Below are 71,691 nucleotides of genomic sequence, written 5' to 3'. Positions count from 1 at the left end.
GAGGAGCGGTGAGAGGAGTGGCGAGAGGAGCGGCGAGAGGAGCGGCGAGAGGAGCGATGAGAGGAGCGGTGAGAGGAGCGGTGAGAGGAGCGGTGAGAGCAGCGGTGAGAGGAGCGGTGAGAGCAGCGGTGAGAGGAGTGGTGAGAGCAGCGGTGAGAGGAGCGGTGAGAGGAGCGGTGAGAGGTGCGGTGAGAGGAGCGGTGGGAGCAGCGGTGAGAGGAGCGGTGAGAGGAGCGGAGAGAGGAGCGGTGAGAGCAGCGGTGAGAGGAGCGGTGAGAGGAGCGGAGAGAGGAGCGGAGAGAGGAGCGGTGAGAGCAGCGGTGAGAGGAGCGGTGAGAGGAGCGGTGAGAGGAGCGGTGAGAGGAGCGGTGAGAGCAGCGGTGAGAGGAGCGGTGAGAGGAGCGGTGAGAGGTGCGGTGAGAGGAGCGGAGAGAGGAGCGGTGAGAGGAGCGGTGAGAGGAGCGGTGAGGGGAGCGGTGAGGGGAGCGGCGAGAGGAGCGGTGAGAGGAGCGGCGAGAGGAGCGGAGAGAGGAGCGGCGAGGGGAGCGGCGAGAGGAGCGGCGAGAGGAGCGGAGAGAGGAGCGGTGAGAGGAGCGGTGAGAGGAGTGGTGAGAGGAGCGGTGAGAGGAGCGGTGAGGGGAGCGGTGAGGGGAGCGGTGAGAGGAGAGGAGAGGGGAGCGGTGAGAGGAGCGGTGAGGGGAGCGGTGAGAGGAGAGGAGAGGGGAGCGGTGAGAGGAGCGGTGAGAGGAGCGGCGAGGGGAGCGGTGAGAGGAGCGGTGAGAGGAGCGGTGAGAGCAGCGGTGAGAGCAGCGGTGAGAGGAGCGGCGAGATGAGCGGTGAGAGGAGCGGTGAGAGGAGCGGCGAGAGGAGCGGCGAGGGGAGCGGTGAGAGGAGCGGTGAGAGGAGCGGCGAGAGGAGCGGCGAGAGGAGCGGTGAGAGGAGCGGTGAGAGCAGCGGTAAGGGGAGCGGTGAGAGGAGCGGTGAGAGCAGCGGTGAGAGCAGCGGTGAGAGGAGCGGTGAGAGGAGCGTTGAGAGGAGCGGTGAGAGGAGCGGTGAGAGCAGCGGTGAGAGCAGCGGTGAGAGGAGCGGCGAGATGAGCGGTGAGAGGAGCGGTGAGAGGAGCGGCGAGAGGAGCGGCGAGAGGAGCGGCGAGGGGAGCGGTGAGAGGAGCGGTGAGAGGAGCGGTGAGAGGAGCGGCGAGAGGAGCGGTGAGGGGAGCGGTGAGAGCAGCGGTGAGAGCAGCGGTGAGAAGAGCGGTGAGAGGAGCGGTGAGGGGAGCGGTAGCAGCGGTGAGAGGAGCGGTGAGAGGAGCGGCGAGAGGAGCGGCGAGAGGAGCGGCGAGAGGAGCGGTGAGAGGAGCGGTGAGAGGAGCGGTGAGAGCAGCGGTGAGAGGAGCGGTGAGAGGAGCGGTGAGAGGAGCGGTGAGAGGAGCAGCGAGAGGAGCGGTGAGAGGAGCGGCGAGAGGAGCGGTGAGAGCAGCGGTGAGAGGAGCGGTGAGAGGAGCGGTGAGAGCAGCAGTGAGAGGAGCGGTGAGAGGAGCGGTGAGAGGAGCGGTGAGAGCAGCGGTGAGAGGAGCGGTGAGAGCAGCGGTGAGAGGAGCGGCGAGAGCAGCGGTGAGAGGAGCGGCGAGAGGAGCGGTGAGAGTAGCGGTGAGAGGAGCGGTGAGAGCAGCGGTGAGAGGAGCGGTGAGAGGAGCGGTGAGGGGAGCGGTGAGGGGAGCGGTGAGAGGTGCGGTGAGAGGAGCGGGAGCTGCGGTGAGAGCAGCGGTGAGAGGAGCGGGAGCAGCGGTGAGAGCAGTGGTGAGAGGACGGGAGCTGCGGTGAGAGCAGCGGTGAGAGGAGCGGGAGCAGCGTTGAGAGCAGCGGTGAGAGCAGCGGGAGCAGCGGTGAGAGGAGCGGTGAGAGGAGCGGCGAGAGGAGCGGCGAGAGGAGCGGTGAGAGGAGCGGTGAGAGGAGCGGTGAGAGGGGCGGTGAGAGGAGCGGGAGCAGCGGTGAGAGGAGCGGTGAGAGGAGCGGTGAGAGGAGCGGCGAGAGGAGCGGCGAGAGGAGCTGCGAGAGGAGCGGTGAGAGTAGCGGTGAGAGGAGCGGCGAGAGGAGCGGCGAGAGGAGCGGTGAGAGGAGCGGCGAGAGGAGCGGCGAGAGTAGCGGAGAGAGGAGCGGTGAGAGGAGCGGTGAGTGGAGCGGGAGCAGTGGTGAGAGGAGCGGTGAGTTGACCGGGAGCAGCGGTGAGAGGAGCGGGAGCAGCGGTGAGAGGAGCGGTGAGAGGAGCGGGAGCAGCGGCGCTATAAAGAGTGCGAGAGGAAGAGGAGTCAGCGGACCTGGGTGAGACCGCAGCGGGAGCAGAGCGAGAGAGGCAGCAACTGAATGGAGACAGAATCCGAAAGACATGTCAGAGTAGAAAAAGTGACATCGGCACAAGGGAAGGATCTGATTGGTTAGTAGCTGATGATTGTTTTTCTTTCAGTTTTAAGTTTATTTCTGCTAAGTTAGTTCTTAGTCTATTAAATAGAGGCATGGCAGGGCAGCTCAGTCTGGTGGAGTGCACATCCTGTGTCATGTGGGAAGTCCTGGACGCCTCGCGTAGCCTGGACGACCACATGTGCGGGAAGTGTCACCAGCTACAGCAACTCGAGCTCCGGGTTTCAGAGCTTGAGCGGCAGCTGGAGTCACTGCGGTGCATCCGTGAGGCTGAGAGTTACGTGGACAGCACGTTTCTGGAGGTGGTCACTGTAATGCCCGTGTGTAATTGAGAAACGGACTGCAGAAGTTTGTTATAACAGGTGTTTACTGCAGTATTCAGGGGCTGCAGAATATAATTCCTTCTTCAAGGTACATACACTACAATTCCTCCCCTTTTAGCTAAACAGTACATAACATTTGATTAATAATTAAATAACATATTTACAGTTACAGTTGCTATATACATTAGCTGAAGTTAATCAATTATAAATTCAGTCTTTGAGGAGGCTTCCTGATTCTGTCCGGATAACGCCTCTTTGGGGTATCTGGCAAAGTTGATTCGGGATCAACGTCGTTGTTTGGTTCGTCTGCTTCCAATATCACCGATTCTGAGGTAGATGCAATTGGTACTTCGGTTTCATCACCAGGTATATAGGATCGTGGTGTAGATTTGACGTTTTCCAGTGACTCTAGAATCTGGTCAGCATGGCGTCTTACAATGCTCTCTCCAACGTCCACAGTGTACATTAGAGGTCCTTGCCATGTGCAGATCGTTCCTGGCTGCCATTTCTCTGTGCGGTAGTCCCGGGCCAAAACTGGTTGACCTATCTTAAAACTCCTGGTCGGCCTTTCATTCATATTCTGAAACTGCCTGTTCTCCACATCTCTTCTGATGTTTGGCTTAACCAAATCCAAGCGGCATCGTAGTCTTCGATTGAAGAACATCATGGCTGGAGTTTGGTTGGTAACCACATGTGTCACATTCCGGGAGGCAAACTAGAAGTTATCCACCTTGTGTTGTAGGGGTATGTCTTCATTACACATTGCCTTGATAGCCTTATTCAATGTTTGAACGAACCTCTCAGCCAATCCATTGGTGGCTGGATGATATGGGGCAGATGTGTAATGCTTAACACCATTGTTCTTTAAGAACCTCTGGAACTCTTCAGACACAAACTGTGGTCCATTGTCGGAGCAAATCTGTTCAGGCAGCCCATTTCTGGCGAATATGGTTCGTAAGACTGTGTTAGATTTTTCTGTGGTGGTTGAGGACATTTTTATTACCTCTGGCCACTTTGAATGTGCATCCACCGCAATTAAAAACATTGAGTCCATAAATGGACCAGCAAAATCAATGTGTACCCTTTGCCATGGAGATGAGGGCCACTCCCATGGATGTAGAGGGGCTTGTGGTAGGGCGTTTTGGACCTTCTGGTATCCTATACAGCTCTTGGTCATCTCTTCGATTTCTCTATCGATTCCCGGCCACCACACAAACGCTCTGGCTAAGTTCTTCATTTTTACCCCTCCCAGATGACCCTCATGAAGCTCATTGAGCACTCTATCCTTCAATTTGGGTGGAATTACTACTCTGGATCCACACATCAAGGTTCCTCTGCACACTGACAGCTGTTCTCTTCTCGGCGAGAATGCTGGCAACAGTGGTTCGCCATGTGCTGGCCATCCCTTCACCGTTAAATCATAGACCCTGGAGAGTGTCAGGTCATTTCGTGTTTCCTTTTCTATGTTTGCATTCGTCACAGGTAGACATTCGACTATGGTCGAGTGGAATATCTCCACAGGATCCACTGCAGGTGCTTCTTCCACCGTCGGCAACGGTAGGCGCGACAATCCATCAGCATTCCCATGCGTTTAGTTCCTTTGTACTCGATGTCACATTGGTGTGCCCCTAGGAAAAGGGACCACCTCTGTAGCCGTTGTCATTATCGGGACGCCCTTCTGAGGGTTGAAAATGGAGACAAGAGCTTGATGATCAGTTAGTAGAGTAAATTTCTGACCGTGCAGGTAGTGATTGAACTTCTTCACCCCCCACACCAGGCTGAGGGCCTCTCTGTCAATCTGGGCGTAGTTACGCTCGGCTGAAGTTAACGAGCGTGATGCAAAAACTATCGGCCTCTCTGAACCATCAAGGAATTTATGTGACAGTACCGCTCCAATGCCGTAGGGAGACGCATCACACGCCAGTCTTATCGGTAGTGATGGGTTGTAGTGAGCCAATACTTCTCTTGAAGTGATTAGGTCTTTACTCTTCTGAAAGGCCCGCTTACATTCATCGCTCCATTTCCATGCTACTCCAATTTGTAGTAGGGCGTTCAGTGGGTGCAGAATTGTGGACAAATTCGGCAAAAACTTATGGTAGTAATTCACCAATCCGAGGAATGACCTCAGTTGCGACACATTTTCAGGCGCTGGAGCCTTAACTACCACTTCAATTTTGTCAGTGGACTTATGTAACCCCTCTTCATCAATCACGTGGCCACAATACGATATCTGTTTCTTAAAAAACTCGCACTTGGGGCGATTGGCTCGTAGCCCATGTTCTCTTAGTCTAGTGAGCACCTGCTCTAGGTTGGCAAGGTGTTCACTGTCATTTTCACCTGTTACTAGGATGTCGTCCGAGTAACACTGAGTCCCTGAAATCCCTTGCAGGACTTGTTACATCGCTCTTTGCCATATCGCCGGAGCTGATGCTACTCCGAATACCAGTCGATTATACTGGTAAAGACCTTTGTGAGTGTTTATCGTGAGATACTTCCTAGAGGATTCTTCAACCTCCATCTGCAAATATGCATGTGCTAGGTCAATTTTTGTAAAACGCTTCCCTCCAGTTAATGAGGTGAAAATATCTTCTATCCTCGGGAGGGGATATTGTACTGTGTGAAGGACTGGGTTCACCGTCACCTTGAAGTCCCCACAGATGCAAACCTTCCTTGGCTCCTCAGACTTATTGTTTAACATTTTTTTCATGACAGGAACGATGGGTGTCGCCCACTCGCTCCAGTCTACCTTAGATAACACGCCTGCATTCTCCAGATTCTCCAGCTCTGCCTCGACGGCTGGGCGAATTGCATACGGTACCGGTCTTGCTTTGAAAAACTTGGGAATTGCATTCTCTTCTATTTTTATCGAGGCGGTTACGCCTTTAAGAGTTCCCAGTTCTTGTTGAAATACCTCTTTAGCATTAGCTAAGATTTTTGACAATCGTCCGGGTGTGATGTCGTCATCCTTTTTACCAGCCACAGTCAGTGCCTGAATGGAGTGCCAGTATAAACTTATCTTTCTGATCCATTCATGTCCCAATAACGGTGGTCCACCATCTTGCAGTATGTACAGATTCAATTTCTGTATTTCCTTGCCGTTGTATTCGACAGGCACCCTTATTTTCCCTCGGGGTATACTTTCTGCCCCGTATACGTCTTCAAGACAATGGATGTCTCTTTCAAGAGTATGTGTGAGAATAGCCGCTCGTAGTCTCATCGATTCATGATGGCCAGGGCTGATCCTGTATCCAATTCCATTTTGACTTGGGACCCTGCTATCGTGAGGGTGACCCAAATGGTTCGGTGATCCTCTTTTGCGATTACTTTGTGAAGTTTGAGACAGCTTAGTCTCTTGTTCCCGGATTCACTGTCACTCTTCTGGTCTTCGGAACTACTGTCCGTCATCTTTTGTACTTTCCTGTACTGTTCCTTAGTAGCCTTTTTGTTGTCGTTAGTCTTCTTCCCAGACCTGCAAACTCATGCAATGTGTCCCACCTTTCCGCATTGCCTGCATATTTTGTCCTTGGACCAGCAGTCCTTCTGGTCATGGGTTGTTCTGCCACAGCGATAACATTTTTCAAATCCCCGTGTCATTTCATGGGTGCCATATTCCTGTGGCTTTTGCTGTATTTCCGCAGCTCCCCTTGCTGCTGCTTCGTACGATACTGCCACGCTGCAAGCCTTATCTAGCGTCAGCTCTTTCTCTGAGAGTAACCTCTTCTGGGTTCCTTCACTCAGGAGTCCACAGACAAATTTGTCCCGTAGGGTATCTGCCAGTCCTGCTCCGAACTGGCAGTGCTTTGATAGCTTGCGTAGTTCCGTAAGGTAATCAGCATTGCTCTCATCTTTATGCTGATTTCTCTTGTGGAATTTAAATCTTTCTGCTATCAGCAGCGGTGTAGGATTTAGGTGTTCCTGTAGGATATCAACAATTTAGTTAAAACTCTTCGCCATCGGTTTGGCTGGAGTGATCAGGTTCCGCAATAGGCCGTACGTTCTTGCGCCCATTAAGTTTAGTAGTACCGATGCCTTTTTCTCATCGGCTACTTCGTTTGCCTTGCAATATACTTCGACTCTTTCCACATACGTGGTCCAGTCTTCTATTGCATTATCGAAGGCAGTGATATTGCCAGTCTTCGGCATCTTGGAAATCTAAGATGGCGCTTCCCGCGCTTTGCCTTCTTCCCCGATTGAACAAAATGGCGCCTCCCGCGCTTTGCCTTCTTCCCCGCTGGATTAAGATGGCGCCTCCTGCGCTTTCTGTCTTCTCTGCTGCTGCTAGTGCTGTTGCTGGCGTTTTTATGCCTTGATGGCGACGCCCTATGGTCTTCGCGCACTTCCCCCCCGCGCTGCTGCTAACGCCGCTCTCCGCAGTCCCCGTGGCAAACTGCAGCTCCTCGCGGCTTCCTGCGCTTCTACTTTCTTTTATTTTCCCGTCGTCAGAGCAACCCTACGGGACACTTTCCTCCCTCTTCTCGGGTCTGTACGCTGCCCGGCTTCGTAGCACCGGCTGCGCCCTGTGTGCTCCACCCTCTCTCTCTCTCTCCTCTTCCCGACAACGTTGCTCGGCCCCGTTGAAAAGCCACTCGATCGAGCTCTAGCCCGCCGCAGCCCAGGAAGGATCAGTGTACTACCTGCCACCAGCCCGATTAGCTGGAACACCATAGACAGGATAACCAAGCCTCGCTCTCGACAGCCTCTCCTGCAAATCTTCAACTCCGATGAATCAGAGGGCGGTTGCCCACGGTCGACGCCCGTTTCTTCTGTTTGTTTTTTTTTTCTTTCTTCCTTCTGGCCTCGACCTCTAACAACTTCGCTTCAGGGATGGATCCCCATGAGGTGGTGCAGAACTGTAGGGAAGTTCGGATCTGCTTGTCGCCAGTATTATGTCCGTGTGTAATTGAGACACGGACTGCAGGAGTTGGTTACAACAGGTGTTTACTGAGTGGAGACAAAACTGGAACTACTATGCAAAGTTACTATACAGGCTTATATACAGGGGTGGTCACTACTGGTACTGCAGTATACAGGGGCTGCAGAATATAGTTCCTTCTGCAAAGTACATACACTACAGATGCGCACTCGAAATGGCCTGAGGTGATCAAAATGTTCTCCACCACCACGGAGAAAACTATTGCAGTCCTACAGACCATTTTTGCCAGGAACGGCTTGCCAGAGCAGATTTGCTCTGATAACGGACCACAGTTTGTGTCCGAAGAGTTTCGAAGATTTATGAAAAGGAAGGGGGTAAGGCATTACACATCCGCCCCGTATCATCCAGCCACAAATGGATTGGCTGAGAGGTTCGTACAAACCTTTAAAAAAGCAGTAAAGGCCATGTGCGATGACGACATTCCACTGCAGCATAAGGTGGACAATTTCCTGTTAGCCTACAGAAATGCGACACATGCAGTCACCAACCAGGCCCCGGCCATGATGTTCTTTAACCGAAGGTTGAGATCTCGTCTGGATTTGCTCAGACCAAATGTACGAAGAGATGTTGAGAGTAAGCAATTCCAGCACATCAATGAGAAGCCAACAAGGAGCTTCAATGTAGGGCAACCAGTCTTGGCCCGCGACTACCGAATGGCAACCAGGAACGATATGCGCACGGCAGGGGCCACTAATGTACACAGTGGATGTTGGGGAGAACATTGTGAGACGCCATGCTGACCAGATCCTAGAGTCACAGGAACGAGTCAACCCCATGTCTCGGCCATACGTACCTGGTGAGGAACCCGACGTACAGGTCGCATCTACCTCAGAAACAATAGCATTGGAAGCTGATGAATCAACTGACGACAGGGTGCTAGAATCGCCTCCGCACCAAGAGAGACACTCAGGAAAGGCGTTATCCAGAAAGAATCAGGAAGCCTCCCCGGAGACTGAATATATGAATGGACTATTTTCATATAACATTGTATATTAAAAATGTTAATTGTTAAATGAGTATTATGGTACTGTTAATCTAAAAGGGGAGGAATTGTAATGTAATTGGAATCCTTAAGGGAGAGAACTACTTTTTACAGCTCCTGTATACTGTAGTACCGGCAGTGACCACACCTATATATAAACCCTGAGTAGTGATCTGTAAAGTTAGTTCCAGAGTAAACCTCATTCAGTAAACACCTGTTGATCGTTCCCTGCAGTCTGTTGTCTGATTATTGAAGGACACAACATTAAGAGACACGGATATAACAGAGATCATCATATAAGTGCAAAAGACAAGGCCAAATCATTTGTAACTTTCTTCAGTCAGAAGTGTCGAGTGGATGATCCTTCTCGACCTGCTCCTGAGTCAACAACAACCACTTGCATTTATATAGCACCTTTACTGCAGTAAAATGTTCCCAGGCTCTTCACAAGAATGTTATCAGACAAAATATGGCACCAAACCACGTAAGGAGATATTAGGACAGACAAAAATCTTGGTCAAAGAGATAGATTTTAAGGATCATCATCTTAAAGGAGAGAGGCAGGTAGGCTTTCTGAATCCCAGACCTGCGGCCTCGGCAGCTGAAGGCACGGCCGCCAATAGTGGAACAATAAAAATCGGGGATGCACAAGAGGCCAGAATTAGAGGAGCACAGATATTTTGGAGGGTTGTAGGGCTGGAGGAGGTTTCAGAGATGGGGAGGAGCAAGGCCATGGAGGGAATTGAAAACAAGGATGAATGTTTTAAATTTGAGGTGTTGCCGGATAGGGAGCCAGTGTAGGTCGGTGAGCACAGGGGTGATGGGTGAACGAGACTTGGTGTGAGTCAGGAGATGGGCAGCAGAGTTCTGGAGGAGCTGAAGCTTACGGAGGGTGAAAGATGGGAGGTTGACTTGGAGAGCATTGGTATAGTCAAGTCTGGAGGCAACAAAGGCAGGGATGAGGGTTTTAGCAGCAGATGGGCGGAGACAGAGGCAGAGTTAGGTAATGTTACAGAGGTGGAAGGAGGAGGCGTTGGTAACAGAGAGAATATGTGGTCGGAAGCTCAGCTCAGGGTCAAATGGGATGTCGAGGTTGTGAACAGTCTGGTTCAGCCTCAGACAGTCGGCAGGAAAGGGATGGAGGTGGTCGCTCGGGAATGAGAGAGTGGCGGGGGCCTCGTAGGCCCGAGCATTAATCTACCCCCCAGGGAAAGGGTTCCCTCGGCCTGAGCATTAATCCACTTCCTGGGTAAGGGTTCCCTAGGCCCGAGCATTAATCCACTTCCTGGGTAAGGGTTCCCTAGGCCCGAGCATTAACCCACCCCTGGATAAGTGTCTCGGAGGCTCGAGCATTAATCCACCCACTGGGTAAAGGCTCCCTAGGCCCGAGCATCAACCCACCCCTGGATAAGTGTCTCGGAGGCCAGAGCATTAATCCACCCCCTGGGTAAAGGCTCCCTAGGCCAGAACATTAACCCACTTCCTGGGTAATGATCCTGTAGCCCCGAGCATTAACCCACTTCCTGGGTAAGGATCCTGTAGCCCCGAGCATTAATCCACTTCCTGGGTAAGGATCATGTAGTCCTGAGCATTAATCCACCCCTGGATAAGTGTCTTGGAGGCCCGAGCATTAATCCACCGCCCCCGGGGAAGAGCTCCCTAGGGCCTGAGCATTAATCCACCTCCTGGGTAAGGATCCTGTCGTCCCGAACATTAATCCATCCCTGGGGGAAGGCCCCGTAGGCCCGAGCATTAATCCACACCCTTAAATCCTACCCTCTGAATTCTGTTTTGTAGCTGTCTTTCCATCCATTCTGTTACCTGACCGTTGACCCCACACAGCCTGACCTTGGTCATCTTGTAGACCGTATATACTGCAGACACAGTGCACCAGTGGTGGAGGGGATAGATATTGTGGCAGATGCGCTGATGAAGTGGATTTCTCTGTCCCGTGTGTTTTGGTGGATCGCTGGTGGAGTTTTTCACCTCTTTCCACCTTGAAAAAAATTGCTGCCAGCTTATTAATTTTTTAAAAATTCATTGATGGGATGTGGGCGTCTCTGGCTAGGCCTGCATTTACTGCCCACCCCTAATTGCCCTTGAGAAGATGGTGGTGAGCTGCCTTCTTGAACCGCTGCAGTCCATATGGTGTAGGTACACCCACAATGCTGTTAGGAAGGGAGTTCCAGGATTTTGGCCCAGCGACAGTGAAGGAACGGCGATACAGGTCCAAGTCAGGATGGTGTGTGGCTTGGAGGGGAACTTGTAGGTGGTGATGTTCCCATGCGTCTGCTGCCCTTGTCCTTCTAAGTGGTAGAGGTCGCAGGTTTGGAAGGTGCTGTTGAAGGAGCCCTGGCGAGTTGCTGCAGTGCATCTTGTAGATGGTACACACTGCAGCCACAGTACGCCGGTGGTGGAGGGAGTGAATTTTGAAGGTGGTGGATGGAGTGCCAATCAAGCGGGCTGCTTTATCCTGAATGGTGTCGAGCTTCTTGAGTGTTGTTGGAGCTGCACTCATCCAGGCAAGTGGAGAGTATTCCATCACACTCCTGACTTGTGCCTTGTAGATGGGGGAGAGGCTTTAGGGAGTCAGGAAGTGAGACACTCGCCGCAGAATTCCCAGCCTCTGGCCTGCTCTTGTAGCCACAGTATTTATATGGCTGGTCCAGTTCAGTTTCTGATCAATGGAAACCCCCAGGATGTTGATAGTGGGGGATTCAGCGATGGTACTGCCATTGAATGTCAAGGGGAGATGGTTAGAGTCTCGCTTGTTGGAGATGGTCATTGCCTGGCACTTGTGTGGTGCGAATGTTACTTGCCACTTTTCAGCCCAAGTCTGAATGTTGTCCAGGTCTTGCTGCATATGGACACGGACTGCGTCAGTATCTGACGAGTCTCGAATGGTGCTGAACAGTGTGCAATCATCAGCGAACATCCCCACTTCTGACCTTATGATGGAGGGAAGGTCATTGATGAAACAGCTGAAGATGGTTGGGCCTAGGACACTGCCCTGAGGAACTCCTGCAGTGATGTCATGTGATTGAGATGAATGACCTCCAACAACCACAGCCAACTTCCTTTGTGCTAGGTATGATTCCAACCAATGGAGAGTTTTCCCCTTGATTCCCATTGACTTCAGTTTTGCTAGGGCTCCTTGATGCCACACTCGATCAAATGCTGCCTTGATGTCAAGGGCAGTCACAATGGCTTATTAAAGCCATTAACAGCTTCTTATGTAGGGCACAAAAAATGGTGCCTCGAAAGTTTCCCTCTAAATAACAGGTCTGTACTGAAGTTAGAAAACACATTTAGTAAATAGTTAGCAATTAAACCAGACTGGGCGGGGCCTGAGGTAGGAGTTGGTAACTGAAAAGTGGCGGCCAGCGTACTTCGCATGATGGTGGAGGGCCCGGGCATGTGGGTTTCTGTATAATTTATTAATTGATTTTGTTTATTGCCTCTCCGGCCCCAATCCCGATGGAATGATTTAAAAAAGGTTCGCTCACTAATTGGGGCTTTCATTGGCAGGATGGTTCCCCAGAATCCCCCACGCGGCAGAAAATGCCCTGTCAATGACAACAGGAGCCCGGTGCGCAGGCGCAGGACCCGGCTGTGCTCTGAGCATGCGCAGTGCCAGTGATGGCGCAGTTCTGAAACAGAAGATATGGCAGCGGGCGGCGGTAGGAGATTGTGGGCTCGGGGAGGAATTGGACCCGCGGGTGGGCTGGGAAGCTTCATAAACACTTGGTGTAGGCCTCAGGCCCCGAATAAGAGCCCACAGGCCCCGTGTTTGCCCCGCGGTGACAGGCCCGGCCGCCCGGGTCAGTGGGGTCACTGGCCGCCATCTTGGACAGGGCCGGGTCACGGCGCATGCGCGGTTAATTTGGGTGGGAACAGAGAGTGGGCGGGGCTTCAGGGTCCCAGTGACCAGGAGAGACAATCATTGACTCATTGATTTTATTCTCACTCTCCACACAGCGGGTGTAGAACTGAACCCAACCAGAGTAGAGGGAGGGGGAAAGCTGGGAGTGGAGGAAAGAAATGTTGGAGATGGTGCGATGGGTTTGGATTTCAGCACAGGGAGGAGGGAGAGTGTGTGGGACGGGGATTTACAGCTTTGGGGGAAAAAGAGAGACAAGAATGTTCCATAGAAACTAGAATTGTCTGTTCTGAATTTCTATCCTGCACTTACAGTGATGACTTTTGTAAACTCCTTTTACAGGGTATTAGATGGGCAGAAATTGCAGTCAGGAAACTCAAACCAAACATCACAACAAGATCTGACAGAGTCACTCCATTCATCAAGACCTGAATATCATCAGCCTTTGAATGTGGAAGGAGAAACGTTTGTCTGTTCTGTCTGTGGGAAAAGATTTCAAACATCAATGTGACTGGAAAAGCACCGAGACACACACACACACCCGAGTGAGAGTGTTCCAGTGCACTGACTGTGGAAAGAGCTTTAACCAGTTACACAGCCTGAAAAAACATCACACCATTCACAGCGGGGAGAAACCGTACACGTGTTTTGTGTGTGGAAGAGGCTTTAACCATCGTCCAACCTGGAGAGATACAAGGACACCCACACCATGGAGAAACAGTAGAAATGTGGGGACTGTGGGAAGGGATTCAGTTCCCCGTCCCAGCTGAAAACTCATCAATGCAGTCACACTGGGGAGAGGCCGTTCACCTGTTCCATGTGTGGGAAGGAATTCACTTGGCCATGTCACCTGATAAGACACCAGAGAGTTCACAATGATGAGAAACCTTTTAAATGCTCTGTCTGTGAGAACAACTTTAAAAGCTCTGAGGGACTGATTAGACACCAGCGAGTTCACACTGAAGTGAAACTATTCAGTTGCTCTCACTGCGAAAAGAGATTCAAGCACTCATCGAATCTCACTGAATACCAGCGTGTTCACACTGGGAAGTGGCCTTTTCAATGCTCTGTCTGTGGGAACAGCTTTAAAAGTGCTGGTGAGCTGAGTAAACACCAGCGAGTTCACACCGACGAGAGACCTTTTAGTTGCTCTCACTGCGGGAAGAGGTTCAGGCGCTCATCCAACCTTATGGCACACCAGTGTGTTCACACGAGGGGGGTGCCATTCATCTGCTCCGTGTGTGCGAAGGAATTCACTCAGTCATCCAACCTGCTGGAACACCAGCGAGTTCATGTGTGACAGCAAGGGTTAGATTCTGCTGTTTTTGCTGCTGTTACTCACATCCAGGACTGAACCGTGTTCACGCTGCTGGTGTTAATAACCCTTCTAACTGGGGTGGAATTTAATATTAAAAGAAAGACTTACATTTATATAGCGCCTTTCATGACCACCGGACGTCCCAAAGTGCTTTACAGCCAGTGAAATACTTTTTTTTTTGAACTGTAATCACTGTTGTAACCAGGGGTCAGTCTAAGGATAAGGGGTAAGCTATTTAGGACAGAGATGAGGAATTTCTTCACCCAGAGAGTGGTGAACCTGTGGAATTCTCTACCACAGAAGGCAGTTGAGGCCAATACATTAAATATATTCAAGAAGGAGTTAGATATATTTCTTAAGGCTAAAGGGATCAAGGGATATGGGGAGATGGCAGGGACAGGGTACTGAATTTGGATGATCAGCCATGATCTCATTGAATGGCGGAGCAGGCTCGAGGGGCCGAATGGCCTACTCCTGCTCCTATCTTCTGTGTTTCTATGTAATGCAGGAAATGCAACAGCCAATTTGGGCACAGCAAGCTCCCACAAACAGCAATGTGATAATGACCAGATAATCTGTTTCAGTGATGCTGATTCTGGATATATGCCAAATAAATCAACTTTGTTTTAAACAGTGTGTCAATTCCTTGGTTTTTCCATGATAAGAGGAGACTAATGGAATTCCTGCTACCGATTGTTCCATTTTTGGGCCATTTCTCCTGTCTTACTCTAGAATTTTTAAGTTCTCATCAATTTGGTTACCCTCATGGACAAGTCCCAGCTCCCCATATCTTCCTCTCCTAGCCTTGGTAGCCTAAGTGTAAGATCCTAACCCGAATCACGAATGTAATCCCTAACCCCAACCTCTGACTGTATCACCCTGACCACGGTCCTCACGTCTATCACTGATCCCTAAGGTGCCCAGTCTCAATAGTGATTGTGATGTCAATGGGAGTGCAGAGGTCAACGACCAGGTTATTTTTTAATATATAACTCGCCAAGACTTCTTCAGCAGCACCTCCCAAACCCGCGACCTCTTCCACCTAGAAGGATAAGGGCAACAGGAGCATGGGAATACCATCCCCTCCAAGTCACACACTATCCTGACTTGGAAGTATATCGCTGTTCCTTCATCGTCGCTGGGTTGAAATCTGGGAACTCCCTCCCGAACAGCACTGTGTGAGTACCTTCACCACACAGACTGCAGTGGTTCAAGAAGACAGCTCACCACCTCCTTCTCAAGGGCAACTAGGGATGGGCAATAAATGCTGGTCTTGCCAGTGACGCCCACATCCCATGAAATAATTTTTTTAATGCTTTCCTTGCCTCACTTCCTGGTCCAAATGCACCTCTTCTGTTCCTCAACCATTCCATTCACCAAAGACCCGTCATATTATTTAGAGGATAGGCCGCTGATGCGTAAAAAGGAATCAATTATCAGGAATTGCTTCACATCCTCGATGGCGGCTGTGGGTACCCAGAATGCCGCGCGGTTGGGAATACGCCCTATCTGAGTGACAGGGGCTCAGTGCGCAGGCGCAGTATAGCCAGGTTCCGGGTCCGCCTGGAGGAAGATGGCGGTCGGGACAGAGCAGACGCGGTAGGAGAGGGCGGGCGCGGTAGGAGAATAAACCACAAGGCCGGCTTTATAATAAAGGGGCTGTGGCCTTAGGCCCGAACAACAGCCCCCGGGGCCGGGGTTCATCCAGCTGTGGGGCGGCGGCTGTGAGGCTTTCTCCCGGGGACAGAAGGAGGAATTGGAGCTGCGGGTGGGCTGGGAAGCTTCACAAACACCTGGTGTAGGCCTCAGGCCCCGAATAAGAGCCCACAGGCCCTGGGTTTACCCGTGGGGACAGGCCCGGCCGCCCGGGTCAGCGGGGTCACTGGCCGCCATCTTGGGCAGGGCGGGGTCACTGGTCACCATCTTGGGCAGGGCGGGGTCACTGGCCGCCATCTTGGGCAGGGTGGGGTCACTGGCCGCCATCTTGGGCAGGGAGGGATTTTTAAAATTTGTTTCTGGGATGTGGCGTCGCTGGCAAGGCCGGCATTTATTGCCCATCACTAGTTGCCATGGAGAAGGTGGTGGTGAGCTGCCACCTTAAGCCGCAGCAGTCCGTGTGGTGAAGGTCGTCGCGGTTTGTTACAACTGAGTGACTCGCTGGGCCATTTCAGAGGGCGGTTAAGAGTCAACCACATTGCTGTGGGTCTGGAGTCACCAGTAGGCCAGACCGGGTAAGGACGGCAGATTTCCTTCCCGAAAGGACATTAGTGAACCAGGTGGGTTTTTACGACAATCCGATAGTTTCATGGTCACCATTACTGATATTAGCTTTTTGTTCCAGATTTATTGAATTAACTGAATTTAAATTCCCCAGCTGCTGTGGTGGGATTTCAACTCACGTCTCCGGATCATTAGTCCAGGCCTCTGGATTACTAGTCCAGTGACATTACCACTAGGCTACCGTCTCCATACGCGCATGTGCTGCCATATTGGTACAGGAACAGAGAGTGGGCGGGGCTTCAGGGTCCCAGTGACCAGGAGAGACAATCATTGACTCATTGATTTTATTCTCACTCTGCACACAGCGGGTGTAGAACTGAACCCAACCAGAGTAGAGGGAGGGGGAAAACTGGGAGTGGAGGAAAGAAATATTGGAGATGGTGCGATGGGTTTGGATTTCAGCACAGGGAGGAGGGAGAGTGTGTGGGACGGGGATTTACAGCTTTGGGGTTAAAATGTGTTATTTTGGTCATATTTCTAGATTTGCCATTTTCTGCCCACTGGGCAATCACAGTGCACTGACCAACACCTCAGCTTGTCAGAATAGGGCAGGTGGAATCGAGCCAGAGGCAGCTCTGGGACTTCATCTTCTGAGCATTGGGTTGGGAAACAAGAATTCCATTGTTTATTGGGCCCTGGCGAGCACTGCCCTCCCTCCCACAATTTTAATATTTTGACGTATCTATCTATTTATATATAGGAATCTTTTAATTACTTTCACAGCAAAATGCATTTATTATTAAACCTTCACAGAAGGCAACTGTGGCAACAATTGAATAAAACTCGGAGAGTTGTCGGGATCTGGAACGCTCTTCCTGAAAAGGTCATGAGCTGATTCCATCAATGATTTTAAAAGGGAGTTGGGCGGGTACTTGAGGATGAGGATCTTACAGGGTTACGGACAACAAGCAGGGATGTGGGACTAAGCACGAGTGCTCATTCTAAGAGCCAGCACGGGCCCGATGGGCCGAATGGCCTCCTTGGTGATGTACGTTTCCATGATTCTCTGAAAACTAACAGAACCAAACAAAAAAATGATCTTCCTTGGTTATTGATCATTTCACTAAATTTCAACAGAGTACTCTGTACACCAACAACAATTTACATTTATAAAGAGCTTTTAAAACATTTACAGTAGTGTAATAAGACAATAATCGACACACATACTTTGTGGGCCAGTGCACTGACACAAAGTTCCTTCACAACTGTAACAATTTTATTGCGGTTGCTGTGAAGGCTGCGCTCACTCTGCTCGTACACCTGGTCTCCAAAGGAGGCAAAACAGGACTAATGCTGCCGAGCTCAGCTCTTTTTGATCAGAAAATATCAACTGTTTCGCCTCGCCAGGAAATGCACAAAAGAGGCAGCAGTGCTGATTGGCTGCCCAGGAAAGTCCTATTTAGATTAAACTCCTTCACCCAGAGAGTGCTGAGAATGTGGAACTTGCTGCCACAGGGAGTAGTTGAGGCGAAGAGCAGGGATGTATTTAAGAGGAAGCTGGAATAACACATGGGAGAAAGGGATAGAAGGAGATGCTGATACGGTGAGATGGAGAGAGATGGGAGGAGGCTCGTGTGGAGCATAAACACCACATGGACCAGTTGGGCCGAATGGCCTGTTTCTGTGCTGTACAATCTATGTAATTCTATGTAATGTAGGGGGTTTCTCTTGCTCTTTCTGGTCTCCTGCCAGGCTTCGTGCAATAATTACCCTTGAGTGGTTCGACCCACTCCCCCTACGGTTCTAGACCTTGGACTTAGGTGCAGAGAACAGTAGTGCAGAGAAAGAACTCAATAGACCAGGTTGAATAGCACGAAATGGATGCTTTTATTTTTAAACAGTTTGAAGCATTACAAAATACATGTCATAGGCACAGATTAAAGTTACTACAATCATGCACAAATTTATGAACTTGACTCTATGGAAATGGGGAACACACGGCACATCGTAAAAGGGGAAACACATTACGATTTCCCTTAACTCCCTCCCCTATACCTAAACTAAGTTTCGACCTGGGGAACTTGGGATCATGCTCACCACTCTCGAAATCGCGAGAAAGGGGGTTCGCAACCCTTTTGGCACCGCTTTCCGTCGTCACGTGGATTTGGAAACTTCTGGCGCAGTCGATATTCTCTCCTCCCTCGAGGCGGTGGGGTAGACCCAGCCTCGATGAGCGCTCGTTAAGGTTGAGATCTACTAAGTCGATTTGGGTTCATGGAGCAGACCCAGATGCAGGCTATGCACATGGGAGAATCTTGTGGCCTAGATCGCCAGTCCTCCAGAGGGTTTCTTCTCCGTCGGCCTGGGTCGTCGATGATCTCCCGACCCCAGTACCCGGGCCACCCTCGTCGTCTTCTCGTCGTGGCCGAGCCTTGTTTGGCTGAACACCGACCACGTTGTCCTTTTACCGAAACCGTCCGTCTTTAAAAAGACGAAAACGTTTTCATCGATCTGCCGAAGTGGAAGAGGCGCCGATTCGGGCACCGTCCGCCCTTCGTTCGTTCCTCGTAGAAGAAAGTTCTTGAAGAAATGGAAGCCTGAAGTCGCCCAACAAGAAGCCGTGGCAGTGAAGAAGAAGTTGTTCAAGTAACCCGAAGTCCGAAGTAACTTAGATGGACTTTCAATCCATAGTTATACTCTTTTGGGACAGTCTTATCTCCCGCCAAATCATAGTCCTGTCTTTGTATTAATTTTGGCGGGCAGAAATCTCTGCAGGGGCGCTTTGTCTTGTAACGGAGCCGGTGATAACTTAAACTGGCCTTCCTGGCCGATAATGTCTTTCAATGTCTTTTGCATTGTCACCGTGGCTCGGTTCGCATATTGATCGGTCCGGACATTTTCCTTGATGGCTGCTAAACGGTTTTTCCTTTGTACGATAAATGGGTATAAGTGTTTTTACATTGTCCGCCCATATCTTGATGGGCCCCATCCTGTACTTATAATCCATTGAATATGTATGCTGTTGCTCTGAGTTTCGGTTCCCAGAGACTGGCTTTCGTGGGCTCACTGTCTTCAATCCACAAGCCTGTCTGGCTTGCAGTAACAGAAATAAAATGGTTCATAAACTGATCACGGGGCCTGGCGGCCATTTTGTATGCCCTTTTATCAAAGGTTTTTCTGTGCAAGCTTACTTTGGTCAACAAACAGTCTTATTTTATCCAGTTTTCTTGCGTGATTTTTGCTGAAAATTGCGAATCTTACAGGCCCCCCTGTGATACTGATAGCTTGCTTAAAGTATCAATAATCCTTGATGAGCAAATTTTCCCTGATTCCCCACATCCAAACATTCCTGGCACTTAACTATCTATGCCCCTCACGACACATGCAGTTCCCATTTCCGGAGAAAATGAAAATTACCTCATGCACATTTGGAATCATAGACAGCAAATCTTAAACTATAACACCTTCACCTGTCAGATGGGCAGGGGTTGATACCCTTTTGCGCCATCTGCATGCATCTTTTATTAATCCAAAAAAACTTAAGAACAACTAATAACATAACAATACTTATTTCCTTATAACCCAAAACAATCAACAAAAAAAAAAATTTTAAATGGAGGGACGCTTAATCTTATACTAGCAGCTTAGAGTGGGGTATCTGCTTCCCCCATTCGCACATAGCGTTCTCTCCATTCTCCTGTGTTCTCGTGCCTCTGGAGGCGTTTGCCTCTTTTGCAATGCACGAAGAGCAAAAATATCACAATCAAAACCTGACATACTACTAGGATATGGGATGCTATTCTAATCCAGGCGGGGACCTCTATGTTGGTGAACAAGTCCCACCATGGTGGGATGGTTATGTCCAATATGTCTTTTCCTATCTCTAAAGTCTTCTGCTCCAGTGTGTAGAAATGTTTCTGCGAAATTATAACGGCTTTTAAAATCTTGGTGAGGTGTTCGGGAAGAGGGGGAATGACATAACCAAAATGCGCGACAAATCGTTGTAAGTCTGTGAAATTCTCTTTGATAGTGATGTGTACGGTGGAGGGCGCAGGAATGGGAACAATTCGTTGTTGTGCCACTTGAACCTCGGCCCTGGGTTTGAAACAGAAACTGCTATCACCGACCGAACACCACTCGTGTTGTCCATATCGGTACTGAGGCGCTGCAGTGGTGACGCAGTATGTCCCACCCCCGATATATGCTACCTGTGGGGGCACATGGTCCTCTGCCATTGCCTCCATGGTGCAATTCACCGGCTTCGCGCTAGCGGTTCTGAACCCGCACTGTGGTTTCAAAAAGGCATTCAAGTGCTGGGGACACAGGATGATGTGTGCTCCCCGGCTCCGACATCCCGAGAGGTCGGTGCCTGTCATCGTACGCTCCCATCTGATGACGTAAGGCGGGACCACTGCGTAACGAATGTGTGCGCCCCCCTGAATGACTCCAATGTTCTCTACTCTGTATACCGGGGCGGGCTTTGCTGCGGGACCCAACACCGGCATTCTTACTACTATTCCCATAATAGTGTGATTCGAATGTCCGCAGTCCACTGGAACTGGGTATGCTTCTGCGGCTAGTCTGAGCTGGCACGGGCTTAATGCATTCTCAAAAGGGTGGAGCGCTTGCAAGTGCTTGTTGCTGATCCAGGACGGGACCAAACCCTGTTTTAAATCCTCAAGATTACTGCGGCCCTCGCCCAATAACCACGCCCCGTACAGCACACAGGCCTCGTTTTGCGCAGCTTGATCGGACGCATTCCGATCCTCCTTAATGAGTGCATTTACCGTTCTCGCGTGTTTCTCCAGCTCAGCAATTATGTCCTTAAAGTGTAGTGTCATGGCCTGGTCCTCATGCAACTCAGAACCCACGACCTTGTTTTCGTCTGTCAATATGTTCCTTAACTGGGCTTTTAAACCGTTGATCTGTGTCTGCAGCTCCACGTTATCTAGAGCGTTGACAACAGATGTCCCGGTATTAAAAGCAGTGAATATGTCATTTACAGTACCCCTTCTTTGCCTCCCGACTCGATCCAAAACTTCTGGCGGTGTGGTGTATAATTTGTCTCTGTCGATGTCGGCAAAGTCAAATTCGTAAAATTGTCTAAACATACTGGTTAACAGGACCTGGTATAATTGTTCCGTTTCTTTGGGACACCACTCCGGCAATCTTACCTCAGTGAGATTTAAAATCACTGAGGCCACCGCGTAGTGTACCCCTTGGTACAGCACCTAACCGGTGGGTACCAATACTAAACCGTTCCCGGGTCCCTTGGTGGTGGTTGGGCACCCTCCTTTCTGGGCTAGTGCTACCGGAAGCATGGGCAGGGGCTTGCGTGGGCGGGTGATGAGTTCAGTGGCGTTCACCGGAATAGGGGAGTATGGGGCTCCGCACGCTCGAGTGCTAACATCCCATCTCATCCCCTTCCCTTCATCCTGCCACTGCCTCTGGAAGAAGATGGACACGCCCTTGGGGCAGACGTGTCTCGAACCCCACATACAGACATATATTCCCTCATCCGGTTCCCACCATTTGTCCCAACACACACGTAATTGTCCGTGAGTTCCCGTAATAGTCCGATGGGTATTATTACCCAGTCGCTCCCACTCGACCGTAGAGTTTCTCATGTCCTTTCCCAGCTTTCGTAGCCACCACCATCGCCTTGGTGGTACGTTCCCATTGCACACCAGACAACTCCTCTTTCCCACGGTGACGCTGACTCTGGGCGCTAGGATCCTCACTCGAGGGCACGTTAATGAAGTCTCTTGGTAGGCAAAACCGAAATTGCTGGAATATTCCGTAGAATTCGTTCCCAGCCAACCTGGCCATCTCCCTTGGTGGAAGTAGGTGGCGGTTTCCTCTACCTCTCGCTCCCCCGTCCCATCCGTTGCGATGGGGGCCGTGTCCCCGGAGCACCCGAAAATGATGACGTCCTTGGTGCGGCCTCGGTAGGCCCACCCGCACCCGATCGCCATGAACGCGACGACAATCCTTTCCATCGTATCCCAGGTTTCTGTAACCAACAAAATGATGTAGCCGGGCTCCCGATAGGTGCTGGCCTAAATTAATTGGACACGCGGGTTCCTGGACCCCGCTCCCTAACAGACCTCAAAATTGTACTCTTAACACCATATACTTTACATTCCTTAAACTATGACCATAATTACCTATCTTAACTTATGTACAGCGCCGCCCTCCGTGGGGCGGCTTTCCGAATCCCTGTGAGGTCTGTCGTGTGCCACACCCTGCGGTGGGGCTGCATTGATCTTTGGCCTTGATCCCCCGCAGCCTGTCGCTGCTGAACGGGGATCATGTCTTCCTGGGGCTGCTTTAAACCGTGGTTGGGGAGGATGGGGAGAATCTGGCCAAAATTTTCTGGGCTGGGGCCCTCGAGCCGACCTATGAGGGGCTGCTTTGGGTTGGGCTCCCGGGGCCGATGGACCTGGGGTCGTGACTGTTACCGTTACAGCCTGTGGTTCCTCCACAGCTGCCGGCTCCAGCTCCCCTCCCTCAGGCTCCGCCCCCCCGGGGTCGGGATCTGTGGCTTCCGACTCCACCTCACCTGTCCCTACAGGTAACGAGTCTCCACCCCCACTCCCTACCTCCCCCAAGCTTGAGTCGAGGGCGGGACTGCCGTCCTCTGACTCTTCCTCCTCCGTGATTGGGTCTAAAGCGAGGTTGAGCTGTTCGGGCTCTCCCCTGCCTAAATCCCATTCAAAAGATGAGACCTCCCACTCCAATGGGATGGCCTCTCCCTTCACGCAGGCTACTGCTCCAGCCTGTGTGGTCTGTGACTCTGTTACAGGCTGAGGATCTTTGTTCTCAGACCTGGTCCCCTTTGGTGGCCCTTGTGTACCCGGTTTAAACAGTTTACACTGGTTGATGTGAAACCATTTGGTACGTCGGGGCGTCTTCACTGCATAAACCATGGGGCTGGCTTTGTCTACAATGCTGTATGGCCCCATGTACAGTGGTTCAAAACTCCCTACCCTGGCGTAGTTTCGGACCATGACCTGGTCCCCGACTACCCACTCTTGTTGTTTCCGAGGTTCCAACAACAGTTTATTTCCCTGGTGCTGTCTTCCCATGTTCCCAGCCGCCTGCCCATAAATCTGTCTCAGGCGCTCCAAGAGGGTTTGGGCGAATTTGTCCCGTTTCACCTCTCGGAGCTGGCCCTCAGTGAGCACCGGGGCTAGCACATGGGTGGGTGTTCGCATGATCCTTCCAGTCATTAACTCGTGCGGGGAATACCCCGTGCTTTTGGACTGGCTGGCTCGGATCCCCATGAGGACTAAAGGCAGGACCTCCGCCCATTTCTGGGGCGAGCCCATTGTCTCTTTCCTCAGCTTTTCCTTGAGGGTCCGATTCATACGCTCAACAATCCCGGATGACTGGGGATTGTATGCTACGTGCCACTTTCCCTCAATGCCCAAGAGCCTGAGGGCGTTCTGCATTACTTGACCGGTGAACTGACTCCCTTGGTCGGACTCTACAAAACGGGGGAGTCCCCACCGTGAGAACACTTCCCGAATCAAGATCTTAGCAGTACCCAGTGCCGTAGCTGTTCTGCACGGGAAGGCTTCTACCCATTTGGTGAACACATCTACCAGGACAAGGCAGTACTTATAGCCTCTCTGGGCGGCGGGCAGGGGCCCTATGTAGTCGACCTGAATCGACTGCCATGGTCCCTCTACCCTCCTGATGTGCCCCATGGGCACCTTCCTTTTGTGGGGGTCTGGGTTGTTAGCAGCACACACAAGACAGCTTGCGCAGAACTCGCGGACATCGTCCCGAAGTCCCGGCCACCATCCCGCCTGCTCCACCCGTTGCCAGGTGACCTCAGGTCCGGGGTGTCCCGCTCCTGGACCCTCGTGGGCCAATTGCAGGAATTCCCTTCGGTGCTGCTGCGGCACAACCCACTGCTCCATTCGGAACAGCATACCTTCTTTGACTGTGAGGGCTGCCGTACTGTACGGACCTTCTACCTGTTTGCCCTCTGTGATGGCTTTTAGGACTGCTTTTAGGGCGGGATCCAGGGTTTGGACGGTCTTTAGGTCTGGGGGCGGTGTCACCCCTGTGTTCCCGGGAATTCCCTCCCTGCCTTGGATCGCCGCCACGGGTCCGGGTTCGTATGGGTCCCAGAGAATGCCGTTGCGGGCACCCTCCCTGGCTAGCGCATCCGCCTGCTGGTTGCCCTGACTGCGGGGTTCTGTAATGGAGTGAGCCTTCACCTTATGGATGAACACCTCTCCTTTCTCCCCCACAGCTGCTAGGATCTTCTCCAGCAAGGGCTTAACTGTTAAAGGCCGCCCGTCCGCGGAGGTGTACCCGCGTCGGGACCAGATGGCGAGGTACTCTGTACACGAATTGCACGTGAACATGCTGTCTGAGCAAATCGTGTATGGGGTTGGGAAAATCTCGGGGTGGGTAACCACGTACGCCACCGCGGACAGTTCAGCCTGCTGCGCGCTCATAGTGCTGGGGAGCTTAATTGCCAGGGCAATGTTTGCCGCAGGGTCATAAACTCCACACCCTGTGAGTCGCTTGCCGTCAGCTACAGTGCTAGAACCGTCTACGTAGATCTCGCGGCCCGTGGGATGTATCCCGGCCCGTAAACCTATGTTAACTTCCCATACCCCTTCTACGGAACATTGATGGGCTGTCCCGGGATATGCCATATTGGCTGCGAGCCTTGGCGCGCAGAGGCCTTTAACTTTGAGATCCATCTGGGAAAGGAGGAGGGTCCAGCGCGCAATCCGAGCGCTGCTTATGGTCCCATCCTTAATCCTCCCGTCCAGAAGCATCTTCGTGGGGGTGTGATGGGTGAGGAGCGTAATGGGAGAGGTCCCTGTGAAGATCACTGATCTGTTCACAGCCCAATGCGTGGCCAGGAGATGCCGTTCGCAATTGGAGAAACTCCTCTCCACATCCGTGAGCACCCTGGAGGAATATACTACTGGTCTTAGCTTGCCGTGCCGCTCTTGGAGCAGCACTGCGCTCAGGCTGTCCCCACTAGCGGCTACCTCCAGAAAGAACTCCTCTCCCCCATCTATGGCCCCTAGGGCTGGCGCGGTCTGCAGATCTCTTTTCAACTTCTCGAATGCTGCCTGGCACCCCTCGTCCCAAGACCACTCGACTCCCTTGTGTAAGAGTCGAAGTAGCGGGGCCGCTGTGGCAGCATAGTCCTCGATGAAATCTCTGCAGTACCCGGTCAATCCCAAAAAGGACCTTACACCCGTTACTGTGTTGGGAATCGGCAGATCTTGTATAGATTCCCGTCTGGCCTTATCTATGGCTCTTTCCCCAGCGCGGATGGCCAGACCCAGGAATTTAACTTCCTGCTGGCCGATCTGGGCTTTCTTTGGGTTTACTTTGAAACCCTTCCTTTCTAACAGTTCCAACAATTCGGCTAACAGTGGGCCGTGCTGCTCCCTTGTATCTGTGAACAGGAGTAAGTCGTCCACATACTGCACTATCTGGTTGGGCTGGCTGAACTCTTTCAAACTCCCCGCCATGCACTGATGGAAAATGCTGGGGCTGTTGTGAAAACCCTGTGGTAAGCAGTTCCAGGTGTACTGTTGCCCTTTGAAAGTAAAGGCAAACTTGTACTGGTCCTCCCGCCGCAGCGGAATGGACCAAAAACCGTTCGAGATGTCCAGCACCGTGAATGTGGTCGCCGATGCTGGAATACTCCCTATTAAGTCTGCAACTGCTGCTACCGTGGGCGCGCAGGCTGGGATATTACTATTGAGGACTCTATAGTCCACCGTGGCTCTCCACGAATTGTCCGGTTTCTTTACCGGCCATAATGGGGAGTTCACGTGGGTGGCTATCGTCCTCAACACGCCCTGCTGTACCAATGAAGATATTGCTGTCTCCATGTCGGGTTCTGCCTCCTTGGGGAAATTATACTGCTTTTGGGGTCGGATCATGGGGTCCCCGTCTACGCTGACTTCGAACCCAGTGACTCTCCCGCAGTCGTGCTTGTGGGTGGCGAACGCGGTCAGATTTTCTGACACACGCGCCTGCAAGTCCGTTGGGACGTTTGTTATCATGAGCTCGAGATCGTAACCTCCTGATGGCTTCATAGTGCACAGGGCCCCCTTTTCTTCCTTCCCCGGGATTACGACTACCTTACCTAAACCGCCCTCGGCTCCCCAGAGACAGTGATTTCTCAGGTCCACGAGGATCCCGTGTTCCACCAAGAAATCAGCCCCGAGGATGCCTTTCCCCCCCCCCTCTTTCCACTTCAATAGGATGCACGTCCATGTGGTGTGGAGCGCTCCCAACTGAATGGAGAGCAGGAGGGAGTGCGCGCCAGCCTGTGCTCTACCTGTGAAACCCGCTACTAAATATGGAGCCTGGGCGGACAGAGGTGAGGCAAAAGGTTTGTCCGTGTGGATCACGGTACACGAAGCTCCCGTATCCAACAGGTAACTACCCCTTTGTTTCTCCACCTCCATCTCCACCACAGGTCTTCTCCAAGCGTCATAGCGGAGCGGACACAAGTAGATGGGCTGCGCGGGCGTCAGTCATTTAGGTGTTTCGGCTGGGGTCTCGGGGGCGATAGGGCTGTTAGCAACCGCTACCTTCCCCTGCCAGGTCATCAGAGACCGCATAGTCTCCAAGACTGACTCGATCGCAGCGGGGTCCACAACCGCACCACCCCCTTTATTCGGGGCAGAGGCTACGGTTGGGTTCTGGACTGGTGTTGGGGCAGCGGCCTGCACTTGTGGTTGTGCTGGTGTTGGGTAAACTCTCGGGCCGTTGGCGACTCGGGCTTGGGCTTGATCTTGGGCTGCGGCGAACGCTCTCTCCCTCTTATCCTTCCAAGGATTCCTACAGTCCTTGCGCCAATGACCCTCCTTCCCACACCCGTAACAACTGCTATTTGCTTGGGGATGGCGATTTCCCTCCTGACGCCATTCCTTTTTAGCAGAGGCTGCGGGTCTCACCTCATGCACCTTTCCTTTCACAACAGGCGTTTTCTTGCCCTTGTTGTTTCTATAACTGTTCGTGAGCTGATCTAGTACTGCTTCCTCCGTGGAGCGGGCGTTAGTGGGGTCAAACCATGCTTTGGCCTGTTCCTTCACTACTGGCAGGCAACCTGCTACCAGGCACCGAAGCCAGTGAGCCCTTTGTTCGCCATCCAGCCCGGCCCGGGCCGGCCCGCCCGGGCAGCTGCGCCGATACACTGGCCACAACCTGTCGGCGAAAACCCGTGGGGGTTCTCCCTCTAGCTGCACTGTCTTTTCTAAACGGAGGAACGGAGTTCCGTCCCCCTCTCCCATGATCTCCAGAATCTCATCCCGTAGCAACTCATAGTCCCTGTGCCCTCTCTTGCTCTCGTCAGGGAGACACTGGAGGAGCGAACTGTCCAGGGAGAACAGCAGCATTTTAGACTGTTCAACCCCGTCGCAGTCATTGACTGCTGCGGTCTGCTCCACGTCCCTGAAATGCACGGAGGGATCTCCTGACTCGGAGAGTTTTGGGATGTGACTTATCATCTCTCTTAGCTGTCGTGCGCTATGAGGCATTATGATCTGACTCTCAAGGGGTCCGTCATCGCCATTTTCTTCATTTGGACCGATCCTCCGGTGTCTCGTTGGACACATTGGCGCCGACCCCGACTCTACTGTCTGGGGTTGCTCTACCTCAGGGCTCTCTTCCTCTACCGTCTCCGTCTCCTGTCCCGGAGTCCAAGACTCCTCATAGGCAGGAGGCGCAGAAGGTTCGGGGGTTGGTACCCCAACTGCCTCTTGTGGAATCGGTCTTTTGGATTCCTTGGCTAGCAACAGCTGACTCGCTGGTGGATTTATGAGACACACCAACCCGTTTGCCTTCGCTAGGGCCTTTCTCAGGTCCTCTAGCTCCCGGCGGCAAGTGCTGTGGTCGGTGTTCTCAGATCTATCCTCCATGGCCATCTTATATGCTGCCCTGGCTCCCAGGAGCTTTTCCTCTTGGGCATCTACTTGTTTGGCTAGACGGGAACACCTCTCTCTCATTCTACCTTCACTGGCCTTGGCCTCAACGACCTGACATTTTAAATATTCTACCCGGGTTTCGTGGCAGCGAATTACAGAGCGGCGTTCCTGGTTCAGCGCGTCAAGCGATTCAATCAGTTTTTGACCTCCCGCAACCTTTTCCTCTACGCCTTTAAGCAAGCCGTTGATCTGGACTGTCTGTGCTGCAACTACCTGGTCCAAAAGCTGGACTTGCTTCTTGTAGCACATCAGCCAGACCGCCTTTTCTACAGATTTCTTATGCTCTCTACCCGCTGTCCACTTGATGGCTGCGTCTAGCGGGCGCCTATCCCTTAGTAGATCAGATATCCATTGTTTTGTGAGGTTGACTTTTCCAAAAACATAATCTGCTATTCTTTCATCCATCACATTTCGTTTATTCAGATCTTGATCTAACACACTACTTTCCTGCTGCCAAGGTCCTGCCGCGGTCGCCATTTCTGTAGGGGGTTTCTCTTGCTCTTTCTGGTCTCCTGCCAGGCTTCGTGCAATAATTACCCTTGAGTGGTTCGACCCACTCCCCCTACGGTTCTAGACCTTGGACTTAGGTGCAGAGAACAGTAGTGCAGAGAAAGAACTCAATAGACCAGGTTGAATAGCACGAAATGGATGCTTTTATTTTTAAACAGTTTGAAGCATTACAAAATACATGTCATAGGCACAGATTAAAGTTACTACAATCATGCACAAATTTATGAACTTGACTCTATGGAAATGGGGAACACATGGCACATCGTAAAAGGGGAAACACATTACGATTTCCCTTAACTCCCTCCCCTATACCTAAACTAAGTTTCGACCTGGGGAACTTGGGATCATGCTCACCACTCTCGAAATCGCGAGAAAGGGGGTTCGCAACCCTTTTGGCACCGCTTTCCGTCGTCACGTGGATTTGGAAACTTCTGGCGCAGTCGATATTCTCTCCTCCCTCGAGGCGGTGGGGTAGACCCAGCCTCGATGAGCGCTCGTTAAGGTTGAGATCTACTAAGTCGATTTGGGTTCATGGAGCAGACCCAGATGCAGGCTATGCACATGGGAGAATCTTGTGGCCTAGATCGCCAGTCCTCCAGAGGGTTTCTTCTCCGTCGGCCTGGGTCGTCGATGATCTCCCGACCCCAGTACCCGGGCCACCCTCGTCGTCTTCTCGTCGTGGCCGAGCCTTGTTTGGCTGAACACCGACCACGTTGTCCTTTTACCGAAACCGTCCGTCTTTAAAAAGACGAAAACGTTTTCATCGATCTGCCGAAGTGGAAGAGGCGCCGATCCGGGCACCGTCCGCCCTTCGTTCGTTCCTCGTAGAAGAAAGTTCTTGAAGAAATGGAAGCCTGAAGTCACCCAACAAGAAGCCGTGGCAGTGAAGAAGAAGTTGTTCAAGTAACCCGAAGTCCGAAGTAACTTAGATGGACTTTCAATCCATAGTTATACTCTTTTGGGACAGTCTTATCTCCCGCCAAATCATAGTCCTGTCTTTGTATTAATTTTGGCGGGCAGAAATCTCTGCAGGGGCGCTTTGTCTTGTAACGGAGCCGGTGATAACTTAAACTGGCCTTCCTGGCCGATAATGTCTTTCAATGTCTTTTGCATTGTCACCGTGGCTCGGTTCGCATATTGATCGGTCCGGACATTTTCCTTGATGGCTGCTAAACGGTTTTTCCTTTGTACGATAAATGGGTATAAGTGTTTTTACATTGTCCGCCCATATCTTGATGGGCCCCATCCTGTACTTATAATCCATTGAATATGTATGCTGTTGCTCTGAGTTTCGGTTCCCAGAGACTGGCTTTCGTGGGCTCACTGTCTTCAATCCACAAGCCTGTCTGGCTTGCAGTAACAGAAATAAAATGGTTCATAAACTGATCACGGGGCCTGGCGGCCATTTTGTATGCCCTTTTATCAAAGGTTTTTCTGTGCAAGCTTACTTTGGTCAACAAACAGTCTTATTTTATCCAGTTTTCTTGCGTGATTTTTGCTGAAAATTGCGAATCTTACAGTAATAAGAGAGGATAGAATGTTCCATAGAAACCAGAATTATCTGTTCTGCATTTTAATCCTGAACTTACAGTGATGACTTTTGTAAACTGCTTTTACAGGGAATATCATCGGTCTTTGAATGTGGAAGGAGAAATGTTTGCCTGTTCTGTCTGTGGGAAAAGATTTCAAAGATCAGTGTAACTGGAAAAGCACCGAGACACACAGACCCGAGTGAGAGTGTTCCAGTGCACTGACTGTGGAAAGAGCTTTAACCAGTTACACAGCCTGAAAAAACATCACACCATTCACAGCGGGGAGAAACCATACACGTGTTGTGTGTGCGGATGAGGCTTCAACTGATCGTCCAACCTGGAGAGACACAAGGACACCCGCACCATGGAGAAACCGTGGAAATATGGGGACTGTGGGAAGGGATTCAGCTCCCCATCCTGGCTGGAAACTCATCGACGCAGTCACACCGGGGAGAGGCCGTTCACCTGCTCCGAGTGTGGGAAGGGATTCAGTCAGTCATCCCACCTTCTGACACACCAGCGAGTTCACACAGAGGAGAGACCGTTCAGTTGCTCTCACTGTGGGAAGAGGTTCAGGCACTCATCTCACCTCATTGCACACCAGCGAATTCACACTGGGAGAGACCGTTCACCTGCTCTGTGTGTGAGAAGGGATTCACTAATTCATCCACTCTGCTGATACACCAGCACATTCACACTGCAGAGAGGCCATTCACCTGCTCTGTGTGTGAGAAGGGATTCACTAATTCCTCCGACCTTCTGAGACACCAGCGCATTCACACTGGGGAGAGGCCATTCACCTGCCCTGTGTGTGGGAAGGGATTCACTCATTCATCCAACCTGCTGATACACCAGCGCATTCACACTGGGGAGGGGCCGTTCACCTGCTCCGTGTGTGGGAAAAGATTCATTCGGTCATCGCACCTGCTGAGACACCAGCGAGTTCACACTGGGGAGATGCCATTCACCTGCCCTGTGTGTGGGAAGGGATTCACTCAGTCATCCAACCTGCTGAAACACCAGCGCATTCACACTGGGGAGAGGCCATTCACCTGCTCCATGTGTGGGAAGGGATTCAATCAGTCAACCAACCTGCTGACACACCAGCGAGTTCACACGGGGGAGATGCCATTCACCAGCTCCGTGTGTGGGAAGGGATTTACTCAGTCATCCAACCTGCTGGCACACCAGTGAGTTCACACTGGGGAGAAGGCGTTCACCTGCTCCGTGTGTGGGAAGGGATTCAATCAGTCATCCAACCTGCTGAGACACCAGCGAGTTCACAAGTGACTGCAGAGGTTGAATTTTGCTGTTATTGCTGCTGTTAATCACATCCAGGACTGAACCTTGTTCATTCTGACAGTTGGGGTTTGTTTCTGCTGATGTTAATAACCCCTATAACTGGGCTGGAGTTTAATATTCTGGATATATAGCTGATTGACTTGTCGGGGCTGCAGTGTTCGTTTAAGAACCGCTGTCTGATCTTTCCCCTTAATTTCTGATGAGAGTCCCTGAATTATTTTAAAATAAAATTATGAACTTTTACTTCAATCCTAAATTGATATTTGGTACAAAATCTACAATTCAGTGTCTGAAAGGTTTCACTGATTAACATCTCCAATTAGAAACTGCTGATTAATCCTCGCTGACAATTCTTACTGACTTGCACATTACACACAGTGGCACCTCCATTATCCACCAGAAAGAAGGGGAATGGGAATTGGTGGAGAATCGAGAGTCCCCAAATGTTGCCCCTCCCGTCTGGTACAACAATCCCCTCGGCACGGGAATGGAGACAAGTCCAGTTAGAGTAACGGGATGAGTTAAAGGTATTTACTCAGACGGGCGGAAGGTGGGAAGTGGTGTTCCACGGGGATCGGTGCTGGGACCACTGTTGTTCATCATTTACATGAATGATTTGGACTTGGGAATCAGAAGTACAATTTCAAAATTTGCAGATGACACTAAATTGGGGGATGTAGTTAATACTGAGGAAGACTGCGATAACATCCTTGTAGAATTATTCAGTTGTGTTCAGTAAATAGCAGCATCTTTTAATTTGCCTTGACTGATCACATCACTATATAGTTATGTGAAAAACAGAAATCATTAACAGCTCCCAATTTCAGAATTGTCAGATTGAAACTCAACTTCTTTCAAGTATAATCTAACATTTCAAAAATTGTAATGGATGTAGGCGAGATATTAGGACTGTTGTCTAACACAATCCAAACACAGTGACACACAGACAGATTGGCAGGTGTAGTTTCACAGCGAATCCTTTCAAGCCTCACTAAAAAGTGGCAGACTGGCAATCCATTGTTCACTAATGGAGTTGTGATCTTTGTAAATTAAGAAAGGAAATGCATGGGAATGTGTCAAAGAGTTGATTAACAGAGTGGGGCATCATCTCCCTTTGATTTCTATTTCTGACACCAGGCAACAGAAAAAGGTCATTACAACACGACATAAACAGACTCTTCAGGTCTGAGACATCAGACTTCAGAACAACACGTCTGCCAGCGCTGGCCACAAACCTCAGTACAGTCAACCTTTCAGCAGCTGCAGCCCTGATTAAATAACTAGTAGTTTAACATGCCCAGTAGAGCTTTTGTATTTCTATTCAAAATAGAACAAAATCTATTTGTGACACACAAAGGTCGCTACAAACTTCACTTAACTCCAACCCTCTGATTTCTGTTTTGTGGCCAGCTTTCCATCCATTCTGCTGCCTGGCCCTTCACTCCACATGGCCTGACCTGGGTCATCTTGTCGATCTTACAAACTGTTTATGGATAGCAAGCTGGTCACAAAACAGGAAACAGAGAGTAGGGGTTAGGAGTAGCTACTCAAGACTGGCAAAAGGTAGGAAGTGGTGTTCCACAGGGATCGGTGTTGGGATCACTGTTGTTCACCATTTACATAAACGATTTGGACTCGGGAATCAGAAGTACAATTTCAAACTTTGTCGATGACAACAAATTGTGAGGTAGAGTTAATACTGAGGAAGACTGCGACAAAATTCAAGAAGACATTAACAAACTTGCAGAATGGGAGTGTAATTGGCAAATGAATTTCAATATAGATCCGTGTGAAGTTGTGTGTTTTGGTAGGAAGAATAAGGAGGCCACATACTATTTTGAAAATAAGAATCTAAATGGGGTAGAGGAGCAAAGGGATCTCGGGGAACATATTCACAAATCACTAAAAGTAGCGACGCAGGTTAATGAGGCCATAACAGGAGCAAACAATGGACTGGGGCTCATTTCTAGAGGGATAGAATTGAAAAGCAGAGAAGTTATTTTAAACTTGTACTGAACCTTGGTTAGACCACACTTGGAGTACAGTGCACAGTTCTGGTCACCATATTATAAAAAGGATATAGAGACACTGGAGAAGGTGGGAAAAGGCTTTGCAAGGATGATCCTAGAACTGAGAGGATATACTTATCAGGAAAGGCTGAACAGGCTGGGGCTCTTTTCTCTAGAATAAAGAGAAGGCCGATGGGTGACCTGATCGAGGTCTTTAAGATGATGAAAAGGTTATAGAGGGTGGACCTGGAGAAAATGTTTCCACTTGTGGGGGAGTCCAAAACTACAGGTCATAAATATAACACAGTCTCTAATAAATCCAATGGGGAATTCAGGAGAAACTTCTTTACCCAAAGAGAGATAAGAATGTGGAACGTGCTACCACAAGGAGTAGTTGAGGCGAATAACACAGATACATTCATGGGGATGGTAGATAAGCACATGAGGGAGAAAGGAATAGAAGGATATGCTAATAGGGTTAGATGAAGAGTGGTGGGAGGAGACTCGTGTGGAGCAGAAACACCGGCATTGACCAGTTGGGCCGAATGGCCTGTTCCTGTGTTGTAGACTCTGTAATTCTATGTAACTCTGTGTAACTATGTCTTCTGACTCCTGATGTAGCTCGAATAGCTTTTGCTATTATTACAACAATTGTGCAGCATCTTCATTCCCAAAGATCTCTGAGCTTCTCTAATGGCTGCTTTTGACTCCCTCAAATTCTGGGTGATATTTGTCCCTATTCTCCTGTAAACTGAATTCATCTTGTTACAAACTGCGTTCAATGTAAGACAGTTCGGGGAGTCAGGCATCATTCACCCCGAGACCTACGCTGGCCGGTAAAACCCCAGACGGTTCCTTAGTAAGGAGTCCTCTGGTTCCTCGCCATATATTTGTCAGGATAACAAAACCCAGCTTCCTTACCGTCCACTCCTGGAGGCCCCACTCCCTGAGCCTACAACCTTCAGCAGGGTCAGTGCTGGAGTTCCACAGCGGGAGTGATCCCAGACTAACTGTCGGGATCGCACCCCCGTGGATGTTCCGGGTCGTGTATTTTTAGTTATCCTGGTGTCTAACACACACACATCAATAAAACAGGGAATTCCTGGAAACACGCTGCAAGTCCTTCTTTATTTGGAGATCAAATATCTGTTGTATGATTGTACCAGCAGTTAACAGGCTCCTGTGAACTCCATCTGTTATTTTAATGCAGACTTTAACCAATTTATTTTAAATGGGTTTATTTCAAATGAGTTAATACCTGCCTTAAAATGGTAGACTCAGGACTGTCACACAAACATGTCCAATGATTACCAGTCATTTTTAGACTGGAAACTTAAATCTGTTTCACGTTCAGTCAGGAGCAGATCGCAGTTTGACACCAATCTCTGATTTGACAGCACGTTTCCAGCATTCACCATTGTTCTTCCTGACTCTAAACACAGTTGTAAAGGAGCCTTCTGTTCCATGTATAGGAGCTCTGAACCATGGAAGGGAGCGGCTGGGACACATTTCTTACAGGCCTCGAGATTACCCGCACGGGGACTTTGCTGTAAGTGAAGAGCGACGAGAAAGACCAAAGTACCGTTTGCCCCTCTCAGTGTGGCCCTGAAGGACTGTGTCCAGGCTGAAGTTCTGTTCCCGATGTACGATCCTCCCTCAGATTGTCCTTTCTGAGCTCCAGCCAGGTGATGCTAAACACTCAGGTGGGAAAGACAATAATCTACAACAATGTGTTTAAATCAAAGCAGATTTTTTTTGACATATATCCAGCATATTAAACTCCAGTCCAGTTATAGGGGTTATTAACATCAGCAACAACTATAACAGCAGAGTCCAACCCCTGCAGTCATTTGTGAACTCGCTGGTGTCTCGGCAGGTTGTTTGACTGAGTGAATCTCTTCCCACACTCAGAGCAGGTGAATGGCCTCTCCCCAGTGTGAACTCGCTGGTGTGTGAGCAGATCCTTTCTGCTTTTAAATCTCTTCTCACAGTCAGACCATTTAAAAGGTCTGTCACCAGTGTGAACAAGTTGGTGATCAGTGAGGTGGGATGACTGAGTGAATCCCTTACCCCACACAGAGCAGATGAACGTCTCTCCCCAGTGTGAACTCCCCAGTGTCTCAGCAGGTGGGATGAACGGGTGAATCCTTTCCCACACACAGAGCAGGTGAACGGCCTCTCCCCGGTGTGAGTGCGTTGGTGTGTCAGTAAATCCTTTTTACTTTTAAAGCTCTTCTCACAGTTAGAACATTTAAAAGGTCTCTTATCAGTGTGAACTTGCTGGTGTGTCAGAAGGTGAGATGAACAAGTGAATCCCTTCCCACACAAGGAGCAGGTGAATGGCCTCTCCCCAGTGTGAGTGCGTCGGTGTGTCAGTAATCCCTTTTACTTTTAAAGCTCTTCTCACAGTTAGAACACTTAAAAGGTCTGTTATCAAAGTGAACAAGTTGATGTGTCCAAAGGTGGGATGACTGAGTGAATCCCTTCCCACACACGGAGCAGGTGAACTGCCTCTCCCCAGTGTGAACTTGCTGGTGTGTCAATAGATCCTTTGTGCTTTTAAAGCTCTTCTCACAGTCAGAACATTTAAAAGATCGCTCCTCAGTGTGAGCTCGCTGTGTGTCAGGAGGTTTGATGAAGCATTAAATCCCTTCCCACATTCAATGCAGGTGGACGGTCTCTCTTCAGTGTGAACTCGCTGGTGTGCATGGAGGCTGGATGACTGAGTGAATCCCTTCCCACACACGGGGCAGGTGAACGGCCTCTCTCCAGTGTGACTGCGTCGATGAGTTTCCAGCTCAGAAGGGTCATTGAATCCCTTCCCACAGTCCCAACATTTTCATGGTTTCTCCATGGTGCGGGTGTCCTTGTGTCTCTCCAGGTTGGACGATCAGTTGAAGCCTCGTCCACACACAGAACACGTGTACGGTTTCTCCCCGCTGTGACTGGTGCGATGTTTTTTCAGGCTGTGTAACTGGTTAAAGCTCTTTCCACAGTCAGTGCACTGGAACACTTTCACTCGGGTGTGTGTCTCGGTACTTTTCCAGTCACACTGATGTTTGAAATCTTTTCCCAAAGACAGAACAGACAAACATTTCTCCTTCCACATTCAAAGGCTGATGATATTCAGGTCCTGATGAATCCAGTGACTCTGTCAGATCTTGACGTGATGTTTGGTTTGAGTTTCCCGTCTGCAAATCCTCCCCTTCTAACACCCTGTAAAAGGAGTTTACAAAAGTCATCACTGTAAGTGCAGGATAGAAATTCAGAACAGACAATTCTAGTTTCTATCAAACATTCTTTCCTCTCTTGTTCCCCCAAAGCTGTAAATCCCCATCCCACACACTCTCTCTCCTCCCTGTGCTGAAATCCAAACCCATCGCATCATCTCCAACATTTCTTTCCTCCACTCCCAGTTTTCCCCCTCCCTCTGCTCTGGTTGGGTTCAGTTCCACACCCACTGTGTGCAGAGTGAGAATAAAATCAATGAGTCAATGATTGTCTCTCCTGGTCACCGCCGCCTGCGCATGCTCAGCTCACCTTCTATTGTTCAGTGTTAAAAGTCAAACCCCGCCCTTCCCACATGCTGATTGGTTGGAGGACCCGCCGCCCGTTCGGTCCTCCCGCCCCGCCCCCTCTTCCTATTGGTCCGGAGCTCCCATCAATCACATGGCAGTGTGAGCTGAGCATGCGCGGGAGTGACCGGACAGGAGAAGCCACAACTGGATCGGCACAGCAGAGCCGCCAATCTAGAGCCAGCTTGTATCAGGGCAGGCGCTGGATGCGGAAGTCGGTCCCTGGTCGCCTGTGTAGGTCTTTTTGTTGCTTCAGTTTGAGCTGGAGTGGAGATGGAGGAGAAGCTGCTGGGTTTAACCCCCAGTACTTCTGAGCCCAGGAGGACCCAACAATTTCCAATGTGGGACTGTCAAGGGAGGTGGATTCTGGGGGAGATTAGGTTGTTAAACAGACACTGTCCCTACAATGTAAAAGAGTATTGTTTTAGGAACAAGTATTTCTGTAGAGGCTTTTAATCTATTTTACATCTACAGATTTTTTGAATTCATTCGTGGGGTGTGGGCGTCATAAGACGTTGTCAATCCCCAGTTGCCCGGTGAGAAGGTGAAGCTGGATGTCCTTAATGAACCGCTGCAGTCCGTGTGGTGAAGGTGCTCCCACAGTGCTGCCAGGTAAGGAATTCCAGGATTTTCACCCAGCAACGATGAAGGAATGACGATATATGTCCAAGGATGCTGTGTGACTTGGAGGGGAACTTGGAGGTGATGCTGTTCCTATACACCTTGTCCTTCAAGGTGGTAGAGGTCGCGGGTTTGGGAGGTTCTGTCAAAGTTCTGGTCGGGTTGCAGATGTATAAAAGCCCTAACCTTCACCCCCGCCCACCTCTCTCTCCTCCCATAGAGGCTACTGAAGGACATTTAGTGAACCAGTTGGGTTTTTGTGACAATCTCTTGGAGTCATAACGGCACAGGAGGCCTTTCGGCCCATCGAGGCCATGCCGGCTCTCTGTAGAGCAATCCAATCAGTCCCATTCCCCCGCTCTATCCCCATAGCCCTGTAAGTTTATTTCCCCCAAGTGCCTATCCAGTCTCCCCTTGAAAGCATTGACTGTCTCTGCTTTTATTTGGCACCTTTCATGCTGACGTTTTTCTACTGCCGGCCCCACAAATGACCAGATTCATTGAGCTCAATTTCACAACCTGCCTTTGTGTTTTTGTGGGTTCTCTCTCACGCTCCGTTTTTCCTGTTTTAAACTCATTTTACAGGGTATTAGAAGACTAGGATTTGCAGATGGGTAACTCAAACCAAACATCACTTCAAGATCTGACACAGTCACTCGATTCATCAGGATCTGAATATCATTACCCTTTGATCATGGAAGCAAAAAGCACCGTTCACAGCGGGGAGAAACCGTACACGTGTTGTGTGTGTGGACAAGGCTTCAGCCAATCATCTGGCCTGTTGAGACACAAGCACATACACACCAGGGAGAGGCCGTTCACCTGCTCCGTTTGCGGGAAAGGATTCACATGGTCATCCCACCTGCTGACACACCAGCGAGTTCACACTGGGGAGAGGCCGTTTACCTGCTCCCTGTGTGGGAAGGGATTCACTAATTCATCCAATCTGCTGCAACACTGGCAAGTTCACACTGATGAGAGACCTTTTAAATGCCAGGACTGTGGGAAGTGCTATAAAAGTTCCAGGAAACTGATGTGCCATCAACGTGTTCACACTGACGAGAGACCATTCAAGTGCTCTCACTGCGGGACTGGGTTCAGGCTATCATCTGACCTCACTGTACACCAGCGCACTCACACTGGGGAGAGGCCGTTCACCTGCTCCGTCTGTGGGAAGCAATTCACTCGCTCATCCCACCTACTGACACACCAACTTGTTCACTTTGATAAGAGACCTTTTAAATGTTCTGACTGTGAGAAGAGATTTAAAAGAAAAAAGGATCTACTGAGACACCAGCGAGTTCACTCTGGGGAGAGGTCGTTCACCTGCTCCGTGTGTGGGAAGGGATTCATTCAGTCATCCGACCTGTTGAAACACCAGCAAGTTCACTCTGGGGAGAGGCTCTTCACCTGCTCCGTGTGTGGGAAGGGATTCAGTCGTACATCCCACCTGCTGATACACCAGCGAGTTCACACTGGGGATAGACCTTTTAAATGTTCTGACTGTGAGAAGAGATTTAATAGAAATAAGGATCTGCTGAGACACCAGCGAGTTCACACTGGGGAGAGGGCGTTCACCTGCTCTGTGTGTGGGAAGGGATTCACTTGCTTATCCCACCTACTGAAACACCAGCATGTTCACACTGGGGAGAGGCCGTTCACCTGCTCCGTGTGTGGGAAGGGATTCATTCAGTCATCTGACCTGTTGAAACATCAGCAAGTTCACTCTGGGGAGAGGCTGTTCTCCTGCTCCATGTGTGGGATGGGATTCACTCGTTCATCTCACCTGCTGACACACCAGCGAATTCACACTGCTGAGAGACCGTTCACCTGCTCTGTGTGTGGGAAGGGAGTCACTCAGTCATCCAACCTTCTGAGACACCAGCGAGTTCACAAGTGACTGCAGGGGTTGGATTCTGCTGTTATTGCTGCTGTTAATCACATCCAGGACTGAACCATGTTGATTATGACAGTTTGTTTCTGCTGATGTTAAACTCCAGCCCAGTTATAGGGGTTATTAATATTCTGGATAGATGTCAAATAAATCAGCTTTGTTTTAAACACATTGTTGTAGATTTTTTTCTTTCCCACCCAGTGTTTAGCATCACCTGGCTGGAGCTCAGAAAGGACAATCTGGGGGAAGGATGGTATGGATGGAACAGAACTTCAGCTGGACACAGTCCCTCAGGGCCACACTGAGAGGGGCAAACAGCACTTTGGTCTTTCTCGTCTCTCTTCACTGACAGCAAAGTTGCCGTGTGGGTTAATCTTGAGGCGTGTAAGAAATGTGTCCCAGCTGCTCCCTTCCATGGTTCAGAGTTCCTAGGCATGGAACAGAAGACTCCTTTACAACTGTGTTTAGAGTCAGGAAGAACAACGGTGAATGCTGGAAACGTGCTTTCAAATCAGAGATTGATGTAAAACTGCGATCTGTTCCTAACTGAAAGTGAAACAGCAGGTTTAAGTTTCCAGTCTAAAAATGACTGTGGTAATTATTCTATGAAGATTTAACGCATCTGTGGGACAGTCCTGAGTCTACCATTTTAAGGCAGGCGTTAACCCATTTAAAATAAACCCGTTTAAAATAAATTGTTTAAAGTCTGCATTAAAATAGCAGAGGGAAGAGCTCACAGGAGCCTGTTAACTGCTGGTACAATTATACAACAGACATTTGATCTCCAGATAAAGAAGGACCTGCAGCGTGTTTCCAGGAATTCCCTGTTTTATTGATGTGTGTGTGTTAGACACCAGGATAACTAAAAATACACGACCCGGAACATCCAAGGGGTGCGAACCCGACAGTTACTCTGGGATCACTCCCGCTGTGGAACTCCAGCACTGACCCTGCTGAAGGTTGTAGGCTCAGGGAGTGGGGCCTCCGGGAGTAGATGGTAAGAAAGCTGGGCTTCAGTATCCTGACAAATATATGGTGAGGAACCAGAGGAATCCTTACTGAGGAACCGTCTGGGGTTTTACCGGCCAGCGTAGGTCTAGGGGTGAATGATCCCTGACTCCCCGAACTGTCTTACATTGAACTCAGTTCAGATCACGGTGAGTTCAGTTTACAGAAGAATAGGGACAAATATCACCCACAATTGAGGGAGTCAAAAGCAACCATTAGAGAGGCTAAGAGATCTTTTGGAAGATGGTGTACAATTGTGGTAATAATAGTAAAAGCTTTTCCAGCTACGTCAGGAGTCAGAAGACATAGTTACACAGAGTTACATAGAATTACAGAGTCTACAACACAGGAACAGGCCATTCGGCCCAACTGGTCAATGCCGGTGTTTCTGCTCCACACGAGCCTCCTCCCACCACTCTTCATCTAACCCTATTAGCATATCCTTCTATTCCTTTCTCCCTCATGTGCTTATCTACCTTCCCCATGAATGTATCTGTGCTATTCACCTCAACTACTCCTTGTGGTAGCACGTTCCACATTCTGACCTCTCTTTGGGTAAAGAAGTTTCTCCTGAATTCCCCATTGGATTTATTAGAGACTGTGTTATATTTATGACCAGTAGTTTTGGACTCCCCACAAGTGGAAACATTTTCTCCAGGTCCACCCTCTATAACCTTTTCATCATCTTAAAGACCTTGATCAGGTCACCCATCGGCCTTCTCTTTATTCTAGAGAAAAGAGCCCCAGCCTGTTCAGCCTTTCCTGATAAGTATACCATCTCAGTTCTAGGATCATCCTTGCAAAGCCTTTTCCCACCTTCTCCAGTGCCTCTCTATCCTTTTTATAATAAGGAGACCAGAACTGTTCACTGTACACCAAGTGTGGTCTAACCAATGTCCTATACAAGTTTAAAATAACTTTGCTGCTTTTCAATTCTATCCCTCTAGAAATGATCCCCAGTCCATCGTTTGCTCCTGTTATGGCCTCATTAACCTGCGTCGCTACTTTTAGTGATTTGTGTATCTGGACCCCGAGATCCCTTTGCTCCTCTACCCCATTTAGATTCTTATTTTCCAAGCAGTATGTGGCCTTCTTATTCTAACTACCAAAATGCACCACTTATCTTAAAATTCATTTTCTAATTACCCTCCCATTCTGGAAGCTTATTAATGTCTTCTTGCATTTTTTTTAATATTCGTTCATCGGATGTGAGTGTCGCTGGCAAGGCCAGCATTTATTGCCCATCCCTCGTTGCCCTTGAGAAGGTGGTGGTGAGCTGCCTTCTTGAACTGCTGCAGTCCGTGTGGTGAAGGTACTCCCACAGTGCTGTTAGAGAGGGAGTTTAACCCATGATTTTATCACAGCCTTCTTCAGTATTAACTCTACCTCCCAATTTGGTGTCATCGACAAAGTTTGAAATTGGACTTCCAATTCCTGAGTCCAAATCGTTTCTGTAAATGGTGAACAACAGTGATCCCAGCACTGATCCCTGTGGAACGCCACTCTTAACCCCTACTCTCTGTTTTCTGTTTTGTAACCAGCTTGCTATCCACAACAGTTTGTAAGATCTAGAAGATGACCAAGGTCAGGCCGTGTGGAGTGAAGGGCCAGGCAGCAGAATGGATGGAAAGATGGCTACAAAACAGAAATCAGAGGGTTGGAGTTAAGGGAAGTTTGTTGTGATCTTTCCATCCATTCTGCTGCCTGACCCTTGACTCCACACGGCCTGACCGTGGTCATCTTGTAGACCGTACATACTGCAGACGCAGTGCACCAGTGGTGGAGGGGGTGGATATTGAGTCCTGTGGCAGGGGCGCTGATGAAGTGGATTTCTCTGTCCATGAGTTTTGAGGCATCGCTGGTGGCGTTTTTCACCACTTTCCACCTTTAAAAACAACCTTGCTGCCAGTTTATTAAAGCCATTAACAGCCGCTCGGGTGGGGCACACCAATAAATGAGGCCTTGTTTCCCTCACAATGACAGGCCTGAACCCGAGTTAGAAAACATTTAGTAATTAAACCACACTGGGCGGGGCCTGAGGTGCGAGTTAGTAACGGAAAATTGGTGGCCAGCGTACTTCACACCAGGGCTGAGGACCCGGGCCCTCGGGTTTCTGTATAATTTATTGATTCATTTGTTTATTGCCCAATCTCAATCAGACTGGCGGGTCATCTTGCTGTCCGGCGGAGGCGAGGTTCCCCAGTGGAGGGCTCGCTATGCAGGGGTCCTTCCCTGCACCATTGGGGATCTGGGGTGGAGACTGTTGCAGGGAGCTGTCGTTAAACAGTTTTTAAGCTCCTTTCCGGACTCCAAGTCCAGACGTGATGTTTGCGGCCGAGAGGAGTCCACGGGCCGTGTATATATTCAGTGTGAGAGGTTGCAGCCCCTGTATAGTTACCTGAAGGGGCTGCTCCTCAACTCTTGGTTACACTTTAGCCCCACGCTCCTAATCTTTGCCCGCCCGGAGCGGAGGGGGGTGGGTCAGTCGGAGGATCTTCTCCTGGACCTGCTCTTGGGCCTGGCGAAAACAGCAATTTGTAGGTCCAGGATGGGCAGGGCCCATGGGGGGTCACTCTGGCTGCCTGCCTCTCTCCCGTGGTCTTGTCCCTGCCCGGGTGGCCCTGGAGAGGGAGCAGGCGGTGTCCACCGGTTCACTTGATACCTTCCTCGACCGGTGGGCACGGAAGGTATCAAGAGGCGATAATCGATCCTCACAATCACATTGTGATGTAATTATTAATTGTGTGTGTGTCACAAATACATTTCTTCTATTTTGACACAAAAGCTCTACTAGACATGTTAAACTACTAGTTATTTAATCAGGGCTGCAGCTGCTGAATGGTTGACTGTACTGAGGTTTGTGGCCAGAGCTGGCAGACGTGTTGTTCTGAAGTCTGATGTCTCACACCTGAAGAGTCTGTTTAGGTCGTGTTGTAATGACCTTTTTCTGTTGCCTGGTGTCAGAAATAGAAATCAAAGGGAGATGATGCCCCACTTTGTTAATCAACTCTTTGACACATTTCCACGCATTTCCTTTCTTAATTTACAAAGATCACAACTCCATTAGTGAATAATGGATTGCCAGTCTGCCACTTTTTAGTGAGGCTTGAAAGGATTCGCTGTGAAGCTACACCTGCCCACCTGTCTGTGTGTCACTGTGTTTGGATTGTGTTAGACAACAGTCCTAATATCTCGCCTACATCCATTACAATTTTTGAAATGTTAGATTGTACTTGGAAGAAGTTGAGTTTGAATCTGACAATTCTGAAATTGGGAGCTGTTAATGATTTGTGTTTTCCACGTAACTATATAGTGATGTGATCAGTCAAGGCAAATTAAAAGATGCTGCTATTTACTGAACACAACTGAATAATTCTACAAGGATGTTATCACAGTCTTCCTCAGTATTAACTACATCCCCCAATTTAGTGTCATCTGCAAATTTTGAAATTGTACTTCTGATTCCCGAGTCCAAATTATTCATGTAAATGGTGAACAACAGTGGTCCCAGCACCGATCCCCGTGGAACACCACTTCCCACCTTCCGCCCGTCTGAGTAAGTACCTTTAACTCATCCCGTCACTATAACTGGACTTGTCTCCATTCCCGTGCCGAGGGGATTGCTGTACCAGACGGGAGGGGCAACATTTGGGGACTCTCGATTCTCCACCAATTCCCATTCCCCTTCTTTCTGGTGGATAATGGAGGTGCCACTGTGTGTAATGTGCAAGTCAGTAAGAATTGTCAGCGAGGATTAATCAGCACTTTCTAATTGGAGATGTTAATCAGTGGAACATTTCAGACACTGAATTGTAGATTTTGTACCAAAGATCAATTTAGGATTGAAGTAAAAGTTCATAATTTTATTGTAAAATAATTTCTGATGAGAGTCCCTGAATTAAGGGGAAAGATCACAGACAGCGGTTCTTAAAGGGACACTGCAGCCCCGAGAACACAATCGGCTATATATCCAGAATATTAAACTCCAGCCCAGTTATAAGGTTATTAATATCAGCAGAATCAGAGAAATTTACAGCACAGAAGGTCGTCATTTCAGCCCATCGTGTCTGCACCGGCCGACAAAGAGCTCTCCAGCCTAATCCCACTTTCCAGCTCTTGGTCCGTAGCCCTGTAGGTTACGGCACTTCAAGTGTACATCCAAGCACTTTTGAAATGTGGTGAGGGTTCTGCCTCTACCACACTTACAGGCAGTGAGTTCCAGACCCCCACCACCCTCTGGGTGAAGAAATTTCCCCTCAAATCCCCTCTAAACCTCCTACCAATTACTTTAAATCTATGCCCCCTTGTTGTTGACCCCTCTGCTAAGGGAATAGGTCCTTCCTGTCCACTCTCTCGAGGGGCCAAATGACCTACTCCTGCTCCTACGTCTTATGTCTTATGTCCTTATTCTATGCCCCTCATATTTTTATACACCTCAATAAGGTCTCTCCTCAGCCTCCACTGTTCCAAAGAAAACAACCCCAGCCGATCCAATCTTTCCTCGCAGCTAAAATTCTCCAGTCCAGGCAACATCCTGGTAAATCTCCTCGACCCTCTCGAGCACAACCGCATCGTTCCTGTAATGTGGTGACCAGAACTGCACGCAGTTTTCTAGAGCTGTGGCCTAACTACTCGCTGTGTAAAAAAAAAATGTTTCCTCAAGTCGCCTCTGTGTTTAATCTGTGTTACAAAAGCAAATTACTGCGGATGCTGGAAATCTGAAATAAAAACAGAAACTGCTGGAAATACTCAGCAGGTCAGACAGCATCTGTGGAGAGAGAAACAGAGTTAACGTTTCAGGTCGATGACCCTTCATCAGAACTTTAACCTGTGTTCTCTGGTTACCGACCCTTCTGCCACTTGAAACAGTTTCTCCTTATTTACTCTATTAAAACCGTTCATGATATTGAACACCTCTATCAAATCTCCTCTTAACCTTCTCTGCTCCAAGGAGAACAACCCCAGCTTCTCCAGTCTCCCCACGTAACTGTAATCCCTCATCCCTGGAACCATTCCAGTAAATCTCTTCTGCACCCTCTCCAAAGCCGTCACATCCTTCATAAAGTGTGGGGCCCAGAATTGGACACAAGACTCCAGCTGAGGCCGAACTAGTGTTTTATAAAGGTTTAGCATAAACCTCCTGACTTTTGTACTCAATGCCTCTATTTATGAAGCCCAGGATCCCAAATGCTTTATTAACTGCCTTGTTAGCCTGTCCTGCCACCTTCGAAGATTTGTGCACAAACACCCCCAGGTCTCTCTGTTCTTGCACCCCCTTTAAAACTGTCCATTTAGTGTGTACGGTCTCTCCTCACTCTTCCCACCAAAATGTATCACCTCACACTTTACTGTGTTGAATTTCATGTGCCGTGTGTCCACCAATTCCACCAGCCTGTCTATGTCCTCTTGAAATCTATCACTATCTTCCTCACTGTTTACTACAGTTCCAAGTTTCGTGTCATCTAAAAATGTCAAAATTGTGCCCTGTACCCCCAAGTCCAAGTCATTAATGTTTATCAAAAGCAGTGGTCCTAGTACTGAACCCTGGGGGTAATATCGTAACATGGATAGAGGATTGGTTAATGGACAGAAAACAGAGATTATGGATAAATGGATCTTTTTCAGGTTGGCAGGCTGTAACTAGTGGGGTGCCACAAGGATCAGTGTTGGGGCCTCAGCTATTTACAATCTATATTAATGACCTAGATGAAGGGACCGAGTGTAATGTATCCAAGTTTGCTGATGATACAAAGCTAGGTGGGACAGTAAGCTGTGAGGAGAACACAAAGTCTGCAAAGGGATATAGATAGACTGAGTGAGTGGGCAGTAAGGTGGCAGATGGAGTATAATGTAGGGAAATGTGAGGTTATTCACTTTGGTAGGAAGAGTAGAAAAACTGAATACTTTTAAATGGTGAGAAACTTTCAAATGTTGGTGTTCAGAGAGATTTGGGTGTCCTTGTGCAAGAAACACAGAAAGTTAGCATACAGATACAGCAAGCAATAAGGAAGGCAAATGGCATGTTGGCCTTTATTGCAAGGGGTTGGAGTATAAGAGTAAGGAAGTCTTACTCCAATTGTACAGGGCCTTGGTGAGACCACACCTGGAGTACTGTGCACAGTTCTGGTCTCCTTATCTGAGGAACGACGTTCTTGCCATGGAAGGAGTGCAGCGAAGATTCACCAGGCTGATACCTGGGATGGCAGGAATGACGTACGAGGAGAGATTGTGTCGATTGGGCTTATACTCGCTGGAGTTTAGAAGATTGAGAGGGGATCTCATTGAAACCTATAAAATTCTGTCAGGTCTGGACAGACTAGATGCAGAAAGGATGTTTCTGATGGCCGGGGAGTCCAGAACCAGGGGTCACAGTCTAAGGATAAGGGGTAAGCCATTTAGGACTGAAATGAGGAGGAATTTCTTCACCCAGAGAGTGGTGAACCTGTAGAATTCTCTGCCACAGAGGGCGGTGGAGGCCAGTTCATTAAATATATTCAAGAAAGAGTTAGATATATTTCTTGAGGCTAAAGGGATCAAGGGATATGGGGAGAAGGCAGGGACAGGGTACTGAGTTTGGATGATCAGCCATGATCTCATTGAATGGCGGAGCAGGCTTGAGGGGCCAAATGGCCTACTCCTGCTCCTATCTTCTATGTTTCTATGTTAGATTGATTCCTGTGATGAGAGGGCTGTCCTATGAGGAGAGATTGTGTAGAATGGGCCGCTACTCCCTGGAGTTTAGAAGAATGAGAGGTGATCTCATTGAAACATACAAGATTCTGAGGGGGATTGACGGGGTAGATGCTGAGAGGCTGTTTCCCCTGGCTGGAGTGTCCAGAACTAGGGGGCTTAGGCTCAGGATAAGGGGTCGGCCATTTAAGACCAAGATGAGGAGGAATTTCTTCACTCAGAGGGTTGTGAATCTTTGGAATTCTCTGCCCCAGAGGGCTGTGAATGCTGAGTCATTGAGTATATTCAAGGCTGAGATCGATAGATTTTTGGACTCTAGGGGAATCGAGGGATATGGAGATCGGGCGGGAAAGTGGAGTTGAGGTCGATGATCAGCCATGATCTTATTGAATGGTGGAGCAGGCTCGAGGGGCCGAATGGCCTACTCCTGCTCTTATTTCTTATGTTCTTATGTTCTAACACCACTCTATACCTCCCTCCTGTCTGAATAACAGCCATTCAACACAACTCTCTGTTTTCTATCCCGTAGCCACCTTTGTATCCATGCTGTCACTGCCCCTTTTATCCCATGGGCCTCAATTATGTGAACAAGCCCATTATGTGGTACTTTATCAAATGCCTTTTGAAAGTCCATATACACAACATCATTTGCTCCGCCCTCATCCACCCTCTGTTACCGCATCAAAAAACTCAATCGAGTTAGTCAAACACGACTTGCCCTTAACAAATCCATGCTGGCTCACCTTTTAGTCCATGCTTGTCCAAGTGGCTGTTAACTTTCTCCCGGATTATTGCTTCTAAAAGCTTCCCCACCACTGACGTTAAACTGACTGCCCTGTAATTTCCAGATTTATCCTTCTCCCCTTTTTCAAACAAGTGTGTAACGTTTGCAATCCTCCAGACCTCTGCCATCACCCCTGTATCTAAGGAGGATTGGAAAATTGTGGCCAGCACCTCTGCAATTTCTACCCTTACTTACCTCAGCAACCTTGGATACCTCCCATCCGGACCGGGTGACTTATCCACTTTAAGTACTGCCAGCCTTTCTCGTACCTCCTCTATATCTACTTTTATATCATCCAGTATCCCAGCAACCTCCTCGTTTACCGTGACTTTGGCGAAGTCATCTTCCTTGGTGAACACCTTGGTAAAAGGAACACGAGTTATTAAGATTGTTGGAATAAATTTACCTATGAGACAATCAGCTGTGAGAAAATTGACTGAAATAAATTGGTGTGATGCAACAAACATGGAATACACAAACAATGACCGTTTGTATTACATCACCAGCAGATCTACCAAGGCACAGCTCATCCTGGGCCAGAGGATCTGCTGCTTTACAACCGTAGGGGTGTTACGTGATGTAATGAACCATTTATCAGAGTCACTGACTTACATTGGCAAAATATGTGCATTTCCATGTTTATTGCATGGAAATTACAGTAGTGTTTGGGAGACCAAATTCGAGACAGAAGCACAGATGTGCTGAGAACCTACAGTGTTAATGTGAGGACTGTTAACGCTCCTGTGAAAGAAAGAAAGACTTGCATTTATATAGCGCCTTTACCAACCTCAGGATGTTCCAAAGCGCTTTACAGCCAATGAAATACTTTTGAAGTGTAGTCACTGTTGTAATGTAGGAATGTAAGATTCGAAAATTTTCATTATAAATTCACACAAGACAACAGGATTAATAATATAGCTTTATTGACCAGAAGAAGCTTGCACAGTTAAAAACCTTTGATAAAAGGGCATACAAAATGGCCGCCGGACCTCGTGATCAGTTTCTTGGACCATTTGATTTCTGTTACTGCAAGCCAGACAGGCTTGTGGATTGAGAGCAGTAAGCCCGCGAAAGCCAGTATCGGGAAACCGAAACTCAGGGAAACAGCATACATATTCAATGGATTCTAAGTACAAGACAGTTTCAGGCAAACAGGATGGGGCCCATCAAGATATGGGCGGACAATGAATGAACACTTAAACCCATTTAATGTACAAAGGAGAAACCGTTTAACAGCCATCAAGGGAAATCTCCAGACCGATCATTATGCGAACCGAGTTACGGTGACAAAGTAAAAGACATTAAAAGACATTATCGGCCAGGAAGGCCAGCTAAGTTATCACCGGCTCCCGTTACAAGACAAAGCGCCCCTACAGAGATTTCTGCCCGCCAAAATATTACAAAGACTGGACTATGATCTGGCGGGAGATAAGGCTGGCCCAAAAGGGTATAACTATGGATTTTGAAAAGTCCATCAACGGCTCTTCTACCTCGGTAGCTTCGGAATTCGATCAAGACGTTTCTTCTTTTAAAGACGCTTCGGACGGACATTTCGGGAAAAGACAACGTGGTCAGTGTTCAGCCAGACAAGGCTCGGCCACGACGAGAAGACGACGAGGGTGGCCCGGGTACCGTTGTCGGGAGATCATCGACGACCCAGGCCGAAGAAGAAGACACCCTCAGGAAAACCAACGATCCAGGCCGGAGGAAAAGGACATTTCGGACCTAGCACTCCCGTGCCTCAACATCCCATTCTCGGGGTGTTTTTCCTCACTGGACCCTCCTTATGCATCCAGTTCTTCAACATCACATTGGTGGCAGGGACTGCCCCATCGAAATCCACAACAGATTTACATGATTCAACCTTGACGAGCGCTCATCAAGGCTGTGTCCATTGCCCCATCGCGGGAGAAAGAGAAAGAGAAAAACAAGCTGCGCCAGAAGTTTCCAAATCCACGTGACGACGGCAAGCTGTGCCAAAAGGCTGTGAACCCCCTCTTTTGCGAATCTGAAAGTGGTGAGCATGATCCCGAGTTCCTCAAGTTGAAACGTAGTTTAGGTATAAGGGGAGGGAGAGGGTAAGGGTAATCGTAATGTGTTTCCCCTTTTTCGATGTGCCGTGTGTTTCCCATTTCCATGGAATCAAGTTTATAGATATGTGCATGCTTGTAGTCACTTTGATTTGTGCTTATGATATGTATTTTGTAATGCTGCAAACTGTTTAATAATAAAAGCATCTATTTCGTGCTATTCAACCTGGTCTATTGAGTTTTTCTCTGCACTACAGTTCCCTGCACCTAAGTCCAAGGTCTAGAACCGTAGGGAAGAGTGGGTCGAACCACTCAAGGGTAATTATTGCACGAAGCCTGGTAGGAAACCAGAACGGGCAAGAGAAACCCCCTACAGAAATGGCGACCGCGGCAGGACCTTGGCAGCAGGAATGTAGCGTGTTAGATCAGGGTTTAAATAAACGAAATGTGATGGATGAGAGGATAGCGGATTATGTTTTTGGGAAGGTAAACCTTACAAAACAATGGATATCTGACTTATTAAGGGAAAGGCGCCCGCTAGACGCAGCCATCAAGTGGACAGGCAGCAAAGAGCACAAAAGATCCGTAGAAAAAGCGGTCTGGCTGATGTGTTACAAGAAGCAAGTCCAGCTTTTGGACCAGGTCGTTGTAGCACAGACAGCCCAGATCAACGGGCTGCTCACAGAAGTAGAGGAAAAGGTTGCGGGAGGTCAGAAACTGATTCAATCGCTCAACGCGCTGAATCAGGAACGCCAATCCGCAACCTACCGCCATGAGACCCGGATAGAGTATTTGGAATGTCAGGTCATTGAGGCCAAGGCCAGCGAAGGTAGAATGAGAGAGAGATGTTTCCGCCTAGCCAAGCAGATAGCGACACAGGAGGAAAGTATCTTGGGGGCTAGGGCAGCTTATAAGATGGCCATGGAGGATAGGTCTGAGAACACCGATCATAGCGCTTGTCACAGGGAGCTAGAGGACCTGAGAATGGCCCTAGCCAAGGCAAACGGATTGGTGTGTCTCATAAACCCGCCAGCGAGCCAGCTACTGTTAGCCAAGGAATCCAAAAGACCGATTCTACAAGAGACAGTTAGGGTACCAACCCCCGAGCCCTCAGCACCTCCTGCCTATGATGAGTCTTGGACTCCAGGGAAGGAAACGGAGGAGTCAGACACAGGGGTTCTTGAGGTAGAGCAACACCAGGTAGTAGAGTCCGGACCAGCGCCGATGTGTCCCACGCGACACCAGAGGCTCGGTCCGAACCAACAGGATGGCACGGATGGACCCCTTGTGAATCAAATCATAATGCCCCATAACGCACGACAGCTAAGAGAAATGATCAGTGACATCTCAAAACTCTCCGAGTCAGGAGATCCCTCAGTGCATTTTCGGGACGTGGAGCAAACCGCAGCAGTTAATGACTGCGACGGGGCCGAACTGTCCAAAATGCTGCTGTTCTCCCTGGACAGCTCACTCCTCCAATGTCTCCCTGACGAGAGCAAGAGAGGGCGAAAAACGTACGAGGAGATACGGAATGAGATCCTGGAGATTATAGGGGAGGGTGATGGAAGTCCGTTCCTCCGATTGGAAAGGACGATACAGCTAGCGGGAGAACCCCCACGGGTTTTCGCCGGAAGGTTGTGGCCAGTGTACCGGCGCAGCTGTCCGGGAGGACCGGAACGGGACGCGCTAGATGATGACCAAAGGGCTCATTGGCTCCGGTGTCTGCTCGCCAATTGCTTGCCGCCAGTGAGGGAGCAGGCCAAGGCATGGTTTGACCCCACTAACCCCCGCTCCACGGAGGAACTAGTACTTGATCAGCTCACGATAGGTTACAGGAACAACAAGAGTAGGAGCGTGCCTTCCTCAAAAGGAAAGGTGCATGAGGCGAGGCCTGCAGCTCCTGCTAAAAAGGAATGGCATCAGGAGGGGAATCATGCCCCCCAAGCCAAGAGCAGTTGTTACGGGTGTGGAAAGGAGGGTCATTGGAGCTGGGACTGTAGAAATCCCTGGAAGGATAATAGAGGGAAATTTCCCACAGTCCAAGCCCAAGCCCAGACCGCTGCCCCAGCACCAGCCCAAAACCAAACCGTAGCTCCTGCCCCAGCACCAACCCAAAACCAAACCGTAGCTCCTGCCCCAGCACCAGCCCAAAACCAAACCGTAGCCCCTGCCCCAGCACCAGGAGCTGGTGCAGTTGTGGATCCCGCTGCGATTGAGTCGATTTTACAGACAATGCGGTCCCTAATGACCTCGCAGGGGAAGGTGGCAGTTGTCAACAACCCTGTTGCTCCCCCAGCCCCAACCGCAGCGCCCCAATGACTGAAGCCCGCGCAGCCCGTCTACCTGTGTCTGCTCCGTTATGACGCGTGGAGAAGACCCATTGTGGAGATGGAGGTGGAGAAGGAAAAGGGTAGTTACCTGTTGGATACGGGAGCATCATGCACCGTGATCCACACAGCTAGGCCTTTTGCCTCACCTCTATCTACCCAGGCTCCATTCTCAGTAGCGGGTTTCACAGGCAGAGAACAGGCTGGCGCGTACTCCATCCCGCTCTCCATTCATTTGGGAGCACTCCGCACCACATGGACGTGCATCCTATTAAAGTGGAATGAGGGGGGGAGGAAAGGCATCCTCGGGGCTGATTTCTTGGTGGAACACGGGATCCTTGTGGACCTTAGAAATCACTGTCTCTGGGGAGCCGAAAATGGTTTAGGTAAGGTAGTTGTGATCCCAGGAAAGGGAGAAAAGGGGACCCTGTGCACCATGAAGCCGTCAGGGGGTTACGACCTCGAGCTTCTGGTCGCGGACGTCCCAACGGACTTGCAAGCGTTTGTGTCGGAAAATCTGACCGCGTTTGCCACCCACAAGCACGACTGTGGGAGGGTCACCGGATTTGAGGTCAGCGTAGACGGGGACCCCATGATCCGGCCCCAAAAGCAGTATAACTTCCCCAAGGAGGCAGAACCCGACATGGAGACAGCAATATCTTCCTTGGTGCAGCAGGGCATATTGAGACAAATAGCCACTCACGTGAACTCCCCATTATGGCCGGTGAAGAAGCCGGACAATTCGTGGAGGGCCACGGTGGACTATAGAGTCCTCAACAGTAACATCCCAGCCTGCGCGCCCATGGTAGCAGCAGTTGCCAACCTAATAGGGAGTATTCCGGCATCCGCGACCACGTTCACGGTGCTGGATATCTCGAACGGTTTTTGGTCCATTCCGCTGCGGCGGGAGGATCAGTCCAAGTTTGCCTTTACTTTTAAAGGGCAACAGTACACTTGGAACTGCTTGCCACAGGGTTTTCACAACAGCCCCAGCATTTTCCATCAATGCATGGCGGGAAGTTTAAAAGAATTTAGCCAGCCCAATCAGATAGTGCAGTATGTGGATGACTTACTCCTGTTCACGGACTCAATGGAGGAGCACGGCCCACTATTAGCCGAATTATTGGAACTGCTAGAAAGGAAGGGTTTCAAAGTAAACCCAAAGAAAGCACAGATCGGCCAGCAAGAGGTGAAATTCCTGGGTCTGGCCATCCGCGCTGGAGAAAGGGCCATAGATAAGGCTAGACGGGAATCGGTGCAAGATCTACCAATCCCTAACACAGTAACGGGTGTAAGGTCCTTTTTGGGGTTGACCGGGTACTGCAGGGATTTCATCGAGGACTATGCAGCCACAGCAGCCCCGCTACTCCGACTCTTACACAAGGGAGTCGAGTGGTCTTGGGATGAGGGGTGTCAGGCAGCATTCGAGAAGTTGAAAAGGGATCTGCAGACCGCGCCAGCCTTAGGGGCCATAGATGGGGGAGAGGAGTTCTTCCTGGAAGTAGCCGCTAGTGGGGACAGCCTGAGTGCCGTGCTGCTCCAGGAGCGACACGGCAAGCTAAGACCAGTGGTCTATTCCTCCAGGGTACTCACGGATGTGGAGAGGAGTTTTTCCAATTGCGAACGGCATCTCCTGGCCACGCATTGGGCTGTGAACAGATCAGTGATCTTCACAGGAACCTCTCCCATCACTCTCCTCGCCCATCACACCCCCACAAAGATGCTTCTGGATGGAAGGATCAAGGATGGGACTGTAAGCAGCGCCCGGATTGCGCGCTGGACCCTCCTCCTTTCCCAGATGGATCTCAAAGTTAAAGGCCTCTGCGAGCCGAAGCTCGCAGCCAACATGGTATATCCCGGAACAGCCCATCGGTGTTCCGTCGAAGGGGTATGGGAGGTTAACATAAGTTTACGGGCCGGGATACACCCCACAGGCCGCGAGATCTATGTAGACGGTTCCAGCACGGTATCTGCTGGCGAACGACTCACAGGGTGTGGAGTTTATGACCCTGCGGCAAACATTGCCTTGGCAATTAAGCTCCCCAGCACTATGAGCGCACAGCAAGCTGAACTGTCCGCGGTGGCGTACGTGGTCACCCACCCCGAAACCTTCCCGACCCCATACACAATTTGCTCGGACAGGATGTTCACGTGCAATTCGTGTACGGAATACCTCGCCATCTGGTCCCGCCGCGGATATACCTCCGCAGACGGACAGCTTTTAACAGTTAAGCCCTTGCTGGAAAAGATCCTGGCAGCCATGGGGGAGGAAGGGGAAGTGTTCATCCATAAGGTGAAGGCTCATTCCACCACAGAACCCCGCAGTCAGGGCAACCAGCAGGCGGATGCGCTAGCCAGGGAGGGTGCCCGCAACGGCATTCTCTGGGACCCCTATGGACCCGGACCCGTGGCAGCGATCAAAGGCGGTGAGGGGACTCCAGGGAACACAGGGGTGACACCGCCCCTAGACTTAAAAACCGTCCAAACCCTGGATCCCGCCCTCAAAACGGTCCTAAAAGCCATTGTCGAGGGCAAGCAGGTAGAGGGTCCGTACAGTACGGCAGCCCTCTCAGTCAAGGAAGGCATGTTGTTCCGAGAGGAGCAGTGGGTTGTGCCGCAGCAGCACCGGAGGGAATTCCTTCAACTGGCCCATGAGGGTCCAGGGGCGGGACACCCCGGGCCTGAGGTTACCTGGCAACGGGTAGAGCAGGCGGGATGGTGGCCGGGACTTAGGGTCGATGTCCGCGAGTTCTGTGCGAGCTGTCTTGTGTGCGCTGCAAACAACCCAGACCCCCAGAAAAGGAAGGTGCCCATGGGACACATCAGGAGGGGAGAGGGACCGTGGCAGTCGATTCAGGTCGACTACATAGGGCCCCTGCCCGCCGCCCAGGGCGGGTATAAGTATTGCCTTGTTCTAGTGGATGTGTTCACTAAATGGGTAGAAGCTTTCCCGTGCAGAACAGCTACGGCACTGGGTACTGCCAAGATCTTGGTCCGGGAAGTGTTCTCACAATGGGGACTCCCCCGTTTTGTTGAGTCCAATCAAGGGAGTCAGTTCACCGGTCAAGTGATGCAGAACACCCTCATGTTCTTGGGCATTGAAGGGAAGTGGCACGTAGCGTACAATCCCCAGTCATCCGGGATTGTTGAGCGCATGAACCGGACCCTCAAGGAAAAGCTGAGGAAAGAGACAATGGGCTCGCCCCAGAAATGGGCGGAGGTCCTGCCTTTAGTCCTCATGGGGATCCGAGCCAACCAGTCCAAAAGTACAGGGTACTCCCCGCACGAATTAATGACTGGGAGGATCATGCGAACACCCACCCATGTACTAGCCCCGGTTCTCACTGAGGGCCAACTCCAAGAGGTGAAACGAGACAAGTTCGTTCAGACCCTTTTGGAGCGCCTGAAACAGATTTATGGGCAGGCGGCTGGGAAAATGGGGAAACAGCATTAGAGCAACCGACTGTTGCTGGAACCTCGTAAGCAACAAGAGTGGGAAGTCGGAGACCAGGTCATGGTTAGGAACTATGCCCGGGTGGGGAGTTTTGAACCACTGTACATGGGGCCCTACAGCATTGTAGACAAGGCCAGCCCCATGGTTTATGCAGTGAAGGTGCCCCGACGTACAAAATGGTTTCACATTAACCAGTGCAAACTGTTTAAGGCGGGTGCACAAGGGCCAACAACAGTGGCCAGGTCTGAGGACAAAAATCCTCAGCCTGCGACAGAGTCACAGACCACACAGGCTGGAACTGTAGCCTGCATGAAAGAAGGGGTCATCCTAATAGAGGAGGAGGAGGTCTCCCCTCTAATTTGGGAATCGGACGAGGAAGAGCCCGAACAGCTCGACCCCGCCCTTGACCAGATCACGGAGGAGGATGAGTCAGAGGACGAAGATTCCGCCCTCGACTCAAGCTCAGGGGAGGCAGGGATTGGGGGCGGAGACTCACTACCTGTCGGGACAGGTGAGGTGGAGTCGGATACCACAAATCCCGGCCCCGGGGGGGCAGAGCCTGAGGGAAGGGAGCCGGAGCCGGCAGCTGTGGTGGGACCACAGGCTGTGACAGTGAAAGTCCCAACCCCCGGTCCGTCGGCCCTGGGAGCCTCACCCAAGGCAGCCCCTCGTAGGTCGACTCGAAAGCCACAGCCCAAAAAGCAATGGTCCAACTCTCCCTATCTTCCCCAACCTCGATACAGAGCAGCCCGAGAGAGGCACGATTCCCATTCAGCAGCGACAGGCTGCGGGGGATCAAAGCCGAAGGTCAGTGCAGCCCCGCCACAGGAAGCGGCACGCTGCAGTCCTCACAGGAATTAGGTAGGCCGCCCGAAGGAGGGCGGCGCTGTATATAGGTTTAGGTGATGATGTTAAGTATAAGTAATTTTAATGTTAGTTTAAGATGTGTAAAGTTTGAGATGACGGAATGTTTAAAGGATAGTTTTCAAAGTCTGCCCAGTATGTGTGGTTGTTTGGAAGTGGGGTCAAGGGATCCGCGCGTCCGTTTAATTAAGCCAGCACCTGTTGGGAGCCTGGCTACATCATCTTGTCGATTACAGGAACCAGGGATACAATGGAAAGGATTCTCGTAGGGATCGCGGTGATTGGGTGCGGGCTGGCCTACCGGGGCCGCACCAAGGACGTCATCGTGTTCGGGTGTTCCGGGGACACAGCCCCCATCACGATGGATGGGACGGGGAAGTGAGAGGTTGAGGAAACCGCCACCTACTTCCACCAAGGGAGATGGCCAGGATGGCTGGGGACGAATTCTACGGAACACTCCAGCAATTTCGGTTTTCCCTACCAAGAGACTTCATTAATGTGCCCTCGGGTGAGGATCCTTGCACCCAGAGTCAGCGTTACCGTGGGAAAGAAGATCTGTTTGGTGTGTAATGGGAACGTACCACTAAGTCGATGGTGGTGGCTACGAAAGCTGGGAAAGGACATGAAAAACTCTACTATCGAGTGGGAGCGACTGGGTAACAATACCCATCGGACAATTATGGGGACTCACGGACAATTACGTGTGTGTTGGGACAAATGGTGGGAGCCAGATGAAGGAATATATGTCTGTATGTGGGGTTCGAAACGCGTCTGCCCCAAGGGCATATCCATCTTTTTCCAGAGGCAGTGGCAGGACGAAGGAAAAGGGATGAGATGGGATGTCAGCACTCGGGCGTGCGGAGCCCCATACTCCCCGATTCCAGTAAACGCCACTGAACTCATCACCCGCCCACGCAGGCCCCTGCCCACGATCCCGGTAGCACTAGCCCAGAAGGAAGGGTGTCCCACCACCACAAAGGGACCCGGGAACGGTTTAGTATTGGTACCCACTGGTCAGGTGCTGTACCAAGGGGTACACTACGCGGTGGCCTCAGTGATTTTAAACCTCACTGAGGTACGATTGCCGGAGTGGTGCCCCAGGGAAACGGAACAGTTGTACCAGGTACTGTTAACCCGAATGTTCAGACAATTTTACGAATTTGACTTTGCCGACATCGACAAGGCCAAATTATACACCACACCACAGGAAGTTTTGGATCGGGTAGGGAGGCAAAGAAGGGGTACTGTTAATGACATTTTCACTGCTTTTAACACCGGAACATCTGTTGTCAACGCTCTAGACAACGTGGAGCTGCAGACACAGATCAATGGTTTAAAAACCCAGTTGAGGAACATACTGACAAGCGAAAATAAGGTAGTGGGTTCTGAGCTGCATGAAGACCAAGCCATGACAGTACACTTAAAGGAAGTAATTGCTGAGCTGGAGAAGCACGCTAGGACAGTAAATGCGCTCATTAAGGAGGATCGGAATGCGTCCGATCAGGCTGCGCAGAACGAGGCTTGTGTGCTATATGGGGTGTGGTTACTGGGCGAGGGCCGCAGTAATCTGGAGGATTTAAAACAAGGTTTGGTCCCGTCCTGGATCAGCAACAAGCACTTGCAAGCGCTCCACCCTTTCGAGAACGCATTAAGTCCGTGCCAGCTCAGACTAGCCGCAGAGGCGTACCCAGTCCCAGTGGACTGCGGACGCTTGAATCACACTATCATGGGAATCGTAATAAGGATGCCGGTGTTGGGTCCCGCAGCAAGGCCCGCCCTGGTATACAGGGTGGAGAACATTGGAGTCATTCAGGGGGGTGCGCACATTCGTTATGCAGTGTTCCCGCCTTATGTCATCAGATGGGAGCGTACGATGACAGGCACCGACCTCTCGGGGTGTCGTAGCCGGGGAGCACACATCATCCTGTGCCCCCAGCATTTGAATGCCTTTTTGAAACCACAGTGCGGGTTCAGAGTCGCTAGCACGAAGCCGATAAATTGGACCATGGAGGCAATGGCAAAGGACCATGTGCCCCCGCAGGTGGCATATATCGGAGGTGGGACATACTGTGTCACCACTGCAGCGCCTCACTACCGCTATGGACAGCACGAGGGGTGTCCGGTCAGTGACAGCAGTTTCTGTTTCAAACCCAGGGCTGAAGTTCAAGTGGCACAACAACGGATTGTCCCCATTCCTGCACCCTCCACCGTTCACCTCACTGTAAAAGAGAATTTCACGGACTTGCAGCGATTCGTCGCGCACTTTGGTTATGTCATTCCCCCTCTCCCCGAACACCTCACCAAGATTTTAAAAGCTGTTATAGTTTCACAGAAACATTTTTACACACTGGAGCAGAAGACAATAGAGATAGGGAAAGACATATTGGATATAGTCACCCCACCATGGTGGGACCTGTTCACCAATATAGAAATCCCGGCCTGGATTAGAATAGCATCCCACATCCTAGTAGTGTGTCAGGTTTTAATTGTAATATTTTTGCTGTTCGTGCATTGCAAGAGAGGCAAACGCCTCCAGAGGCACGAGAACACATGAGAATGGAGAGAACGCTATGTCCGAGTGGGGGAGGAGGACACCCCAGTGTAAACAGCTAGTGTTAAAAGGTTACAAGGCGTCCCTCCATGTTTAGATTTTCAGTTACTGCAGGGTTTTAAGTGTGTGTATGTTGTAATGTTATAGCCGTTTGGTGAAGTTTTTTTGATGAATAAAAGGTGTATGCAGGTGGTGCAAGGAGCATTGGGCCCTTCACATCTGAAAGATTAATGTGTTATAGTTTAAGGTAATACTGCCTATGATTGTCCAATTGTACACAGGGTAATTCTCTGAAATGGGAACTGCATGCGTCATGGGGGTCATAGATAGTTAATTACCGGGAATGTTTGGACGTGGGGAATCGGGAAAATTTGCTCACCAAGGATTATTGATACTGTAAGCAAGCTATCAGTATCACAGGGGGGACTGTAAGATTCGAAAATTTTCATTATAATTTCACACAAGACAACAGGATTAATAATACAGCTTTATTGACCAGAAGAAGCTTGTACAGTTAAAAACCTTTGATAAAAGGGCATACAAAATGGCCGCCGGACCTCGTGATCAGTTTCTTGGACCATTTGATTTCTGTTACTGCAAGCCAGACAGGCTTGTGGATTGAGAGCAGTAAGCCCGCGAAAGCCAGTATCGGGAAACCGAAACTCAGGGAAACAGCATACATATTCAATTGGATTCTAAGTACAAGACAGTTTCAGGCAAACAGGATGGGGCCCATCAAGATATGGGCGGACAATGAATGAACACTTAAACCCATTTAATGTACAAAGGAGAAACCGTTTAACAGCCATCAAGGGAAATCTCCAGACCGATCAATATGCGAACCGAGTTACGGTGACAAAGTAAAAGACATTAAAAGACATTATCGGCCAGGAAGGCCAGTTAAGTTATCACCGGCTCCTGTTACAAGACAAAGCGCCCCTGCAGAGATTTCTGCCCGCCAAAATATTACAAAGACTGGACTATGATCTGGCGGGAGATAAGACTGGCCCAAAAGGGTATAACTATGGATTTTGAAAAGTCCATCAACGGCTCTTCTACCTCGGTAGCTTCGGAATTCGATCAAGACGTTTCTTCTTTTAAAGACGCTTCGGACGGACATTTCGGGAAAAGACAACGTGGTCGGTGTTCAGCCAGACAAGGCTCGGCCACGATGAGAAGACGACGAGGGTGGCCCAGGTACCGTTGTCAGGAGATCATCAACGACCCAGGCCGAAGAAGAAGACACCCTCAGGAAAACCGACGATCCAGGCCGGAGGAAAAGGACATTTCGGACCTAGCACTCCCGTGCCTCAACATCCCATTCTCGGGGTGTTTTTCCTCACTGGACCCTCCTTATGCATCCAGTTCTTCAACATCACATTGGTGGCAGGGACTGCCCCATCCAAATCCACAACAGATTTAAATGATTCAACCTTGATGAGCGCTCATCAAGGCTGTGTCCATTGCCCCATTGCGGGAGAAAGAGAAAGAGAAAAACAAGCTGCGCCAGAAGTTTCCAAATCCACGTGACGACGGCAAGCTGTGCCAAAAGGCTGCGAACCCCCTCTTTTGCGAATCTGAAAGTGGTGAGCATGATTCCGAGTTCCTCAAGTCGAAACGTAGTTTAGGTATAAGGGGAGGGAGAGGGTAAGGGTAATCGTAATGTGTTCCCCCTTTTTCGATGTGCCGTGTGTTTCCCATTTCCATGGAATCAAGTTTAGAGATATGTGCATGCTTGTAGTCACTTTGATTTGTGCTTATGATATGTATTTTGTAATGCTGCAAACTGTTGCATCCATTTCATGCTATTCAACCTGGTCTATTGAGTTTTTCTCTGCACTACAGTTCCCTGCACCTAAGTCCAAGGTCTAGAACCGTAGGGAAGAGTGGGTCGAACCACTCAAGGGTAATTATTGCACGAAGCCTGGTAGGAAACCAGAACGGGCAAGAGAAACCCCCTACAGGAAACACAACAGTCAAATTGCACGCAGCAAGCTCGCACAACAGCAATGTGATAATGACCAGATGATCTGTTTTTTGTGATGTTGATTCAGGGATAAATATTGGCCAGGACACTGGGGATAACTCCGAAGGCCGTAGGACGATTTTTCTACATTATTGGCACTATATAAATGCAAGTTGTTGTTGTTGTTGACAGTGGGAATGGATTCAGTTGCCCGTCTGAGGTGGAAACTCATGGATACAGTCACACCGGGGAGAGGCTGCACACCAGCTGAGCTTAAAAAGAGATTCACTTGCTCATCTCACCTACTGACACAATAGCATGTTCACACAGGGGAGAGGCCGTTCACCAGCTGTGTGTGTGGAAAGGGATTCATTCGTTCACCCCATTTACTGACACACCAGCACAGTCACACCAGAGAGAGATCGGTTCGATACTTCACGTGTGGGAAGGAATTTACTCAGTTTTCCCACCTATTAACACTCCAACGTTAAAAGGTCAAAGAATTTGAGACACAATGCTGAAGAAAGGATGTTTAAATGTGTGTGGGAAGAAATTCACTCGTTTACCCACCTGCTGAAACACCAGCGAGTTCACAAGTGACTGCAGGGGTTGGATTCTACTGTTGCTGATGTTAATCACATCCAGGACAGAACTATAGCGGATGGCCCGTGCACTTGGGTTTCTGTATAATTTGCTTCCTAATTTTATGGCTTGGCCCTCCGGCTCCAATCTCACGCCTATCACAGATAATAATTTTCTATATGCTAATGTTGTCTTTCAATGGCGAGGTTTTTACCCAACATTCCCCGCGCGGGCGAATATGCCCTATCCACACTACAGGAGCCTAGTGCGCAGGCGCAGTACCGGACAGCGATGGAGCATGCGCAGTGCGAGTGGTGTAAAAGGACAAAGGGTGGAGAGTCGCATCGGCAGCGGGTAATGGATGGCGGGGCTCGGGGGCGTAATGATCCCGGAATATGGGCGGATAGGCTTCATAAACACCCGGAGTAGGTCGCATGCCCCGAGTAATAACTTAATGGTCCCGCGATTGCTGCTGCGGGGCTTTTTCCCGGTAATCGGCCCAGGTTAACGGCCGCCATCCTGGTAAAGGAGAGTGGGAAGCTTCACTGTGCGGCCATCTTCGTACAGGAACAATGAGTGGGCGGGGCATCAGGGCACCTATTCCCAACTTGACCCAAGTGCCCCGGGGGTGAAAACCATTGGTAGATTGTGTGTCAGGTGTGTGTCCAGCTGCGGGTTTGATTGGTCAGTGACTCGCCCGGGTTACCCAGGGGTTTAAAGTCACAGCAGGGCGCATGCGCGGTCACCTTAGGACAGGCACCAGGAAGGGAGAATGTTCTCAATTTCTATCCTGGACTCTGATGGCTTTTGTAAACTGGGAGTGTGCAACTATCAGGAAAGATTGAACAGGTTGGGGATTTTTTCTTCAGAAAAGGGAAGACTTAGAGGAGACCTGATAGAGGTCTTTAAAATTATAAATGGCTTGGACAGGATAGATGTGGAGAGAATCGTAAAAATCAACATTTCATTGTGCAGTACACACGTCTGCTGCATATATGACAAATAAAATTGAATTGAATTGAATTGAGAATCTAAAACTAGGGGCTATAAATACAACATAGTTACTAATAAATCCAACAGGGAAATGAGGAGAAATGTCTTTACTCAGAGAGTGGTTAGAATGTGGAACTCGCTAATACAGGAATAAAAACAGAAAATGCTGGAAATACTCAGCAGGTCAGGCAGCATCTGTAGAGAGAAACAGAGTTAACGTTTCAGGTCGATGACCCTTCGTCAGAACTGGAAAAAGTTGGAGATGTAACAGGTTTTAAAGCAAGTGTAGGGGCAGGAAGAGGGAGGAGGGGAGGAAAGAACAAAAGGGAAGGTCTGTGATAGGATGGAAGGCAGGAGAGATTAAGAGACAAAGGGGATGATGGTGCGAGGCAAGAAGAGATGGTAATGGGACAAGTTAAGAAACAAAAGATGGCTCGAGATGAAGTGTAAATGGCAATGGCAGGATCATCAACAGCTGCCATGTGAGAGAGAGAAAAAATGATAGGGACAGAGGTTATTGTCTGAAATTGTTGAACTCGATGTTAAGTCCAAAAGGCTGTAAAGTGCCTAATCGAAAGATGAGGCGCTGTTCCTCGAGCTTACGTTGAGCTTCATTGGAACAGTGTAAGAGGCCGAGGACAGAGAGATCAGAGTGGGAGTGGAGCGGAGAATTAAAGTGACAGGCGACCGGAAGCTCAGGGTCACCCTTACGGACTGAACGGAGGTGTTCCGCAAAGCGGTCACCCAATCTGCGTTTGATCTCCCCAATGTAGAGGAGACCACATCGTGAGCAGCGAATACAGTATACTAGATTGCGAGAAGTACAAGTAAATCGCTGTTTCACCTGGAAGGAGTGTTTGGGGCCCTGGACAGTGGGAAGGGTAAAAGGGCAGGTGTTCCACATCCAGCACTTGCACGGGAAGGTGCCGGGTGAAGGAGAAGGGGTGTTGTGGTGATGGAGGAGTGAACCAGGGTGATGCAGTGTGAGCGGTCCCTTCGGAATGCTGAAAGGGGAGATGAGGAAAAGATGTGTTTGGTGGTGGGATCGCTAATACGGGAAGTGGTTGAGGCAAATAGCTTTGATGCTTTAAAAGGAAACGAGATGCGTACATGAGAGAACGGAATAGAAACATATGCTGAAAGGGTGACATGAGGTAGATGGAGTGGGAGGACACTTGTGTGGTGTATGAACACACAGCACAGACTAGTTGGGCCAAATGGCCTGTACTGTATATTTATATAATTCTATATAAACTCTTTTTACAGGATATTAGAATGGGAGGATTTGCAGGTGGGAAGCTCAAACCAGACATCACATCAAGATCTGACTGGGTCACTTGCTTTATCAGGACCTGAATATCCTCAGCCTTCGAATGTGGAAGGAGAAATGTTTGTATGTTCTGTCTGTGGAAAAAGATTTCAAACATCAGTGTGACTGGAAAAGCACCGAGATACACACACCCGAGTGAGAGTGTTCCAGTGCACTGACTGTGGAAAGAGCTTTAACCAGTTACACAGCCTGAAAAAACATCACACCGTTCACAGCGGGGAGAAACCGTACACGTATTCTGTGTGTGGATGAGGCTTCAACTGATCATACAACCTGGAGAGACACAATGACACCCGCACCACGGAGAAACCGTGGAAATGTGGGGACTGTGGAAAGGGATTCAATTACCCATCCAAGCTGGAAACTCATCGACGCAGTCATACCGGGGAGAGGCCGTTCACCTGCTCCGTGTGTGGGAAGGGATTCACTCTGTCGTCCAACCTCCAGATACACCTGAGAGTTCACACCGGGGAGAGGCCGTTCACCTGCATTGAATGTGGGAAGGGATTCACTACTTTATCCAACCTGCTGAAGCACCAGGGTATTCACACAGATAACAGACCTTTTAAATGTTCTGACTGTGAGAAGAGTTTTAAAAGCAGAAACGAACTGCTGACACACCAACGTATTCACACTGGGGAGAGGCCATTCACCTGCTCCGTGTGTGAGAAAGGATTCACTCAGTTATCGCACCTTCAGAGACACCAGAGAGCTCACACTGGGGAGAGGCCGTTCACCTGCTCTGAGTGTGGGAAGGGATTTGCTAATTCATCCGAGCTTCTGAGACACCAACGAGTTCACACTGGGGAGAGGCCGTTCACCTGCTCCGTGTGTGGGAAGGGATTCACTCGATCATTCACCCTGCTGAAACACCAGCGAGGTCACAAGTGACTGCAGGGGTTCGATTCTGCTGTTATTGCTACTGTTAATCACATCAAGAACTGAACCATGTTCATTCTGTCAGTTTTAGAGACAGAAGGAGGCCATTTAGCCCCTCGAGTCTGTTCAGCCATTCAATGAGATCACAGCTAATCTGTGAGCGAAATCCTTATAACTGCCTTTGCCCCATATCGGTTATTACCTTTCAGCGTTCCCTGGGATCCAGGGAGGACACAGGCTTTACAAACACCGAGTACGGCCCCAGGCCCGAATCAAAAACAGTCAATATTCAGGAGAGGAAGAAGAACAAGTGAGTGTAGAACTGAACCCAGCCACAGTCAGTACCTTCAGGGGAGGAGAGGGAGGGGAACCAGTGAGTGTAGAACTGCACCCAGCCAGAGTCAGCACCTTAAGGGGAGGAGTGGGAGGGGAACCAATGAGTGTAGAACTGAACCCAACCAGAGGCAGCATCTTAAGGGGAGGAGAGGGAGGGGAACCAGTGTGTGTAAATGGAGCTGTATTCTGTATCTTACATGTACTTCACCTGCCCCTGGGAGTGTTTGATGGGAAGGTGTAGAGGGAGCTTTACTCTGCATCTAACCTGCGCTGTACCTGCCCTGGTAGTGTTTGATGGGACAGTGCAGAGGGAGCTTTACTCTGTATCTAACCCGTGCTGTACCTGCCCCGGGAGTGTTTGATGGACTGTGTAGAGGGATCTTTACTCTGTATCTAACCTGTGCTGTACCTGGCCTGGGAGTGTTTGATGGGACAGTGTAGAGGGAGCTTTACTCTGTATCTAACCTGTGCTGTACCTGTCCTGGGAGTGTTTGATGAGACAGTGTAGAGGGAGCTTCACTCTGTATCTAACCCGTGCTGTACCTGCCCTGGGAGTGTTTGATGGGACAGTGTAGAGGGAGCTTTACTCTGCATCTAACCCGTGCTGTACCTGGCCTGGGAGTGTTTGATGGGACAGTGTAGAGGGAGCTTTACTCTGTATCTAACCCGTGCTGGACCTGCCCTGCGAGTGTATGATTGGAGAGTGTAGATTGAGACTTACTATGTATCTAACCCGTGCGGTACCTGCCCTGGGAGTGTTTGATGGGACAATGTAGAGGAAGCTTTACTTTGTATCTAACCCGTGCTGTACCTGCCCTGAGAGTGTTTGATAGGACAGTGTACAGGGAGCTTTATTCTGTATCTAACACAACCTGTTCCTGACTTGTGGGTGATGGGACAGTGCAGAGGGAGCTTTACTCTGTATCTAACACGTGCTGCACCTGCCCTGGATGTGTTTGATGGGACCGTGTGGAGGGAGCTTTACTCTGTATGTAACCCATGCTGTACCTTCCCTGGGAGTGTTTGATGGGACAGTGTAGAGGCAGCTTTACTTTGTATCTAACCCATGCTGTACCTGCCCTGAGAGTGTTTGATGCGACAGTGTAGAGGGAGCTTTACTCTGTATCTAACCCGTGCTGTACCTGCCCTGGCAGTGTTGATGGGACAGTGTAGCGGGAGCTTTACTCTGTATATAACGTGCGCTGTACCTGCCCTGGGAATGTTTGATGGGACAGTGTAGAGGGAGCTTTACTCTGTATATAACCCGCGCTGTACCTGCCCTGGGAATTTTGATGGGACAGTGTAGAGGGAGCTTTACTCTGTATCTATCCCGTGTTGTACCTGCCCTGGGAATGTTTGATGGGACAGTGTAGAGGGAGCTTTACTCTGTATCTAACCCATGCTGTACCTGCGCTGCGAATGTTTGATGGGACAGTGTGGAGAAAGCTTTAATCTGTATCTAACCCAACCTGTTTCTGCCTTGTGAGTGTTTGATGGGACAGTGTAGAGGGAGCTTCACTCTGTATCTAACCCGTGCTGAACCTGCCCAAGGAGTGTTTGATGGGACAGTGTAGAGGTAGCTTTACTCTGTATCTAATCTGCGCTGTATCTTCCCTAGGAATGTTTGATGGGACAGTGCAGAGGGAACTTTACTCTGTACCAAACCCGTGCTGTTTCTGCCCTGGGAGTGTTTGATGGGACAGTGCAGAGGGAGCTTTACTCTGTATATAACCCATGCTGTACCTGCCCTGGGAATGTTTGATGGGACAGTGTAGAGGGAGCTATACTCTGTATCTAAGCTGTGCTGTTTCTGCCCTGGGAGTGTTTGATGGGACAGTGCAGAGGGAGCTTTACTCTGTATATAACCCGTGCTGTACCTGCCCTGGGAATGTTTGATGGGACACTGTAGAGGGAGCTTTACTCTGTACCAAACCCGTGCTGTTTCTGCCCTGGGAGTGTTTGATGGGACAGTGCAGAGGGAGCTTTACTCTGTATATAACCCGTGCTGTACCTGCCCTGGGAATGTTTGATGGGACAGTGTAGAGGGAGCTTTACTCTGTATATAACCCGCGCTGTACCTGCCCTGGGAATTTTGATGGGACAGTGTAGAGGGAGCTTTACTCTGTATCTATCCCGTGTTGTACCTGCCCTGGGAATGTTTGATGGGACAGTGTAGAGGGAGCTTTACTCTGTATCTAACCCATGCTGTACCTGCGCTGCGAATGTTTGATGGGACAGTGTGGAGAAAGCTTTAATCTGTATCTAACCCAACCTGTTTCTGCCTTGTGAGTGTTTGATGGGACAGTGTAGAGGGAGCTTCACTCTGTATCTAACCCGTGCTGAACCTGCCCAAGGAGTGTTTGATGGGACAGTGTAGAGGTAGCTTTACTCTGTATCTAATCTGCGCTGTATCTTCCCTAGGAATGTTTGATGGGACAGTGCAGAGGGAACTTTACTCTGTACCAAACCCGTGCTGTTTCTGCCCTGGGAGTGTTTGATGGGACAGTGCAGAGGGAGCTTTACTCTGTATATAACCCATGCTGTACCTGCCCTGGGAATGTTTGATGGGACAGTGTAGAGGGAGCTATACTCTGTATCTAAGCTGTGCTGTTTCTGCCCTGGGAGTGTTTGATGGGACAGTGCAGAGGGAGCTTTACTCTGTATATAACCCGTGCTGTACCTGCCCTGGGAATGTTTGATGGGACACTGTAGAGGGAGCTTTACTCTGTACCAAACCCGTGCTGTTTCTGCCCTGGGAGTGTTTGATGGGACAGTGCAGAGGGAGCTTTACTCTGTATATAACCCGTGCTGTACCTGCCCTGGGAATGTTTGATGGGACAGTGTAGAGGGAGCTATACTCTGTATCTAAGCTGTGCTGTACCTGTCCTGGGAGTGTCTGATGGGACAGTGTAGGGGGTGCTTTACTCTGTATCAACACGTGCTGCAACTGCCCTGGATGTGTTTGTTGGGACAGTGTAGAGCGATCTTTGCTTTGTATCTAACCCGTGCTGTTTCTGCCCTGGCAGTGTTGATGGGACAGTGTAGAGGGAGCTTTACTCTGTATTTAACCTGTCCTGTACCTGCCCTGGGAGTGTTTGATGGGACAGTGTAGAGGGAGCTTTACTCTGTATCTAACCCATGCTGTACCTGCCCTGGGAGTGTCTGATGGGACAGTGTAGAGGGTGCTTGTGGTAAACCACTGTTTGTATTCCACTGTGTACATGCTTGGACATGCCTCGGCTGACTCCTCCCACAAGTCCTAGTATAAAGGCGACTGCTCCCCAGCCCTTTGTATTTCTGGACCGGTCGACCACTCGAGGCAGACCTTCATTCTTTTGTTAATAAAAGCCTTTAGTTACTCTCTTAACTCTCAGTCTTTTATGAGTAATTGATAGCGCATCAATTTTATTAACAACATTTTTATAATGGAGAAGATCCTCACACCAGCATGCCTGGACTTAGATCATCGGGAGGCGGACTCATCCACCAAGTTTACTCACTGGCTTAAGTGTTTCGAAAAATTCCTGACCGCCTCCGCAGCAATCAAATCGGACGAGGACAAACTGGATGTCCTGACCTCCAAAGTGAACCACCGAGTGTACTCGGTCATCCAAGACGCGACCTCGTACGCGGACGCTATCAAGCTCCTCAAGGACCAGTACACGCGCCCAGTGAACGAAGTGTACGCCAGGCACCTTCTGGGGAGCTTTACTCTGGATCAACACGTGCTGCAAATGCCCTGGATGTGTTTGATGGGACAGTGTAGAGGGATCTTTACTCTGCATCTAACATGTGCTGTAGCTGCCCTGGGAGTGTGCGATGGGACAGTGTAGAGGGAGCTTTACTCTGTATCTAACCCGTGCTGTACCTGCCCTGGGAGTGTTTGATGGGACAGTGTAGAGGGAGTTTTAATCGGTATCTAACCCATGCTGTTCCTGCGCTGGATGTGTTTTACGGGACAGTGTAGAGGGAGTTTTAATCTGTATCTAACCCATGCTGTTCCTGCCCTGGGAGTGTTTGATAGGACACTGTGGAGGGAGCTTTATTCTGTATCTAACATGTGCTATACCTGCCCTGGGAGTGTTTGATGAGACAGTATAGAGAGAGCTTTACTCAGTATATAACCCATGCTGTACCTACCCTGGCAGTGTTTGATGGGACAGTGTAGAGGGATCTTTACTCTGCATCTAACATGTGCTGTAGCTGCCCTGGGAGTGTGCGATGGGACAGTGTAGAGGGTTCTTTACTCTGCATCTAACCCGTGCTGTACCTGCCCTGCGAGTGTTTGATGGGACAGTGTAGAGGGAGCTTTGCTCTGCATCTAACCCGTGCTGTACCTGCCCTGCGAGTGTTTGATGGGACAGTGTAGAGGAAGCTTTACTCTGTATCTAACCCGTGCTATACCTGCCCTGGGAGTGTTTGATGGGATGGTGTAGGGAGCTTTACTCTGTATCTATCCCGTGCTGTATCTGCACTGGGTGTGTTTGATGGGACAGTGTAGAGGGAGCTTTACTCTGTATCTAACCCATGCTGTTTCTGCCCTGGCAGTGTTGATGGGACAGTGTAGAGGGAGCTTTTCTCTGTATATAGCCCGCGCTGTACCTGGCCTGGGAATGTTTGATGGGACAGTGTAGAGGGAGCTTTACTCTGTATATAACCCGCGCTGTACCTGCCCTGGGAATGTTTGATGGGACAGTGTAGAGGGAGCTTTACTCTGTATCTAACCCATGCTGTACCTGCGCTGGGCGTGTTTGATGGGACAGTTTGGAGGAAGCTTTACTCTGTATCTAACCCAACCTGTTCCTGCCTTGCGAGTGTTTGATGGGACAGTGTAGAGGGAGACTTACTCTGTATCTAACCTGTGCTGTACCTGCCCTGGGAGTGTTTGATGGGACAGTGTTGAGGGAGCTTTACTTTGTATCTAACCTGTGCTGTACCTGCCCTGGGAGTGTTTAATGGTACTGTGTAGAGGGAGCTTTACTCTGTATCTAACCTGCGCTGTACCTTCCCTAGGAATGTTTGATGGGACAGTGTAGAGGGAACTTTACTCTGTATCTAACCCGCGCTGTATCTGCCCTGGGCGTGTTTGATGGGACAGTGTAGAGGGAGCTTTACTCTGTATTTAACCTGTGCTGTACCTGCATTGGGAGTGTTTGATGGGACAGTGTAGAGGGAGACTTACTCTGTGGCTAACCCGTGCTGTACCTGCCCTGGGGGTTTTTGATGGGACAGTGTTGAGGGAGCTTTACTCTGCATCTAACACATGCTGTAGCTGCCCTGGGAGTGTGCGATGGGACAGTGTAGAGGGAGCTTTACTCTGTATCTAACCCGTGCTGTACCTGCCCTGGGAGTGTTTAATGGTACAGTGTAGAGGGAGCTTTACTCTGCATCTAACACATGCTGTAGCTGCCCTGGGAGTGTGCGATGGGACAGTGTAGAGGGAGCTTTACTCTGTATCTAACCCGCGCTGTATCAGCCCTGGGAGTGTTTGATGGGACAGTGTCAAGCTTTACTCTGTATCTAACCCAACCTGTTCCTGCCTTGTGAGTGATGGGACAGTTTAGAGGGAGGTTTACTCTGTGATGTGCCTTCAATAACCACAAAACTAGAAGTTATAGACTTTAACAAGTTGGCTTTTAATCACTAAGATCAGAGCCAACATCTCAACACACTGACTGGCTCACAGGAATGAGTCATACAGATCCTGGGATCTTTAAGTAAGAGAAGTCAGGGGCGGAGCCAAGAGCCAAGACCTGGAACCTTCCAGGTTAGTCAGGGAAGAGGAAGTGAAACTATACACCGTGTGGGGGAGGGTAATATACATGAGTGCAAAATGAATACAGGATCAAGACAAACAGATTTCATTACATTCACCCCTTCTTTAGATTTAGTCCATCGGGGTGATGTTTCTTAAAAGTTGGTATAAGTGAGTCTGTCAGGAGGTTTTGCAGTTCTCAGTGATCGGCACAAAGCCGGTTGGGGTGCCTCTAGGGGAGTGGATTCTGGTTCCTCCGCTGTCCGGGCCTCCGCAGTGTCTTCCAGGTTATCTGCAGTGTCCTCCAGGTTAAAGTTGGGTATTGATACCTCTGGGCATCCTGTCTCTTTTTGGTGTAGGTCTTCCTCGGGTAGTCTCTCATCGTTCTCTCCGCTCCCCGAGGGAGCGAGGTCTTTTATGGAAACAGTGTCCTCTTGCCCGTCAGAGTATTCGATATAGGCGTACTGAGGGTTTGCATGGAGGAGCTGTACCTTTTCCACAAGGGGGTCCGTTTTATGGCCTCTCACGTGCTTCCGCAATAGTACTGTCCCCGGAGACGTCAGCCACGCGGGTAGAGATATGCCCGAGGTGGATTTCCGGGGGAAAACGAACATCTTTTCGTGAGGGGTAGCGTTAGTGGCT

The 71,691-nt window shown here is 49.9% G+C and overlaps 1 protein-coding gene and 1 pseudogene across 1 annotated transcript; both read left to right on the top strand.

Annotated features, from left to right (window-relative positions):
- The first annotated feature begins 30,463 nt into the window (after positions 1-30,463).
- Positions 30,464-39,874, top strand: LOC147118841 (uncharacterized; annotated as a pseudogene).
- Positions 39,875-62,054: 22,180 nt separating this feature from the next.
- On the top strand, positions 62,055-65,294 carry LOC147118840 (uncharacterized). The gene is made up of 2 exons (XM_085983981.1): positions 62,055-62,110; positions 64,361-65,294. The coding sequence occupies exons 1-2, from the start codon at positions 62,055-62,057 to the stop codon at positions 64,968-64,970; spliced, it is 666 nt and encodes a 221-aa protein (XP_085840107.1). The 3' UTR covers positions 64,971-65,294.
- The last annotated feature ends 6,397 nt before the right edge of the window (positions 65,295-71,691 follow it).

The sequence above is a fragment of the Somniosus microcephalus genome, chromosome 4 (genome assembly GCF_052327205.1).
Source record: "Somniosus microcephalus isolate GS21.2 chromosome 4, FLI_Smic_1.0, whole genome shotgun sequence".
Classification (NCBI taxonomy): domain Eukaryota; kingdom Metazoa; phylum Chordata; class Chondrichthyes; order Squaliformes; family Somniosidae; genus Somniosus; species Somniosus microcephalus.
Note: the sequence above shows the minus strand (reverse complement) of the source record. Positions and strands in the feature narration are given on the sequence as shown.

Bases quoted from the DNA above. Each gene is read 5' to 3' on its own strand.
- LOC147118840 (XM_085983981.1), top strand. From the start codon at position 62,055: ATGCGCAGTGCGAGTGGTGTAAAAGGACAAAGGGTGGAGAGTCGCATC. The intron at 62,111-64,360 runs GTAATGGATGGC...CAACCTGGAGAG, and splicing joins GAGAGTCGCATCGGCAGCGG to ACACAATGACACCCGCACCA.